The sequence below is a fragment of the Pseudochaenichthys georgianus genome, chromosome 17, assembly GCF_902827115.2.
Source record: "Pseudochaenichthys georgianus chromosome 17, fPseGeo1.2, whole genome shotgun sequence".
NCBI classification, from domain to species: domain Eukaryota; kingdom Metazoa; phylum Chordata; class Actinopteri; order Perciformes; family Channichthyidae; genus Pseudochaenichthys; species Pseudochaenichthys georgianus.
Genome location: NC_047519.1, coordinates 28874836 through 28946479, shown reverse-complemented (window position 1 = coordinate 28946479; position 71644 = coordinate 28874836). Strand labels below are relative to the sequence as shown.

At 40.9% G+C, this 71644-nt stretch overlaps 4 protein-coding genes across 7 annotated transcripts in view; 2 read left to right on the top strand and 2 right to left on the bottom strand.

Annotated features, from left to right (window-relative positions):
- Positions 1-12442, bottom strand: part of greb1l (GREB1 like retinoic acid receptor coactivator) — a 54749-nt gene extending 42307 nt beyond the window's left edge. For 2 of the 3 annotated variants that reach the window (XM_034104271.2, XM_034104273.2), the window contains exon 1: positions 12323-12442. The gene's annotated coding sequence lies outside the window, so the exon portion shown is untranslated. Of the gene's footprint in view, positions 1-6175; positions 6227-12322 lie in introns of all 3 variants that reach the window. The other variant, XM_034104272.2, reaches the window with a different exon arrangement.
- Positions 12443-14954: 2512 nt separating this feature from the next.
- On the top strand, positions 14955-50605 carry rock1 (Rho-associated, coiled-coil containing protein kinase 1). 2 transcript variants are annotated; one of them, XM_034103970.2, is made up of 33 exons: positions 14955-15816; positions 26119-26200; positions 29892-29992; positions 30080-30217; positions 30397-30572; positions 32036-32120; positions 33225-33369; positions 33591-33729; positions 33968-34059; positions 34918-35077; positions 35467-35542; positions 36359-36447; positions 36785-36833; positions 37046-37181; positions 38063-38154; positions 38256-38502; positions 39454-39560; positions 39720-39870; positions 40628-40788; positions 40869-41053; positions 41552-41621; positions 41704-41807; positions 42000-42165; positions 42273-42366; positions 42449-42537; positions 42636-42827; positions 44182-44347; positions 46722-46792; positions 46928-47016; positions 47125-47203; positions 47333-47594; positions 48226-48433; positions 49061-50605. In XM_034103970.2, exons 1-33 carry the CDS (start codon positions 15724-15726, stop codon positions 49062-49064), a joined length of 4098 nt encoding a protein of 1365 aa, XP_033959861.1. In that variant the 5' UTR covers positions 14955-15723; the 3' UTR covers positions 49065-50605. The 2 variants fall into 2 exon arrangements, with proteins under 2 accessions (XP_033959861.1, XP_033959860.1); XM_034103969.2 differs by lacking the exon at positions 49061-50605 and adding an exon at positions 48613-49054.
- Positions 50606-50878: 273 nt separating this feature from the next.
- Positions 50879-58052, top strand: usp14 (ubiquitin specific peptidase 14 (tRNA-guanine transglycosylase)). The gene is made up of 16 exons (XM_034105023.2): positions 50879-51050; positions 51954-52099; positions 52661-52693; positions 52814-52918; positions 53271-53374; positions 53477-53535; positions 53893-54023; positions 54127-54207; positions 54294-54376; positions 54559-54673; positions 54889-54954; positions 55080-55172; positions 55281-55409; positions 55551-55614; positions 56608-56715; positions 57245-58052. The coding sequence occupies exons 1-16, from the start codon at positions 51035-51037 to the stop codon at positions 57388-57390; spliced, it is 1479 nt and encodes a 492-aa protein (XP_033960914.1). The 5' UTR covers positions 50879-51034; the 3' UTR covers positions 57391-58052.
- Positions 58053-58267: 215 nt separating this feature from the next.
- On the bottom strand, positions 58268-68143 carry thoc1 (THO complex 1). The gene is made up of 21 exons (XM_034105386.2): positions 68034-68143; positions 67757-67830; positions 67600-67660; positions 67437-67506; positions 66782-66900; positions 66645-66693; positions 66474-66569; positions 66272-66354; positions 66106-66179; positions 65893-66001; positions 65671-65802; positions 63551-63651; positions 63392-63458; positions 63194-63244; positions 63031-63101; positions 62811-62906; positions 62625-62690; positions 62460-62543; positions 62172-62319; positions 61993-62077; positions 58268-58696 (listed from the first exon to the last, which is right to left on the bottom strand). The coding sequence occupies exons 1-21, from the start codon at positions 68115-68117 to the stop codon at positions 58419-58421; spliced, it is 1998 nt and encodes a 665-aa protein (XP_033961277.1). The 5' UTR covers positions 68118-68143; the 3' UTR covers positions 58268-58418.
- Between the last annotated feature and the right edge of the window lie 3501 nt (positions 68144-71644).

Sequence of the window (71644 nt, the reverse complement as noted above, 5' to 3'; positions counted from 1 at the left end):
CGCCACATGCTGACCTTGTGTTTCAATATGAAGAGGGAGGGAGGGAGAGTGAGAGAGAGTGAATGTCATGTTTGGAATGGTGTGTGTGTTTTTCTGTGTGTGTGTTTTTCTGTGTGTGTGTGTGTTTGGGCAGGGATATTTTGGGATAGTATACAGAAAAACTATGCTCCTGCAACACTCAAATTCCCATATCAGCACGAGATGGGAAATCTGGCTACAAGCCCGAGTGTTTCCAGCTGTTGTTAGCACAATGTCCTGCCTTCACAACAACTATTCCAAGATACACAACCCTGCCTGATGTTTCTAAGTTATGTTCATATCTGGTGACTGACTATGAACAACTTGTATCAGTCGGAGCTGAAGTAAAATCCAGCATTAATCCAAATCAATCTCCTTTAACTAGACATGAATGCGAACTGATTAATGTCTAAAAACTGACAAGTCGAAAACTCAACATCTCACATGTGTTTTTTTCTTATAAAAGCAATTTAAAAGTACTGAAAAAGAGCATGAAAAAGCAAGGTTATTACACCTTATATAAGGTAAATATTTGGTTATTTCTTAACAAATATACATATGTCCACATCTCTTATCTCAGTAAACTGCAAGTTGTCAGGTCCATATGTTATGACACACAGAGGCTTTCTGGAAATGCTCAGTGTTGAAGCTGGCACGGCTTGAATGGAAAATGAAAGTGAAATAATAAAAGCATGATTGTATGGTCAGATATGTGTCCATGTTAATCTTCTACCTTTGCAAACAATTCTGACACTTATATCAAAGGCCAAAACAATAAAAACCTTAGAAAACGTTAACGTTCCATCAAATAATTGTACTTTAATCTAAGCACAGTACACACTGTACTCTGTCAAAATGACATGTAAGCGGCGATAAGTCATTTCTGGCCGCAGGTACTGTTCCACTGAGGTTGGCATCTGTGCAAGGGAGGGTACAGCGGTACACTCTGTGAGAACACACTGTTCCATTACATTACTGTGTGAGAAGGGATTCTCAGCTGGATGCTTTCCAGCTTTCAATGGAGAGAATGAGGATATATTATTACAAAGAGCTCTTATAGCGCCGCATGCACACTTCGCTCTTCTCAGGCTTACATTGATGTAATTGAGCGATTTATCAACAAAAAAAAGAACACAGCAGACACGAGATATAAGCACTTCATGCTAGGGCTGCTCGATTATGGCAAAAATCATAATCTCGATTATTTGGGTCAATAATTGATATCACGATTATTAAAAAACGATTATCCATTTACTTTGAAAACATAGTAAAACAAAAATATGTGAACAGTATGTTTTTAACAATTGATTACCCTGAACTTTAAGTATAATTCAACTGAAAAACCAATAAAAAAAAAAAATTATTTAAAAAAAAAAAAAAAGTAATAATACAAAAATTATCGTTTTATTTCATTGTCGTTGTTTTCGTAATCGTTGCAAGCCATAATCGTAATTGCGATTAAAATACGATTAATTGAGCAGCCCTACTTCATGCAACAACCCTGATGTATTGGAATGCTAGATGCGACTACTCAGGTTTAGGGGTAATCTCTATGTGATTTCCGGCTAAACAAATGTCAACTAAAGGAACCGTACTACGGAGCCCTGGAGGGTTCATTGAGAGAAAAATAAATAAAACGTGGCCACGTTTTACTTTCTCGTTTGCACGAGTAAATAAAGCGTGCGCACGAGTAAATAAAGCGTGCGCACGAGTTAATAAAGCGTGGCCTCGTTTTATTTAAATTGAGGGATTCCTGTCCATGATTTACAGTATCTGCTGCCCACAGCTGTTTTATAGAAGGAAAACCTCCTTCACTTTATGAAATCTCTGTGGCACCAGTGGCCTGTACTATGAAGCAGGATTTGCTATTTACACTATTCATTCATGAAGTATGACGCTGCGCTGTCAGCACGCGTCTCCATGTTTGTGATTGGTCAAATGTTGGTAACCCCGTCCCTTTCACGTGAACGCGCTCTCAGCCGGACAGAGAAACCCTGGTTGATTTGCTGAGTTGATAACCAGCTTCGTAGGACCGCTTAGCGACATCGCGTTTGTTAGGGTTAGTTAAGCCGGGTAAATCAAACATATCCAAGGTCTGTTGAACTGGCTTCGTCGTACAGGGCACTGGAGGCAGTAACATGTAACTCAGCAGAATCTGAGAAGAGCAGCACCAGCTGCAAAGAGGTGCCTTTTACTGTTTACTTCACTGCGTTTCCCTTCATTAGAACCGCTGAATAGAGATCGAGGCTGCTACGTTCAACCACACACACCTCTACACACATCGAACTACCAGAGTATTCCCCTCGTTTTATGAAGGAGATGTCCTGTCACCGGGGCGAATGTGTGTGTGTGCGTGCGTGTGTGTGTGTGTGTGTGTGCGTGTGTGTGCTCAGCTCCGCTCTGTGTGTGCGTGTTCGGTGTGTGTCCGACATCACTGGCATTTGTTTTCAAATTACCACGAACAGTAATTTACACACACACACACACACACACACACACACACACACACACACACACACACACACACACACACACACACACACACACACACACACACACACACACACACACACACACACACACACACACAACGAGGCCACGCTTTATTAACTCGTGCGCACGCTTTAGTAACTCGTACGCACGAGTTACTAAAGCGTACGAGAAGGTGTCTCGTGCGAACGAGAAAGTAAAACCACTGATGGCCACGTTTTATTTATTTTTCTCTCTATGAACCCTCCAGGGGCCTATACTACGAAGCTGGTTCAACCTAACCTGGATATGTTTGAGTTAGCCGGTTGGCCTAATCCAAAACATACGCGCTCTCGCTAAACTGTACTACGACGCGGGTTATCAAGTGGATCGCTCAAGCCAGCCGTTTCCTATCTAGTTAGGTGCGCGTTCACATGAAAGGGGTGGTATTTGGAGCATTCGACCAATCACAAACATGGAGAAGCGTACTGACAGCGCAGCGTCATACTTCCTGATTGAAAAGTGTACTTTAATACTAGTCAAAAATGAAGAAGTTAAACTTTAAACATCCATGACTTAAACACTTTATCCAGGATCAAAGCCACAGAGCTGCACCTGCAAGGTGAATACAGCTGGCAAAATAAAAAGTGTTTGCATGTGTACATTAACAGGTTTATGATATCACTGCCCCGTCTAAAATACGATCTGACTTTAATTACATTTGTCTCGAGTGTTTCCTCAACTTAATGTGTTGCTTAAAATAATACTTCTGCATACAGTATGTGACACTGTGAGTGTTGCACGGCCAGATACGGCTCAAGAAGCTGACTCAGATAAGGAGATATATGATACATTATGATGTGATATGATGTGATATGAATGATAATGGGACACATCGACGTCTGCACTCAGTGTACTTATGTTGTGGCAGCTATTTAATTAAGCTTTCTTAACGCTAATGTTATAATAGTCAGATTGCTCTGAAGATGGGAGGTGATATTCTATTAATGTTCACGTTCACACAGTCGGTGATTTTTGCCGGCCGTCTTTCCTGCAACGGCAGATTTTCTGTATTTCCTTTCTCCTGTAATATGACTTGATCGCTTTAAACTCCGCACACTGAGCTCAGATTGGTCAGCAGGCGGTGCTTTCACTGAGTTGAGCTCTTAGCCTGCAACCCAGGGGCGGACTGGCCATCGGGAATACTGGGAGTTTCCCCGGTGGGCCGGTGCTGTGTGTGGGCCAACAAAAAAGAAAAAGTTTCTAAAAAGTTTCTAAAAATAAAAAATCTTTTTTTTTTGCCTAAATCCTACCGGCCCACATTTGTAAGTGTTCCGGCCACTCCCTTTTTTTTTTTGCTTACCTAAATCCTACCGGCCCACATTTGTAAATGTTCCGGCCCAGCCCAGCCCAGTGGGGTGTGGCCAGGGTTGGGTTGTAACGGAATACATGTAACGGCGTTACGTAATCAGAATACAAGAATCAAGTAACTGTATTCAGCTCGTGTTACATTTGAAAAACGAGTAATCTGATTACAGTTACTTTCGTAAACCTGAAGTGAATACATTTTGGAATACTTATTGGAATTATTGGTGGAAAGATTTCCTCACAACATGTAATATTCATTACTAAAGGTACAGCCTTGTCTGGTTTCTTGCTCAAGGGCACCACGGCAGGAGGTGAACTGGGACCTCTCCAAGTAGAAGTCCACACTCCAAATAGGTCTGGTCGGGGACTTGAACCGGCGACCCTACGGCTCACAGTCTAAGCCCCTACTGACTGCCATAGATTTAGTCCCTAATTTTGCTCTCAAAATGGACCAGATTGATGCATTTAACTTCGACATTTAAAAAAAATCTTCCCGGGGGAGCTTGCCCCCGGACCCCCCTAGAGGAGGTGAGGTCCATCACCTGCCCACACCCCCTGTTAAATTGTCTCCCACATTGAGGATGCTTTGTATGTTGCCCATGTTTTATTCCATGAGTCAAGTCAGGCAAATTGGGTCAAAATGTTATTGCATCAATGATCTGTTAACATTAAAATCACTAAATATATGCCGTAACTATTTTTGCTCTAGGCAACTCAAGGGCTCAGGTAATGTGATTACTATATGAATAATTGTCCAAAATAACATTAAAGGCATAGGGTTTTTTGTTAAGTAACGATACATGCCGCGCATTAAGTGGGCCTGTCTGTCAATTAATCCCCGGGCCACTTTTTCCCCCCAGTCCGCCCCTGCTGCAACCTAACCTGGTCCCGACCAGGTTAGCCGCTAAGCATAAGTTACCATGGAGATCTAGCCTGCTAAAAAGAGAACCAGCTTCGTAGGGCCGGAAAGCCGGAGTTTTCCCTGAATTTAGCCGGCTAAGCGAAAATCCTGCTTCGTAGTATACCCCCCTGGGCTCCGTACAGAACACTGAAATTCTGAAATTCTCCGTCAACTGGACATGCCATCTCACACAGGCACAAACATACTCTATAGCCTACAGTCGAGCCTTATACCAACACCTTGACTTTGCTTTAACAATAACATGCTTACCAATAAAAGACTCTAGGGCGCATTCAGATAAACTTCATTCATGTCTCCCGGAGAGATGTTTCAATTTTAATCTCAGAATGTGATAAACTGATATGATAAGATGTACTTTATTGATCCCAAATTGGGAAATATTTCTGTTGCAGCAGCATACAAAAACAAGGTATTGCACTTAATTAGAAAGAGTAGAAATAAACTATTCTAAAAATATAAACATCTCAAAATATAAATAAACTGGCATAAGAGAGAAGAAAATATACAGTACAGTTAAATCTAATAAAATATGAAATATGCTGTATACTATTCAAAGAGCTGTGCTGATTTAGGAGAGGTGTGTGGAGAGGAAATGTGCAACATGCAGGAAACAAATCCGCTGGAGATGTTCCTCTGATGTTTAAGAGCTCTTCTCTGGTGAAAGAGCACGGTGTTAGTGTTAACACTGAATTAGCGCACAAAATAAAACAAAACAGAGCGCACCACAACACAGAAGCAACCATCCACGGCGCCATCTTAATTAGTCTTAATCTAAAAGTACAGTCAAAAAAAGATCCATAGAGGTACACAATCTGAGCTCACAACCTTATTTAACTCTGTTCTATTTACTGTATACGGCTCTATTAAAATACCTTGGAACAGTGCCATGAAGTAGTTGTATGAATAGGATTAAGCAATGTTAAATATTAAATAGAATGAGGGCTAGCGGGTAAATAAACAAGCAGTCCTTCAGTTAGTCAGCAGTGCCAGATAAGAAGCTGCCATGCATATCAGAATCAGAGATAACTAACAGGAAAACAGGAAGTAGCATCTACAGGGGTCATGTTCCATTCATGCATACATATAAACACACATACACACACACACACACACACACACACACACACACACACACACACACACACACACACACACACACACACACACACACACACACACACACACACACACACACACACACACACACACACACACACACACACACACACACACACACACACACACACACACACACACACACACACACACACACACACACACACACACACACACACACACACACACACACACACAATCATCCAAAGCCTCCTTTGCAACAAAGAGCAGGATGTTCAGGTCAGTCTTTTTGGCTTCACTTCTACACATTTCATGTCCTACCTTCCTGGCGCTAGGTTCCTCTCATCCATCACTAGATGCCACATCCAAAGGCTGTTAGAAAGAAAGGCATTTTTTAAGCTAAGAGGAATTTCATTCTCACTATCTCTCCCTTTCCCCTTCACTCATGAGTAGGCTATAAACACACAGGCGTGAAGTTGACCCGCAACAAACAGCACAAATTCATGGTCAGACATGTAGAGATGAGGTGTTTATTTTAGAATTAAGCTACATTTAATTAGTCCTTAGTAGATCAGTTACAGTATGTGCCTCAACCAGCTATAAAGTTGATTAGTGGGGATTTGTTACTTTAAGTTAAATATTTGTCATACAAAGTTATATCTCATTATTATAGTGTGTTTTACTTTTAAACTTTGCTATTTGTATTGAAATGTACAGTTAAGTGTATTACACAAATGGACTTTACCTAAGTATTCCTTATCCACAAAGCTGTTCCCCAGTCCAATATACTAATGAGTATGCACTGTGACCTTTGTTTTCCCAGCTGTGAGTAGCTGCTCAATTGACTTTGTGCACTGGGTTGTGGAACAAAAGGCCTGCACAAATGTATTTTATTAGTTGCTTCAATTAATAATTGAGTCTATAAAATATCGGAAATAGTTGCCCAATTTTCCGAGAGCCCAAGATGACTTGTAAGTCAAATTCATTAGCTTCAAAAATATAAACTTCACTATCACAGAACACTCTAGAAACACTATATATATTCACATTTGAGAAGCTAGAACCTTTTTGATAATAAATACTTGAATGATTGAATTGATCAATTATTAGATCTAAACAATAATGCACTTAAATAAATCAAGTGAATTCAGTCTGTATATTTCTCTTGTCGCTTTCCAGTGAAAAAAATACAATACACTAATTGTTCTGCTTCCTGCAGGTGAAACTAAGATATAACAGCTGATGTTGGAGGGCTTTGAGGAGGAAACCCCACCCCCACCAGAGGGATCAATGCACATAAATGGAAGAGGTCACAGACCTTTGACATCTCCTTCCAGGCAGGGGGAGGGGCCTTTGTGAGATTGGCTTTAATGATCCAATTGTCGACTGTGTCATGCACTTTCTTAAAGAACATACTTTGTGTTGCATTGTTATCCACCCAGGGCACACTCCACCCTCACTGTGTGTCCGTTTATAAAACTGGTAAGCCGTGTAAAGTTTAAATTAAAAAATGCTGCTCTCTATCTGACATCCATCCAGCTGCTTTGCTTTGCTCTTCATCACCCCCACATCTGTTTCAACCTCTTCTCCCATCTCTCTCCCTCAGCTCCTCTGCAGACCTTATCTGTACTCCACCCCCCCCCCCTCTTTCATGCTGCATTTATAAAAATAATTGTTTGATCACTTCAAAGTCCAATAAAGAAGAAGACGACCACATTCTAAGAAACTATTCTGTATTTTTCTCCATGGAAACCATTTCAACAAAATAGCAGAAAGCTACAACATTTAATAAATGTGTTATTCTGATTTTGGTTGGATGAGCGGTTCAAGAAACACAAACTATTTTAATAAAGGCTTTTAAGTAATAGAGCATTAACCACAAAAAACATGACACCACCAATGTGAAAATGTCTCTCTGTTCTACTTTTTTGTGAACATTTCTCTCTGCTTTACTTTAAATCAAATCAAATCAGGTTTTATTTATATAGCACATTTTAAAACGATTTTTGGTCGAGCCAAAGTGCTGTACATGCAAATAATGAACTGAAACATTACCAGTGAACACAGTGTTCCTGGCATTCCTGACCCTCAATAAAAGCACCGGTTTACTAGTTAGCATCCATTTGGCTCTGCGCAGCACAAGATGTTCTTTTGATTCTCAATGAAAACAGCCATTAAACAGTTAATCTGATATCTGATTTACAATCTGAGTTACGTGACCTCACTATGATAATTAGCTAATTCCATCTATTCTATTCAGCTTCTGAGTAACAGCAGGACTTCACTTCATGATTTCAACTTTCATCTGACACCATTTTACTAAAGCAATAGATAGATTGCAAACAAACATTTATATATTTGGTTTTATTAAATGTGCCAAGTGCTAGGACTGTCTTAGGGAAGAAAGCTTTTAGATGTGCAGCTCCACTAACATGGAACAGTCTGCAAAAAGAATGGAAAATTACCAAGCTAGTACCACTACATGTTTTTAAAGCTCGGTTGGATGCTACAAAATCAGATGCTGTTGGTACCTGTACATGTGGTTAAATATGTAAATTGTAATCCCTGTACATTTTGCTGTATGATGTCCTTTTGTTGTTCTGTTGTTTATGTTTTTATGTCTTCTTGTGGAACCTACTGCTGCAGGTCTCCCTTGAAAAAGAGATCATTGATCTCAATGGGATTTTACCTGGATAAATAAAGGTTTTGCATTGAATTGAATAGGAAAACATTTATACTATTATTTTAGAGTGAATTTAACGTAGTACTGAAATTCAGTTTTAATGTATGACTTTACTTGAGTATCTTAATGGGATGCTTTGTTATACTTGAAATGAATTTAAACAAGGTATGTTGTACTCCACTATATTTACAGAAACACATACTAGTTACTTAACTCTTTAATATTGTATACACCTAATGATGCATAAAACATGATGCATTTATATGGATTATACACCAAACTGTATTAAGCAGATATAATTAGCTTCACCTCCAGCAGCTACAACATTAAGCTGCTGCTTAGACACTAATGCAACAATAACAACTCAAATAAAAGACATTCAATAATGTTACACTCACATAAAACTGTTCAACATAATTAATAACTTTGATAATTCAAGTACATTCAAAGTTTGATAGCACTTTTTCTTTTATTGTATTATCTACTTTCAGATCATAGATTGTTTTAAAGACAGAATTGTCTCTCCAAGTGAAATTTAGATTTGTTCCTGTCCTCGGCGTCAGTAGTCCTGATGAATGAAGGGCATTTAGCGGACCACCTGTTGTCTAAGTCCTGTTGCATTGTGCACAAAAAGTGTGAAACAATAGCCCTGATCTCCCTGGTCGTGATTAAGTCCCTTGTACCATCTGTACTGAGGATCAAGAGGAGCATCTGCCTGCTGACCAGTCCCACTGGTGTTTTTGTGATCTTAATTGATATTGCGAATGATCCGTGAGGGTGTTTCATTTGAAAAATGTTTCATCATTGATCAATATTTAACATTATTTAACAGCAGAAACTGAAACCTCTTTATTACTGACTGGAATCTGGATTGGTAATCAATGGTTTTGTACACCTTTTTGTTATGCCAACAAACACAACCCTAAGTGTAATATGACACACGTATTTGTCACAGCAGAAAGGGATAAGAAGATAACACATTCATTACAAATCAGTTTCAAATGAACATACATCTTCTATATTTACCACAGAACATTTGAGAAAAGACTGAGGGCCATCTGAGAAAACACGAGACATTAAAAGCAAAAGAGGAGAGCTGGTGTGCTCAAAAGTAGTGAGAGAATAATGAGGCAAAATAAATAATTGGTTGCCCAGGTGACGATTGCCTAAAAGATATGAAGTAGTCGTCTATCACAAGCTTGGTCAAGATTTTTCATTTCAGAAATGACATTTAGTATTTTTAGAAAACCTATTCGCCTGAACAGCAGGCTTAAAAGATCAAAAAACAAGGTTTAAAGAGGGCATCTTTTGAGGTTGAATGTGGAATACATCATTTTAAGTTAAGCATATCTCATTTTGGTTGATTATAATTCCTGAAAGTCAAACAAGGACAGAACCTACATGTGTTTACTTCTCATAAATGACATACTGTTGCAGTTTGTAATTGTCAATATTAGGAGTTTTACAACAAACCTCGTGAGAAGGGATATAATAAATATTTCAGTTAAAAACATATATCACACTTAAATGCCTTACTCCTATAGGGTCAATTTACCACTCGTGTTTGAAAAATAATCTGCCGAAATCACCCAAAAAAGCTGTCCAGCACCAAACCTCCCCAGCCCAAGGCCTTCACCAAGCAATTTAGGAAGGAGATGTCTCCTTCAAGGCTAAAGAGAGAAACTTGTCCGACGCAGGAGTGGTGTCACAAGACCTTACTTATCTCCTCCCAGATTAACTCCCAATTGTTCCGGGTGAACAAAGGCAGACGGGGAAACCAGCCCCCTGAGGGCCAGATGGTCAGCGTTCAGAGCCCCCTGACCCCTGCAGCCCTCTCCTCTCTGGCAGGGCTGCGCGTGCTCGGGGCGAGACGCCACCCAGCGTATCCTCAACCCTCGTACACTCAGATAACACTGTACTCCCTGTCTGACCTAAAGCATGTTTCTTATAAGTATATGTTCAGAGGATGCATGTTGCAGGAGAGTCTGGAATAACAAATGGGCAATAATGACAACAATCAGGCTTTTAGATGTAGTTCTGATCACGGATTAAGATGTTTTAACCGGGACTAAAACCACCAGACTCAGGGACAGTTTCATCCCACAGGCCATAAGACTGTGAAACACCTGAACCTCGGAAAGAACATCCATAAACATTCATTGGTTTGCATTTTACAACTGATGTATCTAATATATCATATTCCATTTATTTGTATACTCTTCTTGCAGTATTTCTATTCTATTTTATTTGTATTTACTGGCACTATTTTATCTGTTTTATTTGTTCTATGTCATATATGTTGCACTTTTGGAGGAGCCTGTGACCTAAGATTATCATTGACATATCTACACTGTAGCTAATGTACAAATGACAATAAAGCCTTGAATCTTGAATCTTTAAACTAAACAAATTGAATTTCTTCACCTAGAATAAAATTGTTGGATATTCAAATTCTAAATAGTTGCTGTTCAGTCGCTTATTTGACATTACAGTTTCTAAATGAACCCTGCTGTAGTTTGCAGGATCCTGTATTGTGCATCATGTAATTAGTGGGGTCAGTGGGGTAGTGGAGATTGGAGGAATGCAACCTTTGGGACATGAAACATGAGGAATGGCAGATTAGATTTGGTAAAGACCGACTTGTTTGCCTGTAATTACAATGACGAACCACCAAAAGATATCTCTGGGTCCTGGTTATCTATGACTTTATCTCAGCTGCTGAAGCCTGTTACAACAGTGAGCCTTAGGCAACTGTAAAAGTATTCAACAGACAAACATGTGAATGTGTGACCTGGATCCACTTGAAATGACTATTAACAGTAGTGACATTTTCCAAGATTAAATAAGAATTCTATAGAAATGTATTCCCGTTGCCAATAAGAACAGGTAAACGTGACATGAGATTTTGAAGGAACAAAGATCAGACCCGTTACAGAGGAAATGTACGTTATTAGGGCCTGTTCCAATGCTGGGAACGGTTTCAAACTAAGACCCTAAACATCAGGAAGAATAGGAGGTCAGGAGAGTTTGTTATGTTCATTTGGATGCTGTTATGATACAACTTGGCATCTCGTGTGACTTATAGTACTAAATTACGTATGCCAGGTGGGTGGGGAAAAGCATATAATGTGTGTGATATTTGTATAATGGGGGCTTTTGGTATTATTGCCCTGTTGTACCATATTTGACACTAATACAAATAATATCTGATCTGCCTCTCGTCTCATCCTTTCTCACCACTACAATGGTACAATCAGCATTTAAGGCAACAATAGACTGATTAACACTACTTTAAATACAGATTAGACCATTAGACTACAGGTTTGCCAAAAGTTAACTGACACTCATATCACACTGCAAGATACATCTCATTAAACTGAGATGTACACATTTGGGGGCGAGTCCTACTGACAGCCAAACCATTAGGCAATGCTCTTAATGGAGCAAATAATCAACATGGTTCAACAGATACAAAATATATTTATGCAGTATGCCTGGCATACAAACAGGCTTTACTGACCGACTTTGCTTAGGATGTGATTATATCTTATTTCCTTTCGTTATTCTTAATTTAGGCGAAAAAACCCTCCTGTTTAGCTTTAATATAATGTTAATAAAACACTAACTTCAAGCAGCTGTTCCAGCCCTGTTGACCGACCTGATAATAGGCGACCACCCTCCGGAGAGCGATCCCAGCCTGATCCTTTTTATGATCACTAGCATGCTCCCTTATGACATGCGTTTTAAGCAAGAGTGGAGTTACGGAAAAACCACTGCACGCCTACCTTTATCTGCACGCAGAGTCGGTGTTACACGGTCGTGTCCACGTAGAGTCGGGTGTGTGGGTTAAATGTTGGTCCGTGGCTGGTTGAGCACCGCCACCTCACTGCTATGCTGCTGCCGTCGCTCTGCTGCCACAGCTGATCTGCGCACGGAGAGGGAGCCGCCGAGTGACGTCACGGAGCTACTGTACGCACCGTTTGGTTCATGAGGAGAAGTTCGCATCAGCTTGTTTCTGTTAAAGGAGGAAAACAACACAAAGGATTAGTCAGACAAATAACTAATACGTCACAAATGTTTTTCTTTTACATTTTATATTCTGTTTAAAGCCCATCTTATTCTTGTTTACATGTATTTAGGTTACTTCTTATACATTACTTGCACATTGGTCACTTGCAAAATACTCTTGCAGTGTTTTATTTATATTCTATTTTCTTATTGCATTATTTTGTATTGTTGTATTGTTTGATGTCCTTTATTATGTTGCATTGTTGAAGGAGCCCCCATCCTCATCCAACTTCACTGGCTCCCTGTTCAGCACCGGATTGACTACAAAAACCTTCTGCTTACATACAAAGCCCTCAACAACCTCACCCCCCACCTATCTCTCAAACCTCCTCCAATACACCCCCTCCCGCTCCCTGCGCTCATCCTCAGCCGGACTCCTGACTGTCCCCACCTCCCGCCTTAGCACCATGGGAGCCAGGGCTTTTAGCTGCACCGCACCCAGGCTCTGGAACTCTCTGCCTCCACACATCAAACAGTCTGACTCCATCACGACATTCAAATCCCACCTCAAAACCCACCTGTTTAAACTGGCCTACTCACTCTAAAACACATTCAACCTGCTATCACAGATCCCCCTCTCACTCCGTCACTCCACACTCTTGTCTTGCCTGTTTTATGCTTTTATGCTGCTGTATTGCCTTGTCGGTTCGATTAAATTGTGTTCCGTTTTTGTTTTAGCTGTTTTAACTTTTAAAAGCACTGTAAGGCGCCTTTCAGGACGCCTCGAAATAAAACGTATTATTATTATTATTATTATTATTATTATTATTATTAACACTTTTCATTGACATAACTACACTGTAGCCAATGTGCATTATGCCAATAAAACCTTTGAATCTAAATAAAGTATGCATGTTGAGGAAGGTGGAGTAAACAGAGGCATACGTTATACTAGGCCTAAATAAGGTTGCTCTCTAATACACTTTTGTTTTATTGCAATACACACAATGATATGCATATACAGCAACAATAAATCAATTATAAGGAAGTAGAACACTACAAAATAAACAGATAGACACAACTTAATCAAACATCCAAAATATGATTGAATAATTCATTGAATGATAGATACACACATCCATGCATGCTGTGGAAAACAGTTATTATGAAGGAAATGTCTAAAATGTTGGAAACAATTCATAAAGAAACCGTTGTGCCGTATTTATCAGTCTATTTAAGGTGAAAACATCTCCTTCAGGTGGCAGATATACAGAATTTATACATTGATATAAAGACCTTCATATTGCGTAGATTTAAAACAAAAAAACATCTTCACAATTTTTTTTCATTTACTGGTATAAATAAAAATAATATTTCTTTTAAGGAGCACGCTTCACGTTTTTTGTTTTGACAATGTTAAAATCATGGGTCTTAAGTTTCTGAACACAAGTGCTTTGTCATGTTAAAGTTGAACACCACCGCCCTCTGTTGGCTCACATGCCAAATGAACGCTGGAGGAGGCTGATTGCAGCGTAAAGAAGAAAGGGGATTTGTTTTTAAAATAGCTTTGTATAACTTGCTTGATATTTAATTTGATATAGGTGGACGCTGATGTGAGGCCCTTACAATCATTGATTCATAAAATAATTAAATGATTCAATTAAAAGGTAGGTAGTTATTATCTAGCCACTATTTCTTATAAAAAGTGAAGCTTTTGCATCAAACAAATAGATAGGGCATGTGACTATAATATAATGACTATAACTAAAGTCTTATAAATGTTGATTAAATGTCACACCATTAATCAAAATCTGCAAAGTAACTAAATATATTAAATAAATGTAGTGAAGGAAAAGTACACAATATACCTCTGAATTGTGGCAGAGTAGAAGTACAATGTAGCATTTTAATGGAAATACTCAAGTAAAGTACACAATCTTAAAAATGTACTTAATTACAGTAGCCTATTTGAGTAAGTTAGTGTAACTCTGCTTCCTATTGACAATGACCCTTGCAGAAATATCCATTCACCTTTATGTACCTTAAAGGATAGAATATATTTGAATAGGGCATACAAAACAAACAATATAAATATGACACATCATAACTAAGGGTAGGCTACATGATAGGTACTTACTATCACTGAAAGGCAAATCGAAATGGTCTGCATAAAAAACGTTTCGAAATTGTGAAGTACACAAAAGCTTTTAAAAAAAAAAAACATTTTAAAGGAAGAAGGCAAACATTTGAACACTAATACTAAATAAATGATTATTCTCCCCTGGGTTCTCATGAGATGCTCACGGTTAGCCCACAGTGTAACATTGTGAACAGCAACATGTTGCTATCAGTCTGTGAACTCTTTGAATGCACTTCGTCAGGGCGCATGCGCAGTGCTTGACATTTTGAAGTTGCTTCTCCGGGGTGTTTGAACAGGAAGGCGGACATGTTGGTCAGGCTGTGGGAGAAAATCGGGCATCGTCTGCTGTTTTTTTCCGAAAACTAACACATATCTAAAGCCGATTTGTATGCCTTCGACCTGAGAGATGTATATATGTGGACGGGAAACAGTCGACAGTCATTGACAGTGCACGGGATGCCGCGGAAGCACTGCCGTTAAACGTTGTAACGACTCCGTGTTTAAACTGATCGAAATTTGGAAGAAGCAGAAGTTTTTTTCCCACCACTTCTACTTTTGAGCTGTCAGAATCTATTGTCGTTTTCTGCAAGGGCCTGGCAAAATATGGGAACGAGTCTGGACTAACATATCCGTAAACTGTGCTTTTCAAAAATACATTACATCTAACTTTTAATTGCCTTTTGTTTGGATGCACCAACATTTTAAGCCCTTATCCTCAGTGGCATCCTGCGGAGGCTGACTAATCTGTCGCCGACTTTATCTTTTGCCACTGAAGTTGTTTGCAAGGAAAACATCTTTCGACTCTGAAAATGTGGCTTTTGTACATTCAACGCAATCTTAAACGTTTCATCGTCTGTGAAAGCTGCAGGAGAACGATGTCTTTTCTTTGAAGTGCCGTGTAAAGTTCACCCGAAGAAAGGAACATTTGGCTAGCTAGCTACCGCTGGCTGCTGCTAAAGCTAGCTAGCCAGCCTTCTGCCTCGCCAGTGAGCTGTTTTTGTCCACAAACCAACATCGGGGCTGAGTTTAACAGCAAACATGTCTGCTGGGGAAAGCATGGCGGCTCGGTTTGAAAAAATCGATGCCATGTTGAAGGACCCAAAGTCAGAAGTAAACACGGATTGTCTTCTGGTAAGTTTATAGTTTGCTAGCTGCTGGCTAGGCGGCTAGCGAGTCAACCATTCGGGGTCAGTCTACTCCTTGGAGCAGAAATTCTTTCCGAGACCAACAAGTCTTCTCAATTGTCACTGAAGGAATGTGCTGATATTGCCACTGACAGGCCAGTTTTACTCACACACTCAATCACGATCAAACACCTGTGTGTTCGTGTTTATATTAAAGATTTGCAATTAGAAAATAATGAGTAGTTTGATACTTCAGTCATAAACTTGCAGGCCAAAGCAATAACGTGGTAATTACTTGCATTAGGTTTTATGTTAAACGATGATGTACTGTGAGTACTTGACAAACTAGCTCTAATAACTAATCAGAAATGAAAGGTGAGGTGAGCGAACAAGACTGACATATGGGAACCGTGTTATTGTTCTCAACAATACAGAACACTGGCCAGGTAAAACAAGTCATGTTATTAGATCTAATCCTCTGTATTGGTCTCCTTCACCCACTACAATCTGATTAGGCTCTGTGGTGGCATTATTTAGCTTTTTTAGATCACTAGGAAGTAGGTGGTCAGGTGCTGTTTCTCTAGAAATACTTATCTAAGTTTAATTTAAAGTGATGGGGCTGCCAGCAGCCTGTTGTAACCTGCAGACCTCCAGCTGCATCAGTTCATCTGCTGGAGGTCACTGGTTTCTTCCTGTATACACTTGACAACTCATGAAGTGACTCTTCTGTCTGAAGAAAGAAGGCGTTTGCTGCCACGTGCTAAACCCCAAAGCAACACCTTCATAGGTTTGTATTACAAGAGGCAATCCCAGCAACTGACTCACCATGGAGTGGATGCCAAGGGGGACGTTGTTGAGTCAAGTGTGTGTTGATATCAGGATCCTTTCAGCTTGGGCGACAGTGGAGTGTTTTCACACGAATTGTTGCTCTCATGGGAGCAGTTGCAATCGTATGTTTAGTGTGATGAAACAAACATTCATATTGGTAATTAGATTGCACATTTCGGTTTGAATTTCACCAGAAGTGTGACAGTTTTACCCCAGCACTGAATAAACAAAGAGTGACTGGTACTTCTTAATCTGCGTGTAGAGTAGTTTTACTGTAACTTAGTCAGGTAGTAGTTTCGTTGTAACTCATTCAGGTGTTGTTCACGTTAGGTCATACTATTTGATTAATGATTCCTGGATCTTCATTGGATGTATTAGCCTGTGGTCTGACTTAACAAGCAAAGGAATATTGGGGAAGCAGTCTGTTTCGGAAAGGGGGCTTGTCCTAAAACACAACCCACACGGCCAACATGAAGTGTTTGTGTACAGGCTGCTCTGGATAGTTGTCTTTTGAAAAGAAAACTTTCTTAGTCTCTGTGACCTCCCATCCTGTTGCAGAAAAAGGCAATTAAACTCACCTAAAAAAGTGCACACGTTCTGCATTTTTAATGGCAAAAAGCTGTGGGGACTGTTCCTGCTGGCAGCCACACACACAAGGGTGGTGTTCCTCTTTTTTCCCTTTTCTGCAATCTTGCCTGATCAATGAATGGAGGCCTTTTGATGAGGCTCTCTCTGCCACCATGCAACTCCACCCACAGCTTAATAAAATTCCATGCTAATCAAATAACCTCTTGTCTTTGACTGGCCTGGAGTTCCCTGTGTGTCCCAAAGCCATTCTGCACGTCTGGAGAGAGTTGAGCCCAGGCAGGCAGCTCTGAGGTAGCAGGGTGTGGGCTCTTCATTCTACCCATAAACCAAAATTATGTGGACTGAAGACTCATGTTTCTAAAGGCCCGTGAATCAGGACATTTAACTCATAAAGCAGCCGACATGCTTAGCTATGAGTAATAGGTTCCATCAGAATACACAATGCAAGCCTTTTACTGGCCATGTTGTTGTACCTGGGTCCTTAGCTGGCATTGCTTTCTGTCTGAAGTATAGCACTGTTGGGCCGAACCGTTTTCCGATGGAAGCCTGGTCTGTGTTGTGTGATGCTGCTGACATTTGGCCTGCACCTTACCACTTAGCTCTTGGCCGGCCCATTGAGCACAGTATTCCAACCCTGCAGCCCTTATCGTCACCCCCTAAATAAATCCTGCTTGGAGAGAATAGTACCTTATCTGAATGGGCTGCCCCCTCCCCGATTATCGTGCTCTATGCAGGACTTTTAAGAGCCAATCTGAACAGACAGAATTCCTGACATTGTGATGTGAACGACATTAAGTGTCCTATCATTGTCTATATTTATGTTTTTCAATATGCAGTGTTTCCCTTAGGTTTACTGCTTTGGGGGGGGGGGTGCTGTCTGAGCGAGGGGGGGAGGGGGTGGCATTGGGATATATATTTTTTAAATCCTCTGGAACAGAGAGAGGAGCTGTGGATTATTGTTATTGATTAATGCATCAGTGTTTCTTAGGGTCAAAAACACTAAACTCCCAATTTAAAATGAAAGCATTATTTAATAAAAGAGCACGTGTTCAATGTGAAAAGTGACCGTAGATATAGATTAGTTGCAATTTGGTGCAATGTATATATATAAAAAATATATATAAAACACTTTTAAACACCTTGAATTTCAGGGGGGGTGCGGGGCTCCGTTGGCGGGGCGCAGGGCGCCTCCAAGACAATGGTAGGGGAAACACTGATATGTTTCATCAATTGTATCAAATGATATGTCTGGATTAAACGTGTTAGCCTTAGTTAGTTGTTAGTTGCTTTCCGCTTGGGGGTTCCCTAGTAGAGTCAGTCATTACTTTGTAAATTAGAATACTTGCTATTTGTTGATTTTTTTTGAAATTTACATCGCGTAGGCTCTGCTTTTGTTTGAAAAAGATAAAGGCATTTGTTATTGTTCTAACTATTACTTGGGGTGCTATGGCTTCTCTGTGTCTTGATTCCTCTTTTAGCTGGATTCAATATCTGTAATAAGAGTAGTCTAATTACAGGAAACTGTGAGGCTAGTAAACCAGAATTGTAGACAGTGATTGAAAGTGTGAATGCGGCATGTGCATGCTTGTGTGGATGCTCTCATTTATAAGTGATTTACAATGTAACAGTTGAATAGGCTGAAACAGTTACATCAATAACACCACACTGTTGTACATGTGGTGTGTCACTAATACAAAAGGGCAAATTAAGCTTTGTGCTAATTAAAATGTGTTGTTCCCTAGAGGCAATTTAAAGAGGAACATTAAATTTAAGGATAGACCTATATCAGTTTTCCTTTTTGCAGGTTAATGTCTGCCTTTATTTCCAACTCAAAAAGTCCAACTACAATATATTTTCATTAATTGGAAGAAATTCCTTATTTGTACATTTAATGGTGCTTTTTGGCAAAAAAATATATAAAGTAAAACTTGTTAATGTAAAGCGTTACTTGTTTTAGATTTATTTCACCTCCAATCTAGCCCAGTCTAAAATTGGCATGTCTTTCCTTTCTAGAAATTCTGCCCAATTCCTAGAGTTTAAGGATTCAAAAAGAAGCTATAGCAAACACAGGGTCTACAGATTGTTTCCATGAAGGTCCTTTGTACCGACGGGGTAATTTTTCAGTCACAACTGCCTACTTTTGAGTCATGAGAATGATTTGTAGAACCATTTTACTGGCGCGCTGCCTAATTGCCTTGCATAGTCAATCTGCTCTGGCCCAAGTTGAGTATCAGCCGGAGTACAGTCACTCCTTGTCTTGCTGTGTGTGTAGAGTGCCTGCCCTTGTTCTACTGACCTTTGCCTTTAATGTACAAACCTTACCTGAAAGGTGTTGTCAGCACTGATAAAGCAGCTATAGTTGCTTCTCATCTTGGCGACAGATCTGCACAGTTTTGAGCAAGATGATTGTCTGTATTAACACAACTTGACATTTGTACAAGCCGGGTAACCTTTTGCCTTTTACTTGACATATAACTCGGAGATTTTGTAAAATCCTTTTCGGAAACTTTTTAATCTGGTGCAATGCATGACATGAGATCATTGTTATTGCACATACTGGTTTGTCATACAAGTTACTTATACTTTACATACACCAGTAACCACTTTAACAAAGAATCCTTTTAGATTTGTTAGTTGCGCTGCGCTCGCCAACGGAGCCCCGCGCCCCCCCTGAAATTCAAGGTGGTTTTATTTTTGTTTTTTTATATATATAATTGATGTGCATGTTAATGTTTCAGTATCTATTTTCTGCAGCTTTGACTCCGATAACGACTGACTTTCATGAGTTTAGTATTTTTGACTCAAAGAAACACTGATGCATTCATAAATAACAATAATCCACAGCTCCTCTCTCTGCTCCAGAGCCCCCCCCCCCCCCCGGGGGCCAGGCAGCCCCCCCCCAAAGCAGTAAACCTAGGGGAAACGCTGTATATATATACTAATATATTGTTATATTAATGCCCAGCCTTGTTATTGTCGGATGATGTTGTAGCTTCCAGGAGACACTGATTTTGAAACGCATACTGGATTCACGGAGTTTACAGCATTCCTCGAATACAACACAATGTGTTGTTGTTCTATGTTCCCTGCTCATAGCTAGCTACTAGGGCAGCACCATTTTGGGGGAAAATCTAATTGCGATTTTTCTGACAAATATTGCGATTGCGATATTTGTTTTTAAGCGACCCAACGGAAGTTTATTGTAAAATGCGGCCATAACTCCGGCTAGGAAGGTCGTATCAACGTACTCCCGTCTCGAGCACCCCCGCAGCCCGAGCTACGAGTGAAAGAACTAAACTTACATGAAACTTCCGTTGGGTTGCTTTAAAGTCAAGCTTCAGTTAAAGATTCACCCTTTTAGATGTAGAACATGTGATGGAGCATCACTAACCTGACTCAGATGCTTTGTTTCACCAAACCATCCAAAGCTCCATTGGAAGCCATTTGGAAAGGGCAGGCACTTTCAAAAGCACTTGGCAGGTGATTGGATCAATCTGTCTATCACCTTCTATCATGGGCCACTTCTGATTGATTAACAATGGCTGGTACATGTGGAGCACTGCACTTCTGATTGGTGTGGATGACTGACACACAAGAAGAAAAAAAAAAAATCGCAGGCTTTGCGATTTGATAATCGCATCATTTCAAATCGCGATTTCGATTTAAAATCGATTAATCGTTCAGCCCTACTAGTTACAATATATTAGAATGACGAAATGTTCACTTCACTCTTTCAATCCTACTATCATTTTCATAGCGTTCTGCCTGGAGGCGGCCAAAGCACTTTAATACTTTTGCAATGCAGACGGGAACCATTTGAACTATATGTAATTTATAGTTAATTCGACGATAACTGTACTATTTCCCCTCCCCCTTTAATTATAAATGACATACCCTTGAGTTGAAAAACATGTATTTGTGTGGTTACGGTTATTGTTACCATTTGATCCATCCCTATTGTCAGAAAGCGTTCAGGGCTGTCAGTTGTAAACTGCTCTCCTCTGCTCTTCAGCTAAGGGCACAACGATTGGCTGAGCTATTTGTAGCTCTGCATTCCCTCAACTGACTCGTTATGTGCAGGAATGCATACTAAAATGGTCCAGTCTTTTAATAATGGGATGCTCTATCCTTTGATTCACCCATTGAACTGTACAGCCTACTGCTCTACTTTCATCTCATATCTTAAGGGCCCCAGATAGTTTGTCCCACTTACAGAGCAGGACTGTGCGACCCAAGTCCTGTGAAGAAGATGTTAAAAAATGAGCTGAGTCAATGTTTAATTAGACGGTTATTTATTGGGGTCCGAAATCCTGTGCAGAGCAGGCAGGACGGCAGAGTTTTGCTCGAGAATCCAGAACTCATCCATCGGAAACACGTGAGTCCTCTCCACTGTTGCTATAGTTCAATTATATTTTGACATGAGAGCATTTGTGACAGTGATTCTCGCTCACTGGGACCTCATAAGGAAATGGAATGCTCCGGTTTTGCCACCCCTGGGTTCACTGTCACTGCCATTTATTCAGTAGAGTTGTTAGATATGCAGTCTTTCTAGGTAAGTGGGATTTTCTGTCAGTAGATATTATGTAAAGCAAGACCGTACAAAAGGAGTTTGGTGCAGGAACCTAGTTAAAAAATACTCAAGTGGATCTCAGGGATACCAAATCCCAAACAGATAGATATGTATTCCCTTATAGTTCTTCCTGTATCTGAAACTAAGCAGTGACAACGCAATGTAGTGTTTTGATGTTTTGAATGGCTCACATTTGGTGTTTTAGGCACAGCCTGCAATGGAACTGCCTTTATTTGCCTGGCAAACTGAAGGGCTGTCTGCACAACTGCTCGCATGTGGAAAGCATATTGTCTTAAAGAGGTGGCAGAAAAGGAAGTGAGAAGTAGGTCTGGACTGGACCAGTCCACATGCCTTGTGCTGGCATGCAGAAAGGGATGATGTGGCTGAGTCTCCCATGGAAATGTTAACTCAGACTTTAATGTCTGGAAAAGAGCTTGTGTGTGTGGATCCGTCTCCTAAAGCTTAAATACATATTTGCCATGTGTAATGCCAACCACTGGCGTGTGCATTTTAAAATAACCATGCCTTTTTTATTATTACCACATTTCATGAAGGGTGATGGGATGCTATTTCATATTATTATTTAGTAATCCCAAGGATGTGTCGCCCTCTGGCTGAAGCAGCATCAGCAGAAACAAGAGAAGTCCTGCAAGTTTGGTTTCTCAGCAATTTCTTGATTACCGCATAATACAGTTTAGCCTTTGGACTATACCAACTTGAGTAGCTGTAATGCACGCTTTTTCCTCTGATTATAATAGGAATGATTATTGTGTATGTTCCATTTTAACATTACAAATTCTCGCTTACTTTTTTAGATGTTCTTAAAATGGTTGTGCTCTTGCCTGGTGAACTCAGGCCTAACCATACAGTGAATGAGGGTGTTTTAGAGGCTATATTCACATATATGTAATATTTGATACCTTTCTGTGACAATATTTATATCTGCACTTTCTTTCTTTTCCATTTTGTCTTGCACATTTGAACATTGATGCCGTTTTTCCTTCTGTTTGCATGGAAAGCTGACTCCTTAGCCCTTGGAAATGTCCGCTGCAATAAGTGCAGTATAAGTGCTTATGTTAGGAACTGTTACCTCTGGGAATTACTCTGAATTATTAGCTAAGAAAGAGCTTTGTCAGTGATTCTTGACCATGAACCTCATCATTTTTAGTACATCCTGGAATCAGATTTTGAACTCAGCCATATCTGTGTTGCTGGCTGCTCCATCTCACCCAGCGAGAGAGGTCTGCCGGCTAAAGACTGATAGTGACAGATGATGTTTGGCCTCTGACCCTCAGCCTGGATGTTCATAAGCTAGTTAGCAGTGGCTAGATTGGTTTCATAATTATATATTGGATAGTGATTTTAAACAAAATGCTGATTTTTATTTACACACTGGCTTTTTTTCAATGATATACTGCTGATGTGTGAAGCATTCAAGTACGCATGTGAGGGTTGGCCAATATGGCTGTTTTGCGAGGCGATATAAAGTAATCATAGTTAGAGTTTTGTATCATTGTTGTGCTTTTGTAGCCCGGGTGGCCTTTGTGGGCAGTCTTGCATTACTACGTTATAGAAAAAGTCGATTTTTCCATAGGTTTCAGGTATTAAATATGCTAGAATATCTTAATTCATAACTGGTTTCCTGCTTTTACCACAGCATTGTCCATATCACTGTTTCGTGGACACAAATGCATATATCTAATATTAGGATGTAATCTATATGGCCCACTCCAAACACCTCTGTATCTCTCTTTCCATGAAGATAGCTGACACCACAGCAGAGATGCTGCTCACACACCCAGTGCTACACACTCTTACTGCTTCAGCTAATTTACCGTTTATTCCCTAAAATCTAATTAGTTCAATTAAGCAATTTGATTCTTTTGTGTCCTCCTAGTGTTTCACTGACTGAACCTGGGTATTTGTCACACTGTTGTCTCAAGACTCATAGCATGCCTGTCTTCAGAATGTCTTTGTTTTGTCCTTCATTTGTTCTACTATAGGGCTAGCCAGGCCCCCTTGCACCAGCCCTCCCCTTCCTCCTCCTTTCCGTCATAGTGTTAGGAACTCTAGTGCTGATTGAAAATAAGACTCTGCACTTGGGATGGATTTTTTTTCCCTCTCTTCCTTCACTTTTTGTTGAGAACTTGTTTGGCCACATACCTAAAATAGCGCTCTGACGTGTACAGTCCTGTTAAGGAATGTTACTGTGGCTGTCCAGAGTTCTCTGCGGCAGGAAGTTATGCAAACGTGCATTGCTGAGCACAGAGCCTTGTGATTAGGGTCCTGAAGGACTCGGTTCTTCAGCTTTTCTTCCCAGTGCAGGCTGGCTGGATACCGTATGGCCAACAAGGCCCCCTTTTCCTCCCAGCCTTGTGTACATTTGCCTCGCTGAAAGTCGACTGTATGTTTTCTCTGAGCAGATGATGGCTCTCAGCTCAGCCATGTGTGTTGATCACAACCTACCCTCTCATTAATTTCCCACATTCTGTCTACGTTGCCTTTGTTCTTCCCACCAGCCATTCCTCACCTCCCATTTGCCTCTTTCCCTGCTCCCACCCACCCCGCAGGGCGCTTGCTTGTTTTATGTCTCAAAGAGGGGGGGGGGGGTATGGCCCTGACCTCCAATCAGGTTACTTAAGAGGATTCCTCGCCTTGTCTGAGCTGCTGATTCACCATGTGTCATCATTGTTTTGCTCAGAGAAGCAAAAATAAATCCTTTGAATATTTCACCAGCATCATTCACTATACAGGAATGACAAGATTCATTCGATGACTGTGAGATCAGAGGAGAATGTAGCCAAGTAAATAAAGGTGTTTATTTGATATACTATGGGCAGAACAGCTGTAATATTGACCTCAAACCTTTTTCAGGAAAAAAACTGCAAGCTTGGTGACCCATGGCTAAGGGTTAGAAGATGCTCAGTTTCCACATCTGGCTCACACCCGCCAGAGGGAATACATAACAGTATGTCATGCTCAAGTGCTCGAGTGCCAGTCTTCTTTCAGCCATTCTGGATTATGGAAGATTAGATTAAATCCTGCCAGCAGCATTTATTCTCCTGCCTAGCTAGACACAATCTGGTCTGTCTTGTGTGTTTTAGCTCTTGGAAATAACTCTAATATTCTAGCTGTCGCATCATATTTAAAATGGATATGTGTGCACTGTCCTTTTCATTTTAATTTAAAGACACCATCATTCTTAACTCCTATTTTACAACTAACAGGAACTATGCAGCTCAACGTCATGAAAGGGTTTCTAACGAGGGTGTGTGGGTGTTGCAGCACTCTATTGTGCTTTCACACGGGTTGCCTCATCTGTATGACTTTTGTTGAGGCCCTAGTCATCGAAAAGTACCTAAGTTACATTTATTCAGTACATTTGAATAGATACTTTGTCACCAGGGTGGGACATATTGCCATTGGTCATCCAGCCAAAACAAGCCGCTTCTTATGCAAATACAATGTGTATGTTTACCTTGCCATGAGTGTCTCAGTATGGAGGCCTAGTTTTGCACCTATTTCTGATATGAGTTGTACATGGAACTCACAGAAAGCTGGTTTATTATACCCCTGTGTCGTGATGAACTGCGGCATTCTGGTTAGCGATTTTTGCATGCTGTATGTGAAACATTCTTTTTCACAGTGTCCATGTTTGCTCTTTGGCTTCAAGGTTTTCAGCAGTATGGCTCATAAACACATTTCTGTTCAGCAGCTGGCAGAAGCCCCCAGTCATCATAACCTTTCAGAGTGCATATGCTCTCATGTACACGTTCAGTAACATAGCCCTGACGGTAATTAGACCAGACACGTTTCTTTAGTTCTTCAGGCAATGGCTCTTTTACAGTTAATGATGGCTTTCTATAAAAACAATAGCGAGTGCTTAAGTTATCCATTCCATTAATTGTTAGAAGTAGCATTTTTTTCTTTATTCCTGACAAGCATTTATAAAGGCACACCATGGATTTTAAACACTCTCTGCCAGCATTACAATAATACTTTAGTGAATTTAAATACACTTGAGTACTGTCCATTGCAGGCGACATTTAATAGACCAATGCCACTTCAATAGATCTGTTTCTAACCACTTAAGAAACTGAATATTTACAGCAGCACTGAAATCCAGCTATTTACAATACATTATTGTAATCCAGGCTGAAAGCCGACTGCTTGCATTATGCAGAAGACTTTTTAAAGCCGTTCTTCAGAGGCCTGACAGGACTGCTTTTTGCATGTTGTGTGTGTGTGTGTGTGATGTCACTGATGTGGTAAACAGAGCAGCATTGTTTGCCTGGTTGTTAACCCTTTCTCCTCTTCCCACAGGATGGCTTGGATGCACTGGTGTATGACCTTGACTTTCCTGCCCTGAGGAAAAACAAGAGCATTGACAACTTTTTGAGTAGATGTAAGTAGCTCACATCATGCTTCTTCCCTCATGTCCTCCTCTCTATATGTCTTTCACTTGAGCCATTTTTTGTTTGAAGACTGCGGTACATATGGGTATAAGCCTAGCCTCAGAAAAGAAGGCTGTTATTGGGTCACCGCCTCCATGTGGGCTTGGACACAATAGGTGTCTGCTGCTTAGTGTCCCTAACAAAGGGGCTTTCATAAATGGCTGGTGACCCACATGGTGTCTATCCTGATGGCTTCTCTTTTTCACAGTGCCCTCAGACGGATGGTAAATCTACATTTCCCCCAATACATCTATTATAACTGCCCAATTTCTTTGCATTTAGGTTTATCCTTTGTGTTTATTAGCTTTCCTTTTTTTATTCTCAGTCTTGATATCTTAGCAAAAACGCTTTGCAGTGACAGCCATTGAAATGCATGTTCATGTGCAGCATTGATCAGATGGCATGCTGCTCTGTTTACACTACTGTTGTTGTTGCTGCTGCTGCGTGTGACCTTCCTTCAATAGGTCTGCAACAGAAATGCATTGCAGGCATTTTACAATCATTTTGTATACAATCTTTTAAATTGTATTGACTTCAGTTAAGTTAGTCAAAAGTGGGGACAGCCTATATGAAAAGTTTATTTTTGTCAGTGTAAGTATTTCTCTTACACTCCTAGTGGAACAAAAAAGAAGTTTGAGGAAATGTAATATTTGATGTTCGACCCAACCTACTGGAAATCCCTGGGCTAAAACTGCCATTAGGCATCTCCTCAGTTACTCTTGGTACAGTGCGTTTGTGTATAGCAGCAAAGTATTGGAGATGGATGTGGATTAATGGACTAGCTGTCTTATGAGAAACTGGTTCTCAGTAGCATGCTTTGCCTAAAGGGCTCTTTACTCTCGAGTTCTTTCCCCCATGCACTGTGCCTTGCACCCTGATCAGCTGGTTGCTCGACTGTATGTATAAAGGGACCGCCTGGAAATAATCCTCCTCCACCCCAACACACATGCAAATACACACAGTAACAGTAACTTCATATTAGATTTGTACCATTTCTAAACATGCTTTATATGTCATTAAGGTCCACTGGGACTTTCATGATCCAGGGAACTTATGCTCACAGTGGAAATGAGTCACTCTTAAATATTCTTATGTTAATAACTCAGGCCTTGCTTTTTATTTTTAGTTCAATTGAACTTAAATGCCCCCCCCCCTCCGCATCTCCCTTTTCCAGGAGCTCCAGTGCCAGTTCTGACCCATGTGAATTGAAAATTATCCCCCCCTGTTTTAACTATGACCAAATGTGGCTGAACATGGAATACTATCTTCCCTAGGGGAGCTTGCAATTGTTGCATTGGGGAGAGGCCAACTCTCAGTAAGCAACGCTTTCCCTGAACAGCAGATCTCAGCTGTGCGGAGGCGCCGTCAGCTTTTTCAGCTTGCTGTCAGGATGGCTGTTTCTACGAAAGTCAACTTCTGCTACGGGAGCCTGCTTAGGTGTCACGTTGTGTCAACATATAGCAGAAGTTGACACGTGACTCGTTCACTGCAGACTTTTCTCGCCACCTAACCATTCGCCAAAATGGTTTTAATACCAGCGGTAACCGGCCAAGCGCCGGGCAAAAAAACAATGTCACCGGAGGAGTTAAAGGAGAGTGACAGGAAGTATGAGAAGAAGAGGGAGAGAACGTTTCAGCTGCAATATGATGCCAATATAAACAAGGTCTTTGGTCGGCTCTGTACATCAGTGCCGACCTATGCTGACAAGTAAGTGAAGGGTAGAAAGTATAAAGGTATTGGCTATAGGGAAATGTCCCAGCAGTTTAGCATAATGACGGTTCTAATCTATTACATTTCTAACTCCTGATGACAGGAAGGCAGAAAGCGCAATATACAAATAATAATACTTATAATAATAGCAGACGTTTTTTAACAATGACCACAGTATAATTATTTTAATAAACCAAATATGAACAATTGAAGAAAATGAAGAAAAACTGATGATTCAAATGTTGTAGTACAAGTAGTAATGTAGTTTGTGTATAAAAAAAAAAGTTTTAACAACATGTTTATTTATTGACTTTTCATTCCTGTATAATCATTTTGCGCAAAGATGGCACTGTTTGTCAGAGCACTTCATCCTTCTGGGATTTCATGAAGAACAGCTCCAACGCCTGTGTGTATGGGAACGCCTCTGGTGCTGGTCCATTAACTGCCAGTGTATCTCATAGATCTGTTTCCCACATATCTGGGTTACTATTTAAATTTTTTTATGTATTTATAAATGTATTTAGGAACCTATCCATGTGATTTTTAGTGGGGGTCGACCTCAAATCCTCTATGGGGGTCCAGGGGCATGCCCCCCGGTAAGATTTTATTTTTTATTTTGGAGTTAAATGCATCAATCTGGTGCATTTTGAGGGGAAAATAAAGAGACTAGATCTATGGAAACACCTATATTAAACAGAACTGTATACATTTCAATAATCATAAAATCATGGCCATAACCAATAACATACCATTTCCAATATGAAAAAAACACTGAAACTTGTTTATTAATTTATTTTTGGTTCATTTATAGTTGTGAGTGTGTCTGTGCTCCTGAATCAGCCTCTCCTGTCTCCCTCCTCTCCCCCCTGCTCCTCTTTGAGGCAGCAGCAAAGACTAGTTTTCTCTCAACAAGTTTTAAAAGTGTATCTTACCTTTTTTCACCCAGTTAACTTTTTATTTATTTATTCATGCATATTTTATTAATCACATTACATTTAATTTAGCTGACGCTTTTATCCAAAGCGACTTATAATGACCGATTACAGGGACATTCTCCCTGGAGTAACTAAGGGCTAAGTGCCTTACTCAAGGGCACACTAGTGGTGGTGTTCCTGGCGGGATTTGAACTCACAGCCTTCCGATCTTCAGCCCACCTCACTATCCATTAGACCAATCACTACCCTCTCAAATGGAAATATGTGTTTACATAAATGGTGACCACACCGTTTGAGACCTACTGAGAACTTAGACTAAGTTAACTATCTAAACACTCAGAGAGTCCTTTACCTCACCTGAGCTGAGCTTATCCCGAGCTTGAATGACACACAGAGACCAATCAAGGGCTTTGATTTATGATCTGTATGACAGTGGCCATGTCGGCAGGCCACATCATGTGGACAGCCAGTCACCCTGTGTGAGGCAGGCCACTTAACAGGACAGAAGGAGGCGAGATCAGTGCAAGGGAGCGAGGGATCATTGTCCACAAGTTAATCGATCGCAGATGGCGTCGTGGTCACGTACGAATAAAAAAAAAAAACCTAAATGGGTCGCGAAATATACTTGGGCGGCCGTTAATATACCTGGGCGGCCCGCCCAAGTATAGTCTGTGTGGGAAACCCTGGTCTTAGCTTATAACGCTTCTATTTTCTATTATACCATGCATTAAATTAATGTACACAATATATATATTTTTATTATTAATGCACATATTATATTCCCTTCTATTTCAATGTAAATACTGCTATATTTTACTATATTCTTTATAATTTTTGGAATGTTATTATAGTTCTATAATATCTGTGTTTTGAATTTTGTTTTACTTTTATGTATGCACCATGACACCTAGTCAAATTCCTCGTACGTGTCAACCTACCTGGTAATAAACCTGTTTCTGATTCTGACTAACTTCTGTCTTTCCTTGTTTCTTTTTAGATAAGGAAACCATTAGTAAAATCCGTGATCTACGCATGAAAGCGGTGGACTATGAGGTGGTTAAAGTTATTGGGAGGGGAGCATTTGGAGAGGTGCAACTGGTAAGAATATATATCATCTATCATCTATATCATCTTTTGCTCTGAGAAAGAATTCAACCCAACTAAAACGGTTTTCATCTTTTCCAGGTGAGACACAAAGCCACGCGCAAAGTATACGCCATGAAGCTGTTGAGCAAGTTTGAAATGATCAAGAGGTCGGACTCTGCTTTCTTCTGGGAGGAAAGGGACATCATGGCTTTTGCCAACAGCTCATGGGTGGTGCAGGTATGATGTGATGGAGACAAAGCGTCACAATCCTACTTAACTTAGTGTAGTATTATTGAATGCAGACCACACAGACATTAACCCAGCTTTGTGTGATTCTCAAATGAATTCTTAAGTCATGTTTTCAATTGTGTCTTTTTTGCTCATTGTTTTAACCAATTCTTTTTTTTATTCTTCAGCTATTTTTTGCATTCCAAGATGACCGCTACCTCTACATGGTGATGGAATACATGCCGGGTGGCGACTTGGTTAACTTGATGAGCAACTATGACGTCCCAGAGAAGTGGGCCCGCTTCTACACCGCTGAAGTGGTGCAGGCTCTGGACGGAATCCACTCCATGGGCTTCATCCACAGGTAACATCGGAGCTCTCCCTCCCTTTGGGTGTGTGAGTTGGGTTTCCATTGGCTGCCGTCAAACGCGTTGCTGGGATTAATTTCTGATGGATTTTTTTTTTTTTTTTTTTTATAAAATCTGTAAGGCAGTCCTAGATGTTTCGTCGTCAGTTTGGAATTCTCTCTGAAACCACGTCTAAAGTAAATGTGTAAAATTATTTATCTTTTAAGGTTCTCAACAACTGTGATCTAATCAACGGTGGACCTCACAGTCAGAAACCAGAGGAGACTGTCAGGTCCACCGCAGACGGACCACTTTTGGACAAAATGTCCACTCCGTTAAAGGCAGCTCTTTGTGGAATAGCCTCCCAACTGAGATACGGGATTGTCCCTCTCTCAATAGCTTCAAAGGTCAACTCAAAGAATGGTTGAGAAACAAACAGACGTGCAATCACCGCTAAATGCACTTTAACACAGGGGTATCTCCTCTTGCACTTTATGTAGCTCGCCTCTTGTATCTTCTCTTGCACTTGATATGTCGTTGCTGCTATATTGTATTACCATGTCATAAATACTTGTGTATGCTGCTATTTTGCATATCATGTATTTTGTTTTTGCCATGTTTGTAAAATGTAATTTTCTTAAATGTTTTATGTGATGGAAATGAGCTCAAAGCTAAATCTGGCACTGTTACGCTTGATACATTTGAATGTTTTAAGTGTTCATTACTGTGCATTGCCCCTGCCAAATAAACGATTAAATTAAGAGGTTTTATAAAAAACAGATAGCCCAGGGTCAAAGGTACTGGTTCTAACATAAATGCTAGTGTTTTAGGCCTGACTACTTGTTTCTGAACAAGTCATATTTGTGTTCTTTCACTACACACGCAGCTTGTCTATCTGTATCTCAGTTTAAATGAGTTGCACTTGTTGTCAGTGTTGTCTCATTTATGTTGTGACCTTTCAGCAATGATCTGTATGAGATTCAAACTGTCTATCAGCGCAGTCCCATGATGCTGGCTCTAGGTTTTTGATATCTTTGAGTAGTAGGGTAATACATCCGTGTGCTTGACAGCAGCACATTTTTATGATTCAATTTCAATAGATGACGGCCATCAAAAAGAAATGTGTTTTCCATTTATAAGAATGCTACTTGATATAGTTCCACACACTAAGCTCTGTGCACAGCAGCGATGGTGGAACATTCTCACCATGACAGTTTTTATCCAATTGCTGTCTAGTATTTTCAAATGAGTTTAAAGTGTAGGAAAGTTGTGAAAAAACCCATGCTTTCTCGGGTCCCAGCGTCCTTCCTACCTCATTACATCTGATGTATCCCCACAGAGCTCTGAAGCACCTTCAGACACTTCTGATGAGGAGAGCTTTAACTCTTCTCTTAAATGTATTTTCTGGTTACATGCTTGAGTTAGCTGCATTGTTTGTGTGTTGCATGTGTTTGATATCGCTGTATTCTTGCCTTCTCAGGGACGTAAAGCCTGATAACATGTTGCTAGACAAAGCAGGCCACCTAAAACTGGCCGACTTCGGGACCTGCATGAAAATGAACAAGGTATCACTTTTAATTTTCATCACCAAATGTTTTTACACCACAGGCATGACAAGTCCTATAACGTTGAGATTTTAAGTTGTTTTGCAGTTTATTATGTGTAGGGATGGGTATCGTTAAGGTTTTAACGGTACTACTACTTTTATCGATACCGCTTATCGGTCCGGTCTTTTAACGGTACTCTTATCAGTTCTTTTGGAGAAAAAAACAAGGTAAACTATTAAACAAATTGTGAACAAAACTAACATTGCTTTTTATTTAAATTAAATAAATAATATTTCACATCAAAAGAAACAATGCTTTAACAAATCGTATTAAATAATCTGATGACAGAATAGCTGAAACTTTAACAAAATAAAGAGTAACTCAGTTACCTCTAATCATTAACCCATGTTTGTATAATATAGTTAACTCTGTGTGTTGCTGCTAGCATACATAACACCAGACGTGGAAACGTTACTCGTGGATGGGGCTACAGGGCTACTAGAAAGACAGTCGAACCCGGTGCATTCCTCCGTCTGAATGTGGAGCACTTTTGATAAATGTTTAGACAAATTGCTCGTGTTACCGCCCTTACATGCTAAACTCTTATTGCGCTTTTGGTAACGAGCATTTTCCACATCGAGACGGGTAAAGTTTAACCACACCTCGGAGCGCGTTCTCTCCACCATCTCCGCAGTGTGTGTTGCTGCATTTAGCAGCTACGTGTGTGTAAACTGCCCCGCCCCCTCGCACACAGGCGGGGGAGAGAGATCTCTCGCCTGGATTGGAAAGATCGAAAATACTAAAAATAATCATTTTGCAGTCTTTTTGCATATTAGAAACGGAGTTGGCGACACTAAAACTGCAATATAATGTTTGTGTAGCAACAATACATACAACATATATTTTTTACATGTCTCCAGTACCGATAAAAAGACCGATAACGTCCGAGTTTAACGGTACCACGGTCTTTAATAATTCAGCCCCGGGGCCCGTTTAATACCGGGGCTCGGTACCCATCCCTAATTATGTGTATGAAAAATGCAGGGCTCCGACAGTACTTCAAGGAATTTATTATTATAAGGATAAAATTGTGATATTTTCCCAAATATGTGTCCCCTTTAGGATGGTATGGTACGATGCGACACAGCAGTGGGAACTCCAGACTACATTTCGCCAGAGGTACTGAAATCTCAAGGGGGAGATGGCTGTTATGGCAGAGAGTGTGACTGGTGGTCAGTGGGGGTGTTCCTGTACGAAATGCTTGTCGGTGAGTTTTTGATAAAGTATTTCCTCTAATAGTTCACTTTAATGTTATTATACCTGTCATAAATCTGAAGTTTGTGTTCAAAGCCTCTGGAGCATTGTTACTTTTCTCTCTTTTATAAAACACCACAGTGAAGCTTTCCTGTGCACTTTTCGTGTGTTCTCTGCAGCTTGTTCTTACTGTGGGCACATGCGTAATCGAGTGCTCTTTTTTCTTGTGCACAGGCGACACTCCTTTCTATGCAGACTCCCTGGTGGGGACCTACAGCAAAATTATGAACCACAAGAATGCCCTGACCTTCCCCGACGACAGCGACATCTCTAACGACGCCAAGAATCTCATCTGTGCTTTCCTGACTGACAGGTTAGATAGTGGCATACTAAGCACTTGAGGTGCCACTTGAAGTGGGCTCTTATCATTATAACCCTTTCCTTGTTTAGCCATCGATTGTTTCCTGGCTTAGAGAACACTCTGGAAAGAATCTTCAGTGACGTCAACATAATAACTTGTAAAATGTGCTTCTTTGCATAGAGATATTAAAGAAATGCTATCGGTATTGTGAAATAATGTACTGTTAATAATAAAAGTATGTTCCCCACAGGGAAATTCGACTTGGCCGAAATGGTGTCGATGAAATCAAGAGGCATCCTTTCTTCAAGAACGACCAGTGGACATGGGAGAACATCAGAGACAGTAGGAGCCTTGTTTACTGTTCACAATGCACATTACACCTCCCATATTATTTGGCAGTCTGCTCACTGTTACCGCAATCACGAAGCCAGCCATCATGTTTTCCATTTGACCTACTACGGACAGTTGCAGGAAATTCTTGTAGACGAGCCATTCATTCAGTATCCTCTCCAAGACTAAACGTGATTCCTGCTCAGAGGAATAATTGGCAGCACAGCGTTTTTTGAGGCCAACAGGGGGGAAGCAGTCCAATGCAACATGTCAATGCACCAGTGTTGACGCTGCAGCAGAAAGAGATGTAGCGCTGAATCCAGGAGCTATGGTCGGTTCTTTATTGGCTTTATTTGTAATACTTCACGAGGCTGAAGTCAGCACTTTGCTGTGGGCCACCGCTGTCGTTCCACTGGCTGAACATCTCTGCTAGCTCGCTGGTTTCCTTTGTTTTAAAGAGATCTGCGCTCCAGAAAAAAACCTCTGCTCTGACAAGAGAAACACTTGCTCACTGTCTCTTATCTATCTGGAAGGGACGTAGGCTTAACATGCCTTTTAATATACTGCAAATGTTAAAAAGATGTCAAATTCTTATGTGATTTGGGTTAACCTATTACTGTTTGATTAGCCTTTACAGTGAAAAACATGAAGGATCTTATTTTCCCGCCGTCTTTATTGATCTAAAGAAACTCAGAAAACATCATTTTTTTTCTCTATTACTCGCTGTATTAAAAGACATCCTGAAACTTGTTATTTACATTCTTTTTGTATCATTGACTGTGCCTTTAACACACACTGAATAATTTGCCATAATGAATGGTTCATATTCTGTATCTTAACTAATATTCCATCTTCTCGTGCCCTGTGTAGCGGCTGCCCCAGTAGTGCCTGAGCTGAGCAGCGACGTTGACACCAGTAACTTTGATGATATAGAGGAGGACCGGGGGGAGGAGGAGACCTTCCCCACACCAAAGGCCTTCGCGGGCAACCAGCTGCCCTTCGTAGGCTTCACTTACTACAGCAGTCAGCAGTGAGTGTGCCACACATGTTTAGTGCCGAACTGTTAGGATTCTTGCATCACTAAATGGCCCTAACATTATATGTGGATGTAGGATTTTTTTAAGCTCTGATTATACATTTTTCAGTTAGTACTCCACGTGTTAATATGACTCGTGACTTCAGGAGCAGCCCATAGGGCGCACTCTCTGTTTGCATGGTGGAAATCAATTGGTCATAGTCGACATTGTTTGAATACCTTATTTTGGAGAGAATGTCACGGATGTACAAACTCCTTGCTTAGCTCCTTTTACAACAGCGATACCTATTTCTTCTGTTTATAGGTAGATGTCGTTTTTAGGAGGAATTTAAGTATCACTGTTGTAAACATTTCTTCAATAATGAAATGTGTTTTGTTTCCAGCCTTATGAGAACCTCTCCTGCCAACGCAAAGACCGTTGACAAACGTAACAGCCTCACAAAAGAAGACAAGAGTCATGTAAGTAGTAGAGCACAACTTTAAGGAGCTTTAAATCATAGAATATCTGCCTATTTCTAAACCGTTTCTTTACTTCAGGTATCTGCACTGTCTGTATACATGACGTTTTAAAGTGCACCTATCATGCTATTTTTAGGCAATAGCATAGGTCTCGGATATATAAAAAACATGTCTATGAAGTGTTTTGCTCAAAATACCAAACAGATCACCCATTCTAGCCATGCCTCATATCCCTCTATTTCACTTCCTGTTTCAAAAGTGCTGATTTTGGGTATAAAGCTTAAAAAAAAAAGGAAATTGATAACAAAAAAGGAGAGGGCGGAGCTCATGCGGGACCCGGCAGCTACTGTCTAAACTAAATACTGCGGTGATGAAACGCCATATCATGGATTATCAAGGATTATTTCTGAAACAGTATGGAGCTCAAAGGCTTTCTCTCTTGCCGGTTACACCACAAGGTGAGTTCCTTTTTTATTTCCTGCTTCTTCACACACATGCTCTCCAGTACAGGTTAGCTTTGAGTGCTAGCGATGCTAATGTAAACACCGACCATATTACGTCCAAAACAGTTGGGCATTGTTTCTGATAGCAACTTTCTGATAGTGCCGTGGGTCAACATTTCCGATATTACGTCATATCGGACGTTGTACCCCCGTCTTTAGAGATTTGGGTACGGAGGAAAAGAGAGAGGGTTTTATTGTCTGACGCTGCGTGAGTTCCCCGACGCACCGGGGACACATGTTGATGTATAAAAGAGATCAAAAAGTGCATTTTGCATGTTAGGCCCCCTTTAAGGTTGTTTATTGTGTGTTGTAGCTGGAGGGCCTGCAGAAGAGGATCTTCCAGCTGGAGGAGCAGCTCCACAGTGAGATGCAGCTGAAGGATGAGTTGGAGCAGAAATGCAGGTACAGAACAGGACTTTCATTCATAAAGATACAAATAGACACTTGTATAGTCAAAGCACAGGCATGATGCAAATTCTTTGGTCCTCCGATCTGTCAAAAAGCACAGATCGGAGGTTTAGGAAAAACATATTCATATTTACTTCTAAGAAAAAAGTAATTTCATTGTTTTCTAGTCAAATTTGGATATTTTCAAATGTAGAAAGGGCCACAAATAAGTTTTATGACATATGTGTTCTCTGGCCTTTGGTTGCAAGTGTTAGCATGAGTATTCTTGATTGCTTTTAAATAGTAAACCAGACTTTTCAATGTATTCACTTTTTATCTCTGTTCTCCACAGGACATCGAGCACCAAGATCGAGAAGATAATAAAAGAACTGGATGAAGAGGTTAAATGCTGACCATTTTCTCAACACTCTTCTTATAGATATCCATAACTATATCGATAAAAAGAAGCATCGACAGCTTTGGTCTTGGTTGAAAAATTCAGAAAGTTTGACGATAGACAACATTTTAGACATTCTGTTTCAAGTCAGGGGCTAGATTGAAGATGGTTTTTCCCATCACAGCCACGTCACAGCTGTTCTGTTCCTTGCCACAGGCGAACCAGAGGAAAAGTGCCGAGGCCGGCGTGTCTCTGCTGGAGAAGGACAAGATCATGCTGCAGCACAGATTCACAGAGTACCAAAGAAAAGCTGACCAGGATGCAGAGAAGAGACGCAATCTGGAGAATGAGGGTAAATGTGATGAGCTGCTGCCGATGCATGATCCAGACACTGCAATTAAAGTATAATTGGAGAGTGGAGCACGGAAGCAGCTGGTTATGAACATACTTTTGATGAATGCCCTGATCTGGTCAAGACATATTCCACCTTAATAATTGCTGGTATCCTGGCTAGGGCTGCACGATTTGGGGATATAATGTAATTGCGATTTTCTGACAGATATTGTGATTCGATTTGCGATTTGGTTTTTAAGCGACCCAACGGAAGTTTATTGTAAAATGCGGCCATATCTCCGGCTTGGAAGGTCGCATCAACGTGCTCCCGTCTCTAGCAGCCCGAGCTACGAGTGAAATAACTAAACTTACGTGAAACTTCCGTTGGGTTGCTTTAAAGTCAAGCTTCAGTTTAAGATTCACCCTGTAATAGAAACATGAGATGGAGCATTACTAACCTGACTCAGATGGTTTCAAAAGCACTTGGCAGGTGATTGGATCAATCTGTCTATCACCTTCTATCATGGGCCACTTCTGATTGGTTAACAATGGCTGGTACATGTGGAGCACAGCACTTCTGATTGGTGTGGATGACTGACACAAAAGAAAGAAGAAAAAAACGATTAATCGTTCAGCCCTAATCCTGGAGTGACCTTCCTATTGCTCACTGCTGTCTACGCATCTATTTAAATGTTAAATCACGCTCATGTCCGTCTAACTTTCTTATTGATTTGCCGCAAAAACAACACCAAGTAGATTTGCAATACACTGTTAGAGTTAAAGACTGTAAATGCTGTGAATGGTTTTTAGTTAGATTTGTGTTTTTAGAGGACATTACTTAAGGGTTGAAATAGGAGCTTATATGAAGCTCTGTCTAATTAATATCTGATTTGTTTCTAGTGTCATCTTTGAAGGAGCAGCTTGAAGATATGAGGAAGATCAGCCAGAACTCTCAGGCCTCAAATGACAAGATCACACAGCTGCAGAATCATGTATTCTTCACACACATGCACGCAAAAACAACGTCAGTCTAGTGGAGGGCAATGCATCAAACCTCATTTCCCTTCCCCCTCCTCTCCTTTGTGATTGACAGATGGAAGAGGCCAATGACCTCCTGCGTGCAGAGTCAGACACGGCAGCGAGACTGAGGAAGAGCCACACGGAGATGGCCAAGTCCATGAGCCAGCTGGAGGGCTTGAACCGGGAGCTGCAGGAGAGGAGCCGCGCCGTGGACGGGGAGAAGGCCCAGCTGGAGAAGGAGCTCCTGCTGCTTCAGAGCAACCTGGACTCAGAGAGGAGGAACTACAGCCTGGGATCTGAGGAGCTCATGGAGCTGCAAGGTGACCCACTGACACACAAACGATGATGAATGCAAATCCAGCACAACAATCTGGTTTGATGTTTGTCACAGAGTTCAAAGACGGTAGAAAGCACCTACGAGCTAAGACTCAAGACAAAACAGGGCAGAATTGTAGTATTTTTTAAGTGGGCTTTAAAATCACTTTTAGAATTGTAATCTCTTAGCTGTAGAATTGCCACGTAATAGAAGCTATCCCTCAGTCCCACTGATGAGTTAGACGTGCCCAAGCACTGACAGCGCCCACAGCAGCCAAATCACTGTCTGTCACCGTGAGCATGCTATCTTTTAATAGAAACAAGCTTCTGTAATTCATGGAATTCAAAGGGTAAAACAGGCATCAAAGTATCTTTCCTGCGAGGCCTTAAAAAGTATTAAAAGTTGATGAATTAAATTAGCGAAAATTAAGGCTATTAAAAAGTATTAAACGGCATTTTTCAAGGTATTACATTTTGTAGCTTGTTTTCAATAAGTATATAAATTGTCCAAAGAGGTTGTATTCTACGGTCTGCCTGAATGTAATCATGGCGTAGGTGTGTAGTGTGATTCTGTTGAGTTTATTGATGGCATCCCGTTGGATTTGACGTCATCTGAACAGGACGTCGCACGCTCACTGCTTGATAGCGTGCGAAGGTCCGTTTACGCCGGTTGTTAAGCAACAGCGTTATGGGGAAATGCAAGTTTGCGTCCAAATGGTTGGAAGATAAGGAGGAAGGACAATCAATACTGTATATAGTCAATGTGAGGTAAAGTGTCGCCAATGTTACAACTCGAAGTGGCGATGAGGTCTTAAAATGTTTGAAAAAGGAATTACATTTGACTTCAGGATTCCCGCATAGACCCTGTGAAGGCATTACATATCTAAGAAGAGTGTTCCCACAGCTTCATATGATAAATACAGTGAAAGTGACATGTCTTTATTATCTGTTCTCAGCGAGGATGGCAGGGCTGCAAGAGGACAACAAACACTTGAAGTACAGCCTCACTAAAGTGGAGTCAGAACGCAAACAGGCCCAGGAGAGGAGCAACAACCTGGAGAAGGTACACACAAGAAGGGATAATGTGCAAAATACACATGTCCTTTCAACCTGTGAAATGTAGAAATTGCTATTATTTTGTGCATCGTTAATTAGATACAAAAAAAAAAAAATGTCAGTTGTGTGTTTTAGCTTGCCTTCATGTTGCTGGCCATCTTCACAGGAAAAGAACAACCTGGAGATAGACCTGAACTACAAACTGAAGACCCTGCAGCAGCGTCTGGAGCAGGAGCAGCTGGAGCACCGGGTGACGCGGGCACAGCTCACCGACAAATATGAGTCTATCGAAGAGGCCAAATCAGCCGCCACCAACGGTATGACATGTGTCGGAGCATGCCCCGCTCCACTGTTCTTCTTTCTATTTGCCTTTTTCTTGATCCTACTTGCACTTCTCTCGCTCGTATATTTGAATCAGCTTCTTCCCGACTTCCCCTTCCTCTTCCTGTTCCATCGTTCTGGTCTGACTCACCTGCAGGGGATGTTTGGGTGGGAGGAATTCAAGGAGTGTTAACCTGCCAGCATGTCAGGACAGTTCCTTTTTACAAATCTAACGTTTTAGAAATAGAATGATCCTCTGTCAGTAAAACGTACTTGTACATGCTGGGAAAGGCAAATGTCTTCTATTAAATCTCTTCTTGTAATTAAGGATCGTTTATGTCAGTGTTACAGATGTTCATGAAGAAGATTTTAACGAGTTTTAAAGACGTTTGTTTAATCTACAAGAGTTGAAAGCGCCAAAAACACACTGAAATGTACTGGAAACAATTCATTTGAAACAAGTACAGCTCATACCCTGCCCTTTGGTAATAGAGAATTAAATCAAAATGGTGATCAAAAGCTACCTAAAATCTGATTTTGTTATGTTACATTAGGTCTACTGTTGTTCAGACGTGGATAAAGGACCACAACACATTTTGTTCTTGCTCTTTCCGCACCTGTATTCCTCCATTTAGTTATTATAAATACAAGATCAATGTTAGAATGTAGACGTACCAGAAAGATGGACTTCAGATGTTGATATTCTGTCAGCAAAAGGAAATGACTGTTTTTTCTGTCACCTCGCTCCTCCAGCTGTTCAGTCGAAGATGTCTGAGGAGAATGGAGCGAGGATGCGAGCGGAGAGCCGGATAGTGGAGGTGGAGAAGCAGTGCTCAATGTTGGAGTTTGACCTCAAGCAGTCCGTGCAGAAGATGGAGCAGCTGATGAAGCAAAAAGAAAGGCTGGAAGATGAGGTGAGGAATCCCTTTGACTGTGCTAGTCCCTGTGATTGGTATCAGTGATATCTAACCTCTCGCGTGTCGTCCTTCCCCAGGTGAAGAATCTGTGGATACAGGGAGAACAGGAGTCGAGCAAGCGAGTCCAGTCTCAGAACGACCTGAAGAGCCGCTCGCAGGAAGTGGACCGGCTGCGGTGTTCAGAGAAACAGGTCAAACAGGAACTCAACACGGCGATGGAGAGCAAACGCTCGCTGGAGTTCCAACTGGCACAGCTGACCAAGTGAGTTCGTCCGGCACTACAATCTAAAAAAATCGATTTATAAAATGTATGACTTGTTTTGTCTTCCATTAAATGTAGCAAGTGCTGTCAATGCACTAACAACAAAGCATTGTGTCTCCATGTAAATACGAAATGATCATCATTTAGGTTAGCTTCCTCGATTCCGCCACTTCCTGTTACTCTGAAATAAACTGGCAGTAGCTCCATCCAGGAGATCTAATGTGCTCTAATGTGCTCTGTTGCTACAATGGCCAGTAATGCTCTTTGGGAGTCAAGGCCTGATTTGACCTGCAATTGCCTCTATTTGCAAATAAGCGCTATTATTCCAGCTTAGAGTGTGACTATGCCAAATCTGTTACAATAAAGGATTAGGCTTTAAAGTCCAGCGCCACGCTCAGATGCTAATCTTCTGGCTGCTGCTGCCGGTTGTACCCGAGTAAACATGTGCTGGATTGAAGAAATGAAAGTACTGAATGTATTTGGTTGATGTTTTAACAGACAATACAGAGGCAATGAGGGACAGATGAGGGAACTTCAGGACCAGCTTGAGGCCGAACAGTATTTTTCTGTAAGTATATACGCTTCCCAGATGTCCGTGTCCTCTTTTTGAAATGTGAAAGCCGACGACTAAACCGCTTGTCCTCCCTCAGACGCTTTACAAAACTCAGGTCAAGGAGCTAAAAGAGGAGATTGAGGAAAGGAACCGGCAGGTACAAGACACTCATAAAAAGGTGCAGGAGCTGTGCAGTGAAAGGTAAGAGACGCAATTATATTCACAGAATGCCTCAAGGCCATCACTTTATTGATGTTGCCTCCCAAATATCAGTTTTACACATTGTTAAGAGCGTTTATCAGGGTGTTAAGATAACCAGCCGCTCAGAAAGGCATGCTTATTTGTTTTCTTTGTTTTTTTAACACATCAAACTTGTTTATTTTCCGTACAAAGGGACTCCCTGTCCGCCCAGCTGGATCTGACGGTGACCAAGGCCGAGTCAGAGCAGCTCGCCCGGGCTCTGCAGGAGGAGCAGTACTTTGAGCTCAGCCAGGAGAACAAGAAGGCCACAAGTAGACATAAGCAGGAGGTAGGGGAGAAGGAGTCTACTGTTACACGGGTAAGCAAATCCAACATTTTTTGTATTTCCCTGCACAATACATATTATCTTCATTTATTGTCTCAATCCTCACCTGAACAAGTGATCATATGGACTTTTCCCTGCAGCTTGAGGACTCCAATAAAACTCTGACCAAAGATGTGGAGATCCTCAGCAAAGAGAAGTCTGACTTAAGTGAGAAGCTTGGCACTCAGAATGAAGGTACTGTCCCTAACTTTGTATATCTTCACATTTCTTGTTGCATTATGATAACCTTGATAAACGAGTCTCTCTTTCTCGACAGAGTATGAAGCTCAGAAGGAAGAGATTGCAAATACAATCAAGGCCAACTATGAGAAGGTCCTGAACACAGAGCGCACACTGAAGACGCAGGTAAACACGCGGCCTTTTCACTCAGTTGTACACACCAGTAACGCGAGTGGGGAGTGGTGGCTGATGCTTTCCCTCTATCTACCCACTTCAATATAAAGGCGGTGAACAAGCTCGCCGAGATCATGAACCGCAAGGACATGAAGCTGGACCACAAGAAGAAGGGCAGCACGGCCGACCTGCGGAAGAAGGAGAAGGAGAACCGCAAGCTTCAGCTGGATCTGAACCAGGAGAAGGAGAAGTTCAACCACATGGCCATCAAGTACCAGAAGGAGTTGGGCGAGATGCAGGCGGTAAGTCAACGAGTGTCAGTATACAATAGTCCAGTACAGGGGTGTCCAAATGTTTTTCTCCGAGGGCCACATACAGAAGAACGTACGAAGGGCTGGGCCACTCGATAGAGGTGAGGTATATTGCCTTATCAGTTAAGTTATGAGTTAGCAAATCAATCAAATGTAAGTAAATTATACTTGATACTTGAGAATGCTTTAAGAAAAAAACAGCCTACATGACAGCTCTCCATAGGGTTTCATTAATTTTGTTAGCAATATTTTGTTATAATACGGAGGCGTGTGGCGCAGTGGCCTAGTGCGTTGGTGTTCGGATCAGGGGAGCACAGGTTCAAACCAAGCCCCCAGGAAGTGTGCCGGACTCTGATGAAAATATTCGTTGTGTCCAAACGGCGGTACTACAATTTCCGTATCAGTCCGTGACGTCCCCGGGCCCAGAAAGACTTTTCCCCATTGACTAACATTGGGAAAGAGACGACTGTAAATCAGCGGATACTTTTTTTTTTAAACTAAATAAACTACCCAGTATTAACTATTTTATAGCCTTTATTAGAATCATTCGGTCCTTAAAGTTGTAAAAAACACGAAAAGCCGAATCTAGATTTATGTTCCGTCTCCATTCATTCTACTGAGCCGAGAGTGGGAGCTCGGGGGGCGGGGCTTAAGGGGCGCATGCTCTGTGAGCGCACATACGGGTTCTTCTGCTCTGACAGCTAGGCATGATGGGTAATCTGACGTTTCGCTCTCTCAAAAGTTGGGCCATTTTGCCTTCATGCGCCAATGAGCGGCTCTCATAGGAAAGAACGAGACCCCGCCTCCGACGCTGTATCCAGTTCTTATTATACGTCCATGGTTCAAACCCCACTGCAGTCAGCATGTCCTTGTGTCCCTGAGACACTTCACCCCAAATTGCTCCTGTGGGGATTGCCCACAGTATTGAGTATGTAAGTCGCTTTGGATCAAACGCGTCGAACAAGTGACATGTAATGTTTTAATAAGAGGAAATATGAAGGGTACATTTCAAGCCTGTTATGTAAACAAGTTGTTGGGATTTTTTCTTATCATCTTAGATTTGTTGGAAAATGTTTTCTACTTTAATTAACTGCATTTATTTGGAAATGGAATAATTAACACATGAATACTGTGTAATATATTTTTACATATATATTTAAGAAATACAAGCACATGTTTCATTTGTGGGCCACATTTCATTATTCTTTTTTAATTAGCTGAGGGCCGATTCAAAATGGCCTGCGGGCCGCTTTTGCCCCTGGGCCGTAGTTTGGACACCCCTGGTCCAGTAAGATAAAAAGAGACTCTATCATAAACCTCAATCTCATGGCTTTGATACCAACAGCAACTGACAGAGGAGTGCACGTATCGCAACGAGCTTCAAATGCAGCTGGACAGCAAGGAGAGCGACATCGAGCAGCTCCGGGAGAAACTGAACGACCTGCAGCTGCGCATGGACAACTCGAGCGTCACCAGCCTGCAGACGGATGAGACGGACAGCAACCTCGCAGGTAGGGTCACCACAGACTGGATGATGATGCTGCTGCTGCCAATGTTACTTCACATCAGAAAGTCAAGTCCTAGATGCAGGAATCCTCAGCCGCTATTAAGTCTAAATAACGTTTTTTCATATCTTTCGAGGCATTGGTGTGGTCTGGGAATCAAGTCTTAGTGATACAAATCTAAACAATTAAATGAGTTTAATGGAGCTTTAAAATGTTGGTGTTTGTTTACTGTTTCAGTTGGACTGCAAAAAGTCACCCACCAACTTCATGAGTCATTAGGACGAAAGCAACAGAGGCCCTCTTGTTTTTAAATATCACATTTTGATTAGCATCATCCGAGATGTATTGGGTAGATAATGTGCATCCACCATTTCCTTGTGGTAACATGTTTTCAAATAGGCGTAGATTTCTACAACGTCTGACTTGCCTGGTTTTGGTTACAATAGGTGCTACAATGTTCCTAAAAGAGTGTAATATGAAAAACTGAAACGGCTACTTTACCTTCAACGTAACGTGGGTGTGAATTTGACTGGTTATGTTCGTATTGAGTCAGATCAACAGACTGTGGTTTTTGGTTCACAAAGATGAGGAAGTCTTTCACGTTTAGTTTCTCTTCAATACTCACTGCTGTATGATGATTAACAATTGTTCACAAGTCACTCCTCTAACACATGTTGTTCACAAATATGCGTTGTTGTCGGTCTGTTTTCATATACAGTATGATGGTGCCTGTGGTTAAATCATTCTCTCTTTATTTCCCTCATGTCCAGTCGGTTCTCTACTTATCTTTGTAACGTCTATTCCTTTGTCCTCTGTGAGTAACTGAGTGGACAAGCCCCTCTTGCCTGGCCTGTGCTGCAGCTGTTGTGTGTCTTTTTGCCCCTGATATCTTTTATTAAAGTATTCTTTTATCAGAGGTGATATTAAGGGGAACTCAACAAGACTTTTGAAAGAAGCCTGATGGAGTAGTTTGGAACATATCCGTCCCAATTGTCAAAAACAGTCTGACCTAGGGCTGCACGATATATCGTGTCGTGACGATAATCGCGATATTCACATCGCGTGGACGTGCAATGTTTTTTTTTTTTAAATGTTTTTTTTAGGACTTGCGATATTAAGTAGGCAAATCAACTCAAACACGTCATGTTACAATTATTTTGCTGCTTGCTACAAAAGGCAAACTTGCGCGGCTCTCATGTCAGGGGTACTTGAGTGAGTGACATGTAGGCTCTGCATGCACAGCAAACCACCAATCACAATCAAACCTCCAAAGCAAACGGACCAGGTGATTAAAGGTAAAAACACTGAATAAAGTAGTTTCATGTGTTTCTCCAGAGCAGTTCGGTGCTGCTAACCGAGCGAGCTCAGCTTGTTGCTCTGATAACTTAAGATCCAGACGTCCGTGACTAAAATCCTTCATTCGGTTAAATATAGTTAAAAAAATACCAATTGTATAGCATTAAAGTTCAAAAAAGGATGGTTTGCGGGAAAAATAACAGTCTTTTCTTCAATTCCTGTATGTTTTCATATCGCAATATATATCGCAGGGTAAGAAAAAAATCGCAATGTCAGTTTTTTCCAATATCGTGCAGCCCTAGTCTGACCAACATCATCTAGAAGGCCTTTTTCAAGGGGATGTCAAGCAAAGATGCTGGCCGTGAGGTTGCTAAATGTCACAATGTCAGCACCAACGGTAAAGTAACCACATCAGAGGTTACCATGTTACTAAACTACGCCCCTTGTGAGGTTTACCGCCTTACTCTCAGCACCATTCAAAACACGTCTTAAAACGGAAAAGGCTCTTAAGCTCCTCATAGGGCTGTGTGCTTCGAAAGACTTGACACTCGTGTTTTTCGGCATGTTCACCTAGAAGTACTGCTCGTTTGGACACAAAGACCTCCCTCACAGTGCCACATTTATTAGAGAAGCCCCTCTTAGTTCACTCGTCCCATTTAACTTGTGTTGCTTTCAGCAGCATGCATTTGAAATGTGTCATTTGAAATGTTTAAAAACCTGCATTGCACATGGTTGTTTCTGTTAAAGGAGTGAGTGATTAAGGTCATTGAGTGTTAATAAGCACTTATTCCTGCTTAAAGCTTCAACGTAATAATTAAATCTTCCATGCTTTGCTAACTGTAGCAGGGACGTTTATGTCTTCCTCCTGCATGGGGGGTGTGTATTAGCATCATGGGATATCTAAACTCTAATCACCTACTCCAGAGCAGTTACATTGACACCTGCTGTTCTGAAACAATAATGGATTTTGTCATTTTTTCTCCAGTTGAGTTTGGATTTAACCACCGCATGGCCTTTTTTCCAAAGTACATTCAATCAACTGCATACATTTTAAAGTTTTGTTTCATCCGGGCTGCTTTTTCAGAATCCAGATTGGAGGGTTGGCTGTCCATTCCGAACCGTGCTAATATCAAGCGTTACGGCTGGAAGAAGCAGGTATGTTGTGTTTTATTTGGCCTTTCCTCTGCGCACCTGCATTGTGTAGAAGTATGTCGCGGAGTGTTAAGAATGCTGCAAACCCCTTGAGGGCAATATCCGTCTTCCTCTCATTGTCCTCTTAAATATTTCCAGTATGTGGTGGTGAGCAGCAAGAAGATTCTGTTCTACAATGATGAGCAGGATAAGGAACAGTCCAATCCCTCAATGGTACTAGATATCGAGTAAGTATTTATTTTGTCCTCCTTCATTTTATGCTGCATGAAAAGCAATTATCCTCCAGAAGTCGTTTTTCGGGTATGAAATGACTCCTTTTGTTACTCCTTGTGCAGCAAACTGTTCCACGTGAGACCAGTCACACAAGGAGACGTGTACCGAGCCGAGACAGAAGAAATTCCAAGAATATTCCAGGTTGGATGCTGGAGATTTATCTAAATCCTCAAATTTGCAGTCTGCTTTAAAATGTTCACAGAAGCCTTTGCTATGCCTCAGAAATGTCTGTCTTGTCAGATTCCTTTGAAGTACTCTGTCTCGTTTCAGATTCTGTATGCCAATGAGGGAGAGTGCAGGAAGGAGGCGGACATGGAGACAGTCCCACAGGGCGACAAGACCAACTGTCTCCCACACAAAGGCCACGAGTTCATCCCCACGCTGTATCACTTCCCTTCCAACTGTGAGGCGTGCTCCAAGCCTCTGTGGCACGTCTTCAAGCCGCCTCCGGCCCTGGAGTGTCGCCGCTGCCACGTCAAGTGCCACAAAGACCACCTCGACAAAAAGGAGGACGTTATTGCTCCTTGCAAAGGTACAATCTTGGCGCTGTAGGCTGTTTTTCGAGAAGACAAGCTCACATAAACTCAATGTTTCAAGGTTCTTTCGTAAAAGCATTTGTGATTTCCCCAATGACTTTGGAAAGTGAAATGTGGCTAAATGGGTTACTTGCAGAATGTCCCCCGGCTTCTTGTAAATAAACAAAAGTTATGTTATGTTTACATACGGCAACCAACGACAGGGGTGTGTATTGTGTCACAGGCGTACATATTAATCCTATAGCACAGGAATAACAAAACGGGGACGCACTAAATAAACTCTATTGTGCTCCTAGAATCCAAAACCTCCACAAAAAACGTTTGATATTACATAACACTACCACAATTGTAACAGTAATTGCACATTATATGTTATGTATATTTGACTTCCTGTTCTTAATTGTAAGTAACATTTATTTGGTTGTAAATGAATACAGTACAATGAAATACCATGAAGAAGAGCTTAAACAAGTAGTCACTCGTATTTTATAGATCACTGAATCTCTGGGGGTTTAGGCAAAACTAGCTATTTTTATATATCTTAGAGACCCTCCTTGTAATGGGGGGTAGTTCAGAGGTCGTATTTGCCCGAACTGACTCTGCATCACCCTGTGCTCTCCCCTGCAGTACACTACGATGTGACCTCTGCCCGGGACATGCTCCTGCTGGCCCTGACCCAGGATGAGCAGAAGAAATGGATTGGCCACCTTGGAAAGAAGATTCCCAAGACCCCACCATCCACATTTTCAAGAGCCTCACCTCGTACCATGTCCACTCGCTCTGGACCAAACCAGTCCTTCCGCAAGAACCCTAAAAGCAATACAGGAAAGCTGAGGTAACTTGAACAAATTGTGACCAATGTTTAGGCTTTTGAGAGACAATAAGGCACTGTACTGTTGTTGGAGGCAGTAAGTGAGGGTGTGCTGCCGTCAGAAGTCTCATTAGTTCCCTTCTGGTGGGCTGAGATGTGGTCAAGTCAGTCGCGTGACCTGCTGTTTGTCTCCTGTGTTGTAGCAGAGCGCAGTCCAGCCTCCAAGCAGCAGACACAACATCCAGCACTTGTTGACAGGAACTTCTTCACAAAGTGTTGATTTTTAGATTTTTCTCTACAGCTTTAAAACCCGTCTATTTATTAATTGTGTAACTGGGTGTTTCTAACACGAGACACTTCCTGGTTGGTTGCTTGCTTGCTTGGTTGACTCCTGGGCTCTTTCCAGTAGACACTTGGGTTTTTTCTAATTGGCACTAACGTTTTGTCGGGTTCAGTAACTAACTCATAGACTTACTATACAACTCTTCCTGAGAATGATCCACGTTAAGGGTTTTTACATTACCTGTTGAACATGATGCAATGGTGATAACGGTGTTGCAGTGTATGTTGACTTAGATTGGGATACTAACCAAGGCAAATATAATGTCGCTCTTTTACTGGACACCTGTCTATGTTTTTGTTTTGTTTCAGCTAACCATCTGAACCCTTTGGATTTTTTTCTGGACTCTAAACTTTCCCTCCTTCCTCATCCTCAAAAGAAAACAACTGGGATTCCTGAATTACATAGAAAATTCATTAAAAAAGAAAATGTATATCGATAAATATCCAGCGCTGGAAGATTGCAACACATGTCAGACGCAAGGCATCATGGACAATAAGAGGCCTGATACCCACCTCCATCACCTTTCCACATACAGAAGAGACGTCAGTCAACTCAACAAACTTGCAGCTCTCCATTTCTACCAGAAGATGGCACACTCGTCTTGAAATAAAGATGGACAGTGGAGCGATAGAGGGACTCATGTCATGGAGACATACTGTGTTTAATGTTATATGACAGTTGTAATGGAAATGGGAAGGTTAATGGGGGTTTTGCAAGTATGTGTTCAGTTTAAGGTACCGTCATACAGGGATTGCAGATCTGCAGTGAGTGCTTGTGTCTTAAGGGTGGATAATGAATATCTATTTTGTAATTTTTTTCCCCCCTTCACACGACATATTCTCAAGCTAATGCAAGCATACTTCTGTTTTCAGGAACAAACAAAAAAAGACAGATGCCTTCTTGTCATATCTCTGGCCTTTTTGCCTTTATTCGTATCACTCTGCAAGTCACTTATCAGGTTTTGGACATTGGGACATAAAGTATTAGATGTTTTGAGTATTGAGTGAGGAGCATGCAAGATCATCATTTAAATCTATGCATTATTTTTATTATTATAATTATTTTTATTGCTCCAAGCCATAAGGAATATTCCATTGTAATGGCATATAGGAGTCTTAAAACTTCATTGATTTTTTCTGTTTATTTGGTACATTGTCATTTTTTCTCGTATTGTTTTTTTTTTGTAATGTATTGCCTTACATTGATTCATAGATACATGGTTCAAAAGGAAAACATTAAGTTAACAAATGTAAAACTGCACTGTTTGAATTGTAAATTATTTGTAGACTAAACAGGTGTAGCATTTGGCCCACCTAGTGCCTTAACGTTTGGATATTGATTTTACTGCCATATCTGTTTTTCTTTTTTTCCTCCGTAACAAGACAAATCTCAACTCTTCCATCATTTAGTTTTTTAAAAAATTGCCACATGTGTGGTTTTATTGGAACATATTTTCTCTGGTTTGAATATATAAAATATATTAGATTTCCTCTTTACGGACACTTTGCAATAGAGTTGGCGTGTCAAAACAGAGTCCCTAGAATCAGTTCATATCATAAGACAAATTTCGGGATGGCGTATCTGAAGCGAGCGTGTCATTGATTGTCCTTGTTAACAATTACATGTTGTTTCTCTAACACGGTAATGTCCCGTTAATGCAAACCCCCTACAGTGTATATAATGAGAGACATAAGGATTATGGAATACCTCCGCAATCTTTTTATTTGTAACTTTGTGTTCAGTTAAAAAAAAAGCACTGGAACTATGATCTATTCTTGTCTTGGATAATTTGCATGGTTAATTGCATTGAAGTCCGCACTGATGGATATGTCAATAAACATATCTTTATCATTCATTATAGTAGTTTTCACTACATATACCCACACACTACACGGAAATGTTATGAATCGATGTGTGCCCTCCATTCATCCATCCATGGAGCATCAATAACAGGGATAAACAAACTCAGGTGAGTTTTTATATAATGCAGGGGATCACCTGCTAGGAATACTTAGGACTGAGCAAACCTCACTTACAATAGCCTTCCCATAAAGACTGTTATTAATATGCCTGATTGATCTGGGTGTGTGTAGTCTGGGAGCATTGCAATCGGCAGGATTGCTAGTAGATTACAGCACGCATCGATAAATTCCCAGCGTGTTGTTGCAGCGTCATTCTGTTTGAATGAAGTTCAGACTGAGATCTAGCCAACTCTTCATTCGTGCCCCGGTGGATCGAAACAGGAAAAAACAAAGGGTTGAGGAAGTAAAAGGTTGCCAAATATGCCGGTGTATACAGGTAGGATAATGGATGAATACAACATATTCGTTGCCACTGGAAAATACTGGATAAACATGCACTCTTACACGTGTTTTAGTGCAGTAAACACATTTAGCATGCTAACTTTGCTAGTGTTAGCATGATATGCAGTTAGCATGCTAACGCTAGCAGGCAGTCTTTCAATCTTGTTAGGCCACTACTGGAGATTTTATTATTATTCATAAAGTATTTAAAGACAGGGGGACATACAAAGGTGTAACGCTGCTAACGCCCTTTGTATGTGGAGTTTACAGTATGAGTTTGTTTAGCCGGAACTGCTAACTGACATCTGACAAACCAAAAAGCAGCTACTGTTGCTAAGTGCCAGCTAATGCTAGCTATGTTAGCCAGGTAACAGTAAAGTAAGGTAGTTTAACAAGTTATTTAAAGACATTGTATCTCGGCACAACCTTAAGTTATAATCTGGTATGTTTACGAACTGTAACGCCGCCTTTTGATTTCACAACACGGATTTTACAATGTACAAAAACACGTCTTGCCTCGCTAACCAAGCTAGCCGAATCATGATTGTACACTTTAGAAACCCTTCACTGCAGTTGCAGCTTCTTGGAGACAAACAAAGCGTTTAGAGTTTACAATTTTAACATGATATCAATCGTATTTGGATTTCTAAAATGGCTGATCAACAGTTTTATTTAAGTGGACTGTCAGCCAAGCGGCGTTATATGTATGCTTTCACTTTGTGCTTTTAGCTCAGTTGGGCTGCAGCTATCTGGTTCCATGTAGCAGTTTAACCGTTACTGTTGCTAACTAGATGCTGTGTCATACATGGCAGCAGATTGACAAAGTAATGGTATTAACCTAACACTTACACTGACAGTCTAACGTATGCTTGTGTACTATCCCTTGTCTTTTGTTTAGTAAATGTGAAATGGGGCAAAGAGAAGTTTGATGCAGTAGAGCTGAACACAGAGGAACCTCCCATGGTCTTCAAGGCTCAGCTCTTTGCCCTGTCAGGAGTTCAGCCCGACAGACAGAAGGTCATGGTGAAGGGAGGCACTCTGAAGGTACTAACAACAACAACAACAACAACAACAGTCCTCTGGTTCTGTGGTGCATGTGAAGAAAATGTGTGCTGCAGGTTGTCTTTTGTTGAAGGATTAGGGAATATTCCACTTTTTTCTTGTTTAGAAATTCCATAAAAAACATTCAACAATTGGTCCTACTTACAAGTATATCCTTTTAAGCCAGTGTATTCTAGACATCACATTGTTTTTCAAAACTATTACAAAGTACAGACGATCCCTACCATTGTAAATGTTCACATGAACATCAAATGTGTTTTATTATAGGGTGAAAATAGTAACTTTACTGCCATTTGTGTTTGTTGAACACTATAATGCTCAGCTGTTCAACAAATGAGAGCCACAACAAACTGAGCATTAAAGGAAACCTTGTGCGAAGAAGGCTGTGTGCCATCAGGGTAGCCAAGTTGGAAAGTATTAAGATATACTGATACGTTATTGTTTTAATTATTTTCATTCATTCTTTTTCACACCAGGGAAATGTAAAAGATGTATTCTTTTAACTGTTATTAATAAGCTAACCAATGCTTCGTTTTATTCTAGGATGATGAATGGGGAAACATTAAACTTAAAAATGTGAGTATTTTGATCTGTTTCATTGCATATTACAAGCAATTCTAAGTTCACAGACCTATACTACTAAATGCTTTTTTAACAAATAGGTCATTTATTTCTGTGTGTTTCTACTTTTTGTAGGGAATGACCCTCCTGATGATGGGCTCAGCAGAAGCCCTCCCTGAGGAGCCCGCTGTCCGGCCCATGTTTGTAGAAGACATGACTGAGGAGCAGCTGGCCTCAGCGGTGAGTAAGCCTCAAAATTACCAGCCTAAAAACAAATATGGTGATTGGTGTTTTGCGCACCGACCCTGCCAGTTAAACATGCTTACCCCATGTGATGTTTACCAAGTAGACAATGTTATATATTAAATACACACTAATATGCACATATTGGGAAATCAGATTCACATCTTTGTTAATGCTCAGTTCCTCATAGCAAAGTCCTGCTTGTTCACAGAAAACATTTTCTGTGACGATGCCAGCTTTGGTTTAAAACCAAACCGAAGACAGATCCCTTTTGTTTTTTTATGTTTTGTAAATTGTATTTTACATTCATAACAATGTAGAGGAACTCATCCGTCTTTGTTATTTGTAGTTGGAGTTGCCCTGTGGGCTGACAAACCTGGGCAACACCTGCTACATGAATGCCACAGTGCAGTGCCTGCGCTCTGTGCCAGAGCTCAAAACTGCACTTAGGAGGTGGGTCGAGCCTCATTTCATATATAATGAATGCTTCAAAGCCGGCGTTTCCTATCCCTTGGGGTTGTTTTGTGGCTCCTGCTGAAACCTCTCTCCCTGTAGGTACGCAGGTGCTCTGCGATCTTCAGGAGCAAGTGCCCCATCCCAATACATCACGGCAGGTATGAGGCATAGTGCATTTTTAACCCTGTGAAATCATGGCAACTAATGGTTTTAACGCTAATATCTTAGTATTATAACCTGCAGGTCCGCTGCAACTCTTACTACTTTTAAATCCAGGCTGAAGACTTTTCTTTTTGTCGCTGCTTTTAATTGAACTATTCATATCTTAGACTGCACTGTAACTTTTATCCATGTATTTTTTCTTTTAATGTTTATTTTATTAGCTTTTCTTTTTAATGACTGATTTTAAATGCCGTTTTCTTAATGTCTTTCATTTTTTGTAAAGCACTTTGAATTGCCTTGGTTTGAAAAGTGCTATATAAATAAACTTGCCTTGCTTATTGTTTCACCCTCAGCCCTTCGTGACTTGTATGAGACCATGGAGAAGACCTCCTCCAGCCTGCCACCCATCATTTTGCTGCAGTTCCTTCACATGGCCTTTCCACAGTTCGCTGAGAAGGGGGACCAGGGACAGTACCTCCAGCAGGTGAGAAACGTCACCACACTAACTATCACTCGCATTCATTCAGCCATGCATCAAATCCTGTACCTGCATCTTTCTTTGAATCAACTTTGTTTTGTTCTCTCAGGATGCCAACGAGTGCTGGCTGCAGATGATGAGAGTGCTTCAGCAGAAGTTGGAGCCACTAGAGCCCGAGACTCCCATGGAGGTAAAGTATTTCTCTTTTTTTCTTTAGCCTGTGCGCTGAAGGCGTTATTTGGATAACATGTTCCACTTTTGTCTTTAAACATTTAGACCGAGTCTGAGAGCGCAGCTGCCTCTGCCTCCACAAAGAAGAACCTCATTGACCAGTACTTCGGCGTAGAATTCGAAACCTCGTATCCTTGAAGCTGCCTCCGTTGATCACTTTTTTTTTATGTTAGTCCTTGTTCGGTATAGTTTGACTGGAAGGTTTGGTCATTAACAGCGATGTGCAATGTCATAGTTAAAGTAAGACCCAAGAAATGTCTCCCTGCTGTGACACTACTCCTCTTGGCTTTTTCTTAACCCCCGTGTTCAGTATGAAATGCACAGAGGCTGAGGACGAGGAGCCAATCAAAGGCAAGGAAAACCAGCTCCAGCTCAGCTGCTTCATCAACCAAGAAGTCAAATACCTTGCAACAGGACTAAGACTGGTACGTTACGAAACAGGCAGCTTTACGCTTTTTAAAATGCATCGAAACAGGGGAGCACAACGTTTTGTTCAAGAGTCTAGCGAGTCATGTGACCATGGCTACCTTACTAACTGTTCACAGTCAAATAACTAAATAAAATACATAAGACAACTGGAGGGTGATTATCTTTGTTTCTCGAGGATTTTATTCAGTTTTCTGCCTTTTTCTCTTTTCAGAGACTGCAGGAAGAAATCACAAAAATGTCTCCATCCTTGGAAAGAAATGCCATGTATATAAAATCTGTAAGTGTTTCTTTTTCCTTTACGTTTCTTGGCCATTAACAGAAGTGGTAATGTCTACTCTTTATCTACAAACTCGATGTTAGTGTATGTTTACATTCTGAAATGTTTCCTACCTCTCCGCCTAGTCGAAACTCAGCCGTCTCCCTGCCTACTTGACTGTTCAAATGGTGCGGTTTTTCTACAAAGAGAAGGAGTCCGTCAATGCTAAAGTGCTTAAGGTCTGTATTGAGCCGTCACTATTAGTATTACTTGCTTATCTGAAACGGGGACTGTTAACTAGAATGGAATGCAAAGTCTAAAGAAAGAAAAACGTTGTCTTATTGAAGGATGTCAAGTTCCCGCTCATGTTGGATGTCTACGAGCTGTGCACCGCCGAGGTCCAGGAGAAAATGCTTCCCATCAGGTCAAAGTTCAAGGTGGTCGAGGACAAGAAGCTAGAGAATGCGCAGAAAGAGGTAGAGCACATCTATAGCAACTTCTCTTAGTTAATCCTCTCCTCCTTTAATGCTCAGCTTGGTAGCATGAAAGCTCCCACATGATCATATCTTGTAATGCCAGTTCTGGAGATTTACACACCATTTTGTTTTGTACATTAGGTGGTGAAGAAACCGGATGGAGTTGCAGAAAAAGTGAAATATGAGCCCTTCTCCTTCCCTGATGGTATGTCTTTACACTCTAACGGCCCCTACACACGGCGGCGTGCGTTGTCGCTTGCCGGTGGGGGGGGCTGAAACTCGACTAACAACCAATCACACGAATCTCCCGCCCCAGACACACAAGCACGCGGTTTGATTGGCTAGAGCTTGTACTGGCATATGATTCGATTGGCTGACGCGTCCGTCAAGGCGTCAAAAGTAGAACATTGCTCTACTTTTGCAGCGAGCACCGCGATGGAAGCTACGCTTTGCTCCCACAATGCAGTTCGGCGAATCGTGACATCACCCCATTCAAAGTGAATGGGCAGAAGCGTTGAAGCGGCAACGCACGCCACCGTGTGTAGGGGCCGTAAGGGTGAAATGCCCAAAGGAATCTTACCATGATGTTCTGTAGACAATATCAGCATAAAGGGGAACGGTGTGTGTCATCAAGGACTAGGGTAGCATATATCAGCATATATCAGCATATATATGCATATATATCTCGGGACCCCCTTGAAAACGAGATGGTGCATCTCAAGGGGTTTATCCCAATGAATACAATTTCTATATATATATATTAAGCGCTTTGAGCACCATGAAAAGCACTATATAAATAACATGTATTATTAATATTATATTATGTTCTGGCAGGGATGCTAAAGAATAAGAATCCCTTAATCAATATGGGTTTCTCTATCAAATGTAAACGGCTAAATAGGCACTTTTTTAACACCATAAAGAGAAATTGCTTTTAGCCGTCTGAAAAATCCGGTATTGCTGCCAAGAATCAGCAAAAAATATGTTGTCAAAAAGGCAGATAGTGATTCTTAATTTACTGAAAACTTTGAATTTACCAAAATGAAATGTCACATCTCTAAAAGTGCTGAAATCCCTGCTACATTTTGTTGCATCAAACGCTGTTATCCATCTGTAATGTCGCTTTATTTAAGGTCTGTTTGTGTCAATGATTATCCACGGTTGGATGAGTTGTGACACGCTGCTGTTTCTCCCGCAGACCTGGGCTCCAACAACAGCGGCTACTACGACCTGCAGGCTGTGCTCACACACCAGGGCCGCTCCAGCTCCTCAGGCCACTACCTGGGCTGGGTCAAGAGGAAAGAAGGTGAGCGGGGCTGTTTCACACTGCACCACGTTCAGTATATATACGTGACTTAGATCAGTCACAAGTCATAAAAGCCTAGAGGACGCTAGGCAGATGTTGAGGAACTTAAAGGTCACCTCTTATGCAAAATCCACGTTTTTCATGTCTTTCATACATCAACATGTGTCCCCTCTGTCTAGAGATTCTGAAAGTTTCAGGAGAAAAGATTCTCTCTATATAAAAACCTGTCTGAAAGTGAGCTGATCAGATTTTGGCCACTTGATGGTCATAACGATTGTTTGGCTTGTGTAACCATTAGCCAATAACCAACCAAGGTACCCCGCCCACACCCCCACCTTATCACCTGAATCTCCTCCTTTTGAAACAGGGCTGAAACAGGGGTTTATGGGATGCTACAATGCACGGTCTGTTTGGTGTTTGGAGCCAAACACTTCAGAGACATGTTTTGTATATATCTGAGGCCTATAATATGTTGATGAAAAACAGTGTAATAGGGGACCTTCAATGTTTCCTGTGCTCTCTGCCTCAGATGAGTGGGTGAAGTTTGACGACGACAAGGTGAGCCTGGTGACCCCCGAGGACATCCTGCGGCTGTCCGGCGGGGGGGACTGGCATATAGCGTACGTTCTTCTGTACGGCCCCCGCAGGCTGGAAATCTTCCAAGACGATCAGTAGCCGTGGAAGACATCCTCCAAGACGACGAGTACAAAAGGCCATTTACAAGCACTGTCTGCATAGATGTGCAATAAAACTGGTGTCTTTAAAGATTTGATGACCTTCATTTTTTTTGTTTGTTTTTGTAACCAACACAGATGCTTGTAAAACAAATTCTGTCAAAAGGTGTTAAATATTCAACTATAGTGGGCTTTAAAAATTGAGATTTGACGAGAGGCAATCTCTGGACTGGATCCTTGAAAGAGGATTTTCTGTCTGGCGCTGCAGTTTCATTAAATGTTTTATACACATTGTATATTTTTTAAAGCCTTTGCTAAGGTGCTCATATCATAAAAGCAAAATATTTCTCTTTAGTCATTTAATCAACGTGTACGAAAATGCCTAGCCAAGCCGGTCTGACATTCTGGCTTGTATCGTCTCGGATGTATTATGGAGGTTTTGACGTGTTGACCTGCTGGGAAACTTGGGTTCAATCTCGGGTCTTTTCTTAAGTGCTTGGCTCACATCATCTCCTGGAATTGTTCTAAAATGTATTGACAGATGAGCTTCTTTCTGCCAAATCTTCACTAATGCTTTTTTGGGGGGGAAGTGTGTGGGGAACCGGTTTAGAACAGTTTGTCCTTGTGTTGAACTATGTGTTTAAATAAAGACTTGAGATTCAACCGTGATGGTTTACTCCACCAGCCTTGAACATTGTTCGACACTGATTTCAGACTTCTTAAGAGGCTGCTCTTCTAAACAGCCCGCCACATGTTTAAGCCCTAACCATAAACACACTAAGAAGTTATTGACTGATTGCTTTTCATAGGTGGTGAAAATAAACTTATACCAAAATGTGAGGGTCTTTTATGTGAGAATAATGAATGATCATACAATGATTTATTAAAAAAGAACATTTATTGGATTCACAGTGAAAAAAACAGTACGCTTTAACCTATACTACATACAAAATTGTAAGTCTCCAACTGTTTTTGTTGTAAAAAAGATGCGGTGATATCATGTAGGTACTGATTAAGTAGCGTAGAAGCTTAAGCCTCATTGAGGCAGTCAGCGATCTGGGAGAACCCTGCAGAGTTCAGAGCTGCCACCAGGCTCTCCACTGTAGCTTGTGCTCCCTCTCGGTCCTGCCAGGCCACCAGCAGCAGCTTGGCCTGCATGTCAACATCTTCACTATCGGTCTCGATCTCTCGCATCTCCGCCGCCTTCATCTCCAGATGAGACGCCAGAGCCTTCCACTCTGCGCCCAGTTTGGCTGCTAAGTCATCCATCTGCTGGTTGGTCACCATCTTGCTCTGTATGCTCGGACCTGGAACAAAGACACAATAGGGACGATAAAAATAGACTGTTGATTGTAAATTGAGTGGAAATGAGCTTATAAGTGAAATAGGAGGCAATTTAATCATCACAATAGGAGGTCAAGATAGGGAATGAGAAATGTTGCAGATGCATGTTAGGATAGGGTGACCAGACGTCCCTGTTTTTAATGGCCTGTCCCCGGAAATGTCCCTGTTAACCGCCGAGCCTGTTTCAGGTCTCAGGCTCGAAAATGACATTCCCAGAACAAATGACCATATCTTCACTTCTAAAAAGGGTTAAATTAATAATCTTTTTTCTCAAAGCAAGATTATACCTGTGAGTTAGATGTAGAAGTGTCAGAATCCATATAGATGTTTTTATTTTAAAGTAAATTCAGATTGAACACAGTAAAAAAAATGTCAATTGTGTCCGTCCAACAACAAAAATACTTATCGTGAAAACCACCCTTGAATGATGGGATGGTAGACTAAAAGCTTTAGGAATCCAAAGTACAACATATAATAAGTACCCTGTATCAAGATTGATGCAAAACAAGTGAAATTTGACCTTTTTAGAGAGATTTAGCAAAAAAGAAACACTTCTGGGGTCATTTGGGTGGATTTTCCACATCTCTGGCCCCCCTTGCTCGATTTTGCTGATTGACATCTCTTTCTAACTGTCAGAGCCAATGGAATCGAGGGGAACTCCCACATACTCCTTATTTGGTAATGTGTGTGTGTGAGACTGACGCATAGCCAAAACCGGAAGCTGCGATAACTCTGGTGGCTACCATTAGCAGCTAACTTTTACTCTCCGATTTTTACATATCATTGTATGATCATTTTACATCTTTGATAAACTATATATGTGCCTGTCCATTTCGTCTAGTAGGCTTGTCTAGTAGTACTGTATCCAATATATTAAAAATGTTTTTTATATTAGTCACTTCCATATAAAATGCCAGTTTTCAGGCCTTGGTTTGATCAGTTCATAAAATAAATAAAATGTGGTTTAGTTGTGCTTATCCTTACAGTAAGAAGAGAAGAAACACTTTAGGAAGATATGTGAAAGGATAGAAGTGTAATGGTAATTATATAATTACAGAGCCTGTCAATTTATACATTGGCAAAAACAATGTGACTGTTGACTAGGGATGCTCCGATCGCCAATTTCGGGGCCGATCACCGATCGCTGGAATCAGTATCGGCCGATACCGATCGCCGATCCGATCGAGTGGGCGGGGCCTAAATGGAAGATTTAAACATCACTTTAAATCTTCCATTTAAAGTGATGTTTAAACTCAGTTAATGGGGCTCATTCACTGGAGCTTCCACAAACAACAATCAACTTAATTATTACATTCAAATGATATACATTATTCAAGTTTACATTCACTTTGGAGAATAACACGGGAGAAATGAGCGGAAGCCCTCTCTTTTCCTCTCTCCCCCTCCTGACAGCCAGTCAGTATCTCATGCAGCTCACTGATCCAGTAATGTGTGACCCGACAGTGAAGAATAAATATATGTGTAACTAGTTTAGCTTGTTCCAGAGGTAGATCAAATAGCTAAGTGTGTTAGGTCTAACTCTTGTGTGTTTCGCTGCGCTTACCGGTCCGGCGGGCGGAGCTGCAGGGTTTCTGCTTCACACACACACGTTGCATTCCGCTATTTTACTGTCTTTTTCAGACACCTTAAAATAATGCCAGACCGGTGAAGCCATTTTGGCGGGCTTGTTTTGCCGCACACAGAGAAAAGTGTCATGTATTTTAAGTCATGCGATCGGCTCTCGCGATCGGCATGTTTAGAGAGCACCGATCGATCGGTAAAGAGTGAGTATCGGCCGATATCGATCGGTGACCGATCGATCGGAGCATCCCTACTGTTGACCCAATTGTATCTAATAATGTACTATCTATTTTTAAATATCAGAGAGGAAGAACAGAATGAGAAGGGGAAACACCGGAATAAAGATGAAGAGGCAAAGAGAGTGTACAATAGTGAGAAAGAGAAGGAAAGGAAGAAAGAGACAAATTAAGAAAAGGGAGAACGTTTGGAGGGGAAGAAAAAGTTAACAGAGTACGAAGAGTATACAAGGATAGTGACAAAGAGCAGAAGAAAATGTGCAATGGCTCTTTCCAAGAAACGAAAATGTCACTTAAATGACAATATGACGAAAGAATGTTCCTTCATACGCCCAGGTGGTCAAGATGATACGATGGTTACTGCCCCACTCGTAATTCAACATGTTCAGTTGCCACTAGTGGATGAAGAACAGCAGTAACAGAACATCAACAGACAAAAAAGCCTCTCTCATTGCCCGTGCTGGTGTGCCCTCCGTCACCACATTCTTCAAGAAGGTAGACCCTTCCCAGGAAGAATACGATCTAGCTGTGCAGGAAGGTGTCATACCAAGCATTGCACAGCACAACTGACAGGGAAGCTTTATGAATCTAAATGTAGATGTGCTAGGACTAAATGTGATGCCATAGTGAGTGACGTGTTAGCACCGTGGGCAACTCCCTTGGTAACACAGGACCGACCAGGTGGAATGTGTGTCTGTCCATTGATGCATCCAATCATGGACATGTAAAGCTGCTGCCAATATTAGTAAGACACTGTAAGATAAATGATAGCACATCAGTGGAAACAAAACTAGTCGATGTTGTTGAACTCAAAGCAGAAACAGCAGAGGAAATTGCAGCTGAGGTTCTGGTGGTTATCCAAAAATTCAACAAACGTCTGATCTCTTTGTCCCAGTGTGTCTGACAGATGTGTCTCTCTGTTGAAGTGTCTTTGATAGTATGTCATTCTGCTAGAGTTACTTGTCTGTTGTCTCTATATCTTGTACATATGTTAATTATCAAATACACTTGAGGCTATAACCTATGTAGTTTGAAAATGTTTTGTTATGGAACACTCAATAAGTGAGTTAATACTTTACTATAACTTCACTTACCATGGTATTGAAATCAGATTTTATGAAAGGTTTAATTAATTAGTTAGTTACCATTTATAGTAATTAGTAGAACTACACATCAGTTTATTACAGCAGTTCAAATGTTCTAATTACATTGAACCAGAATTGTCCCCCCTTTTTCTTTAACAGTAAAGAAAATTGGATATGTTAATGAACTCAAAACTCAAAATGTCCCTGGTTTTCATTCTGAAAATCTGGTCACCTTACGTTAGGATATGCATGCGTGTGAATATATAAATCTTAACCTTGTTGTAGAAACTTATTGATATGAATATAAAAATGTGTGGGTGGGACCCTGAAAAACACTTGAATAGTTTTCCAACTCACTGTCATTGCTGTCTTTGAGGAGGTTGTCTCCGTTATCATCATCATCCTCTTCTCCTGTCTTGATCTCTTCAGAGGGAATATCCTTCTGCACGCATCCAATCAAAACACAGAATCAGCCTTTGCCAACAGTTTGAGAGCAGCATAATGTCTTCTTTCTAAAGTGAAACTGAAGTCCTCACCGGCAGTTCTTTGGCCAGCTTGCTGACCATGCTGTCGAGGTAGTCTGCCAGGCTCTTGAACTTCTGATTGGTCGGTTGAAAGAAGTGAGGACTTCTCCTGGACAGCAGCCTCAGAGCGCGCCAGCCGTAGTTTGGGTTCCTCACGACCCTGTAATTATGGACAGCGACAAGCAGAAGAGTCACACAAACGCACACAGAGAGTGAACTGGGAATCGAGCCAGCCATGGTCTTTTAATGAGGGGGGCTCGTTCAAAATGTCTGATAAAACACGCCACAGCGCAAACGTACTTATACTCATCCTCCACCATGTTAGTAGGGTCGGCCTGTTCAATAGCCTCCGTAAAGAATTCGTCCAATGATGGCATGAACTCCCTGAATGAAAGAAATCAGATTAAAAAAACAAACTATTTTCAATATTTACAGAAAGGGAAATGTTTTGTTTTCTCAACGTACCTGCTGTCTGACTTGCAGGCATCCATGTTGTCGTGGTGCAGGTTCCACAGCCGAGTCAACTCATCACTAACGAAACACAGAGGAGTGTGAGTTATGTATACTGACCTACTGCATATTGTTACAGTGTTCCAAACTGAGGCGTACTATTACAAAACTACTACACCACTCCTGGATTAGATCACGTACTTTCCCATAAATATTTTGGCGTCCGGCCCTTTCCCGAGGAAGTCTTCTGGGGCTTGTCTTTTCCTCGTGGGTCTTTTGGGTTTGTCATCTACTGTCCTGTTGAAGAGAAGTGGAACCAACTGTCATTATGCCAGCCTACACCCAGCTCACACAACACTATATGTTGTTGTAATAATGGATGAATTAAGGCATTACTCATTCAAATAAATATCTTCTCTACCTTTCTTTCACAAAGCTCGGGCAGCCCTCGTTTTTCCAGCCATTCCAGTTCTCCTCTGTGTTGAGGATATGCTGTCAAGAAGAACGATTCTAGCGTCACTCGTGAACTCTTACAACAAACCTCATTTAACATTGAATTATAGTTTTCCAAAAGCATGGCTTACCTCCACCATGGTGGCAAACTTGTCTCCATCAGGAGGGATCTCTTTCAGCAGCTGCAAGACAACAGTCACAGATCACTATACGTTTCTCTTGACGCCATGAAACTATACCTCAGAAGCTTACCAAATGGAAACATAGTTATCAGTTTTGCTAGATATCGCTGGATAGAATAATGTTCGTCAGCGTGATTTAGGACTGACCTGATAAACCAGTTTAGTCGTCTCCTCGATCCACGCGCTCTGGTCATCGTGCAGAACACAGCTGGAGCTGTATAAGATAAAGATAGAACACATTATGAATCCTACGATGACTTTTGTGGAATCTATTGTTTTTAAGGTCCGAGCAGAGGCATGCTTTACCTCTTGAACTTGACCTGACCCTTCAGGTACTGGAAGAGGATGAGGTACTGCAGCAGGATGTGCCGCCTGAAGTTACTGTCGCTGAGCTGCAAGTCCATCAGCTGGAGAGGAAGAGCGAAACAGAAAAGTAAGGTCATGTCCAACACAGATCGCATTACTACAAATTAACATATTCAAGTCGAAGGCAACCAGTGATATATACTACATAACCTTTCTGTTTGACATGGTATGGACACATTGTGAAGTCACCTTCCTACAGAACAAAGTATTATCAACATATACACTAATTCGGGGGTTCCCAACCTTTATTGTGCCAAGGACCGGCAGATACATTAAAAAAAAAAATCGCAGACCGGTTGTCAATTTTAACTGATTTGAATATTTACTCACCACCAGCAGGTAGCAACAGAGGCTAATTGTATGTAACAGCCTGAACAAATACTAGGACAATATGCATCCAAAACATATTAACAACGTTTAAAAAAGAACCGGTGTCGTTTTTGGGTTTTTCGGAAAAACGGAAAACCAAAAAAACGCGTTATTCAGTTTTTAAACCAAAACGGGAAAACAGATAAATCAACGTTTTGGTTTTGTTTGTATGATTTACGGATAATCCAGTGAATGCTGGGAAAACGAGGAGAAGGCGCATTATGAAGGAGATGTCCGGTCGCCAGGGTGTGTGTGCGTGTGTGTGTCACTGGCATTTGTTTTCAGAAGATATTATGATAGTGACGTTCGTTCCGGTGCACGTCCGATAGCATTTAGCACTACATCGAGATTAAGATTAAACTAATTTATTTTGGGAACACCCGCATATAGGCTACCTATGGAGTTAGCAGATGTGTGTAAATTACTGTTCATGGTCATTTGAAAACAAATGCCGGTGTCGGACAGACACAAACACACCGAACACACAGAGCTGAGCACATACACACACATCATGCGCCTTGGTGACTGGACATCTCCTTCATAAAACTAATAAAAGGGGGAGTAATCGGGCAGTTCGATGTGTGTAGAGGTGTGTGTGGTTAACACGTAGCAGCCTGCAGTCACTCGCTGTTCTGATGAAGGTAAACACAGCGAAGGCGGTGCATAAAAAGGCACAGCTCTCGGCGCGCTGGTGCTGCACTTCTCAGAGGCGGAGTTACACGTCCCGCTGCCTCCTGATGCTGCCTGCAGCCATTTCATGAAGTGAAGGAGGTTTTCCTTCTATAAAACAGCTGCGGGCAGCAGATACCGTGAGAGTCCCGGACATGAATTCATAGATCAAGGCAGACTGGTTTACTCTCCTGTTTTGCCAATCCGGTGCTTAAACAAATAGCTCTCCACCGCTGGCCGACATGTCCTTAAAATGAAGTCCGAGTTTGAAATATATCTCAAATAATGTATGCACTGCCATTTCCCCACATAAACATAACAGTCTTCAATGAAACGGTTGTCTCCTGTGCGCTCCTCTTCCTGCACCGGTAACTTTCTCGGGCGCTCGAGAGGCTGAGACCCCGAGCCGCCGAATCCCTCGGAACATCATAAAAGACATTTTCAACAGTTTTCTGGTGAAAGATTAACTAGGCTACTGGATGAAATAATATGACTGGTATAGGTGCAAAAATAAAAAATAAATAAGAAAAATTGATAAAATATTTGTATATATTTATAATTCTGCAAATATTACGATAAACTCACAGCTATTTCGCAGCCCGGCAGTAACACCTCCGCAGCCCGGTACCGGTCCACGGACCGGGGGTTGGGAACCCCTGCACTAATTGACACTACTGTGTGAGCCCGTTGTTTACGAAGTGGAAACAACGATCAAAATGTGAATTCATTAAGAATGTGCAGAAGATGGTGAAAAGTCTGAATCTGCAATCCTAGGTTGTTGACAGTCTAATGCCGTGTGATGAGACCAGACCAGTGGAACATCAAGTGGGTAGAGGCGTGATGGAACTGGAAATAGAATCCCCGGCTGTGAATCTGTCCAAATAAACCCTTGTATCACGTGTTCACTGCCTTTAGAAAGAAATGCCTAACTTTGGGATACCTTTTGTTCGTTTTGTATGATCTTAAGCACGGTTAAGGGATCATAACAATTACTTCTGGGCATAAAAGCTTTTTTTCCTCACCTTCTCATTGGTTAGAAACTTGGCGAAGTAGACGTCTTCTCCAGATGCCCTCAGCTCCTCCAGCTTTCTCTTGGAGGCCTGCATGTCATCCAACTTAAAGCTCTTGAACACGGCCAATGTCTCTTCGGAGAACTGTGCGGGACAAAAAGCCATTTACATCGGAAGTGAGTCATTGCTTCTAAGCTTTAAAAAACGGAGAGCAAGGAAGGCAAATTGAATTACCTTAAGGAATGTCATCCAGGAGAATTTATCGTAACACTGCACAGGGTTTCTGAAGTAGTCCTGCAGGGTCCAGAACTTTCTGTACAAGTTGTAGTCAATAGGAATGGAGCTGAAAGGAACAATAGGGTTACGGTCTAAACCTAGAAACAGACACAAGCCATGTCATTTAAATACATGTTGTGTTATTGCGTATTAAAGAGCATTTTTGCTTACCATGGTGCAGGAGCATCATCCTCTCCCATCTCTCCTTCCTCCACCTCCATGCCATCTTCCTTTTCCTCTGTGTGCTATAAACATGGAAAAAACAAAATCAGTTTAAACACAATTTTCACATAAAATAGAACATTTGAACAGTCATTATGAGGCTTTAACACTTTACCTTCAGGCCGAGAGTGCTTTCTTGTTCATTTTTGTTGAACACTGTTATATTTTCCAGATTAAACTGGCTCTGCAGATTGAGACCTGGAAAAGACAAATAGAAAGTATTATATAAAGCCATCATAAACTATGATATGAGTAACATCCATGAGTAGTTCAGTTGTTTGGTTCATTCAAAGATCATCTCCACAAACGCTGTTTACCCGATTTCTCCGACAGAGGGAAGAGACGTGCCAGGAAAAGCTGGATTCGCCCACAGAAGACGGTATTCTGGGATTTGGACAGCCTTCTTAAAAGATCTACAGAGATTAAGAGGTGTGTTATAAAACGCTATCACATTGAAACACCACACAAGAAGGAACAACTATCCTTACCGTTACACATCCTCAGCAAGTAGTTCTTCCCAGCAGTGTAGAAGGAGTTCTAGTAGAATGGAAAATAGGAGAGTACATTAAATGATCTACGCTGAATAACTGCTGCACTACGTTTAATGAGAGACTTTTCTTTTTACCGATTTCCAGGTGGAAACATTCTTCTCAACAAAAGAAAAGATTCTGTCACATTGGTCGAGAGGAAGACAGTCCAGCACGTCTCCCAGCAGAAGGAAAGGAGTTGTAGCAGAACAGATGCCTACATGAAGAGAGGAGGGAAATCACGATTAAACATGTTAAGCTTTGTGCGAAGTTTCAAAGCTTGCATCAAAGACTAAAAGGAACATTGTGGTACAGTTTGTGTGTAGTCAAAACACTGCAGCAACCATATTAGGACAGGATTATGATGGCAGCAGTCAAATCTAAACATATTATAACACCGGAGCAGCAGGGCCAGGTAAGGGACATTTATACAGTGTGTTGGGACTTGAATAAAGTAAGAAATCAAGTCACTAACATACAATAGAGGCCGGTAAAGTAATGCCATAAAAAACAACATTCAATCCTTTAAATGTATATATTGTAATGTCTACATTTTCTTTCATCTCTCTGTTGTTTATGAAGGTACATAGTATTGTGCGTCTGTTTGAAAGAAAGCTGCTGAAAGTTGAGTTAAAACAGGCGGTTAATACTTCTTTGAGTGTTTTGTAACCGCATGCCGAGTGGGCAATTTTAATAGTTAGAAACAAAACAAGTATTCTTTAATTCACAAGCCAAAAAGACACAGTAACAAACCTTCTGTAACTGCATCAATACTCAGGTAGATCAGAGACAGGTATTCATCACAGTTGGCCTTCTGCTCAACCTGAAGACAACAACAACAATGTCTAGTTTATACACATCCTGTATCGTATATTGGGATGTATTACATTCAAATAGACCCATTTATTTTACTTACAATCTGATCACCAAGAACCCCTCTCAGCGCCTGGTCAAATGTGGTCTTCTTTTCTGCCTCACTATGAAACACAAGGAACATTTACAGTTATGTTAAAAGGACATTTCATTGATGTAGTCATAACATCTACAGAGGCTTAGAGATAAACGTTACTTACTGTCCAGGAAACTGGTTGAAAGCATTTACCAAAGGTTTGCTAGTTTTACCAATTAGTGCATTTCTGGCAGACGCCTGTTGGTGAAGAGAACATAATGAGAGAACATGTATGTTAGATATCGTTTTGTTAGCTTAGCTTAGCATTTGCTCCATGCTATGATAACATTAGTTAGCTAACAGAACAAGCAGTGACACGCCTGTTACGTAGCTATGGTGTACATTACGGCATGTAGCATGACATAAAACTCAATTCAAGGAAGAAAAGTGATTATTCTCACCGTAAATTTGTCTTTAGCGTCCACAAAATTAAATAAGGACGGCGACATCTTTACACCGTTGCAACCGGAAGTGCCACTGAACATCCGGTTTCTTCTTCTTCTTGCCTTGGATTTTGGCAGATTGCAAACAACTTGAAGGTGCATACCACCACCTACTGTACAAGAGTGTGTATCACCATATAATCCCACTTGTGGAATTATATCACTGTGTTTACGTTGTTTTAAATTCTTCCAATCAATCAATAAATCAATCCCGTTTCACTCAAATGCCTAAGAATGGCCTTCCAGCTCTTACCCCCTCACCTTCTGTTCCCAGTATCCCCATCAGGCTCCACTCCCTTCCTGCCTCTCTGACTCTTCGTTTTTCCCTCTCTGTTTTGTACAGGTTGCAGTGTAATATGATGTGTTCCATATTTTCTTTCACTCCACACCCCCTGCATTCTTCAACTTCACTTTTTTCCATTATAAACATTGTGCCGTTTAATCCTGTATGATCCAATCTGAGTCTGAGGATCTCCTCCCGTCTGTTCCTTTCTGTGACTGATTTCTGTAACTTGTGTTTTGTCGACGAAAACGTTTTTATTATTTTTAACAGAGAAATAAAAACGTAACTGGGTCATTCCAGAATTGGAGGACCACTTAGACACCAACATTTTTGAAAAATTAACCTTTTATTTTATAATTTTTTTATGTATTTAGGAAAAACAGATAGGCATCAAATTAATATTTTCCAATGAAGAATTACCCCTGTTACTCTAATTATAGTAACAGGGTTGAAAGTAACAGGGTTGAAAATCAATGCTAATTTGAGTTTTAACCTCAGGAATTATTGCTAGATGTAGCATGTAATGCTATTTTCAAGGTAAGGACACACTTGGATATCTAATGCAAGAAAGATAACTTTTAAATGAATATGCTTTATTCGGATAATATCAGTAACAGGGTTGAGTGGGTCAGAGTGCCACACTATTTTAAGACTGAAAAGATTGTAAAAATATGAAAAATAAAAGAGAGGACTTAGTTTTGGTCTACCCATTGCACTAGCACATGGCTTGCTGATGTCACTTCCACTGTGTCATCTGATTTACAGTTTTTTCACTTATGTGCCAATCTAAAAAGGTTTGGGTAACAGGGTTGAACGCATGTTGAGGGACACACCTTCTGTGCAAAAGTACTGTTATCTAAAATATGTTTATGATTTAACAAATTGATTTTACCATTATATATATCAATAGAATAATACCAAAAAAAGTCAATAAAATCCCTATTTTAAATGTTATATTCGACATGCAAGTTGGTCACCAGAAAAAAACATTCATTTTTATGAGCAAGTAAACTGAACTGAATGTTGTCATTTCAAATGTTTTTTGTTTAATATAACAGCTCAGTTGTTTTTAGATTAAATGCTAAATTGAGTCTGAATAGCATACTATGTTCTCAGATCATCTAGATCATATTGAGCACACTTGAAGGAATATCATGATATAAAAATATAAAATTATAGAGGATTAATTAGTCTCAAATGTCTAACATTAATCAGCATGCAGACCGTAATACATTTTAGACCAGAGGGTGTCAGTGTTGCGCACTATTTGTGTCCGTTATGTTGAAGCGTTCAGACCATGCAGTGTGTGTGTGTGTGTGTGTGTGTGTGTGTGTGTGTGTGTGTGTGTGTGTGTGTGTGTGTGTGTGTGTGTGTGTGTGTGTGTGTGTGTGTGTGTGTGTGTGTGTGTGTGTGTGTGTGTGTGTGTGTGTGAGTGAGTGAGTGAGTGAGTGAGTGAGTGAGTGAGTGAGTGAGTGAGTGAGTGAGTGAGTGAGTGAGTGAGGACGCTCTGTGCCTATGGCAGGATAAATCTGAAATCCACCCTTTCCTAATAATAATCCCTGTAGAATGTTACGTAACATCGGCATGCAGACTGACATATATGCATGTCTATTTAATGTTGCTCACGCATTAGAATTATTGTAAAAAACGTCACTTATTAATTGTTGGTCCCATGATGTTATGTTTTATGTCTCCTTGGTGGTTAGGGACATTGCTTGCCTGTAGTCTTTGTGAGCAGGGTTCACAGAGGTCATAGCTAACATACTCGTATTTTTTGCTTCTGTGTTTGTGTGTGCACACTGCTGTGATATGGTTGTACAATTTAAATCAGTTTAATAAACTACAGAGCTGCAGGGCCTGCATTTTTGTAGATTTACAGGCTACAGTTCAACAATGTCACAAAGCACATAGGACCAGCAGAGCATTACACTGAGACGGCAATCATTAAATGTCCAATCCATCCTTCCTGGTATATAATTCACATACAGAATCGTTTAAAAAACAAAAACAATTTGGTAGGTCAAGTTGGACATGTGTGGGTTTTTTTCCAGAATCAAAGTCAGACTTTACTTTCATATTACATGAGCACAAGGAATGTGTCTGTTATATTTACAATTACTATTGCGTTAAGCGAATTGTTGTTGCTATGCTTTAAATCACATATTAACCCTTAGATGCATAAGTGGGTCTTTTTGGGACGGTGAGGTGGTTTTCTTGAAGTATCTTTGTAATTAAATTTTTTTATCATTTCATATTCCAGCTATTCCTCAAAAAACATGTTTTGGATATTATGCCATTCACATTTTAAATTTACATTTTAAGAAATTGCAGTTTTTGTATTCCTACCCCAAGCTTCCATAAGTGGGTCAAAAATGACCCGCATGCATTTTCTTTTGAATCCTATGGGAACCTTTGATTCTTACCACCTGTTGCTGTCAGGACTACATTCACTGTAGACCACACAGACTACATCACAAGTGACACCTGTCAGGAAGATTATTTTACACAGCAAGATCTGATACCTGTCAGTATAATAATAATACATTATATTTTTATAGGGCTTTTCAAGGACTCAAAATCGCTTTACAATACAAGGGAAGTTTAGGGTGGGGGTTATAGGACTATCAAAGTTGATCATGGATGGGGGGGGGGGGGGGGGGGGGCTATGAGTAGATAAGAGGAGAAGAGATGAGTTTTGAAAAGGGACTGGAATACTGTGAGGGTCTCAGAATAGCGGAGATCTTTGGGACAATATGTTCAAAACTTTTTTTCAAAATGTAAAAAAAATGTCTAAAATTATAAATTGTTTAAAATTAAATATAGAATTTAAATATTTCTAATGTGAACCAAAATATAATACTAAATATTAAACAAGTGATTTTTCTTAACCAAAATGACATAAAAACACATATTGTTCTAATACGGGTCCTTTTATGGAAAAGGACTTATCGAAGAGTGTATAGGGTCCAGTCACTCGTGCATCTAAATTAATGAATTATAGAGCAATAACAGGTTTCATTATTTGTTGTATTGTTGGTGGTGAGGTTAGCCTTTGGTTTACATGAATCCCAGACTATGCTTTTAACTTTGACAGAACCAATGGGAACACTGTGGCCAGTTTTGATCTGTGTTTGTTTTCCAAGCAGTTTCGGGTCAGGGCCTCTGTAGTAGATTGTAGAAGTGGGACCATTCACCTTCTGCACCATCTGACAAGCGTTTATCCCTGCCGACACAAACACTGTTAACTGCACCTAAAAGTCTTGAGCCAAAGTTTTTAGAAAAATAC

Excerpts from the sequence above, each read along its gene's own strand:
- rock1 (XM_034103969.2), top strand. The coding sequence starts at position 15,724 with ATGTCTGCTGGGGAAAGCATGGCGGCTCGGTTTGAAAAAATCGATGCC. Across the intron at positions 39,871-40,627 it reads CAAATCAGCCGCCACCAACG|CTGTTCAGTCGAAGATGTCT; the intron begins GTATGACATGTG and ends TCGCTCCTCCAG. Across the intron at positions 42,166-42,272 it reads AGGAGTCTACTGTTACACGG|CTTGAGGACTCCAATAAAAC; the intron begins GTAAGCAAATCC and ends TTTTCCCTGCAG.
- usp14 (XM_034105023.2), top strand. Across the intron at positions 55,173-55,280 it reads TCAATGCTAAAGTGCTTAAG|GATGTCAAGTTCCCGCTCAT; the intron begins GTCTGTATTGAG and ends GTCTTATTGAAG. Across the intron at positions 55,615-56,607 it reads GCCCTTCTCCTTCCCTGATG|ACCTGGGCTCCAACAACAGC; the intron begins GTATGTCTTTAC and ends TTTCTCCCGCAG.
- thoc1 (XM_034105386.2), bottom strand. The coding sequence starts at position 68,117 with ATGTTCAGTGGCACTTCCGGTTGCAACGGTGTAAAGATGTCGCCGTCC. Across the intron at positions 67,661-67,756 it reads TTCAACCAGTTTCCTGGACA|TGAGGCAGAAAAGAAGACCA; the intron begins GTAAGTAACGTT and ends TGTGTTTCATAG. Across the intron at positions 63,652-65,670 it reads AGTTTCTAACCAATGAGAAG|CTGATGGACTTGCAGCTCAG; the intron begins GTGAGGAAAAAA and ends CTTCCTCTCCAG.